Here is a 72089-nt window from a genome sequence, read left to right on the forward strand (position 1 = left end):
TGGGTCAATAATTGTGAATAATGGAGTCAAGAAGAGGATGGAATTAGAGGTTGTGGGTGTGTTTGAATGTGTTTACACTTGTTCCCCATTGCTCCTCTGTTCCTTATGGTTTGTAGCTTCTTATCCAGATATACCCTCCCTTGTCCTTGGCCCCATTACAACCGTGGAAAGACCTTTTGATTTGAACATGCATGTATTTTAAGTGTTGATATTAGAGGCTTGCCAAGTCTATTTGTGTTTGCTTTCTTGAGTGCATTGAGTGACATTGATTTACCTTAAACACTTGAGAGAAACACTGATAGTGCATCTGTGAGGTTTTGTTACTTTTGATTCACCTCTTGAGCTGATTGATCATTTTGCCATGTCTTGAATTGCTTGGATGATTTCATGAGTATCTGCTTTCTCTTATTCATTCTGTGTTGGAATTGTCTACTTCTTTTCTCTGTCCAGATTTCTTGAGGACTGTGTAATTCTGTTTCTGTCCTTGTTGAGTCTTTGTTTTCCGTATGCTGAGTCTGTGTCACCTTCCTAAAAGTCCTTTGAACTATTCCTTGATCTGCGTCTTGATTTTGCCCAGGAGTGCAAAAGACTAAGTGTGGTCTATTTTGATGAGTCAATATTTTATTCACTTCACTTAGTTTATTGTACCGAATTTAATCGGGGAATTGTGCTTAATTGTCCGGTATTTTCCCGATTTTGATAATTGTGCTTAATTTGACCAAAAATTCTTATTTTAATTAATTTGAATTATTTGAGCTAATTATTTGCATTATTAATTGTAGGGAAATTTTTTGGAAATATAATTTGGGACATTTGGAGGAAAATTGACTATTAATTGGTGAATGGAAAAGCACGGCCCACACGCTGAAAAATTGGTGAGCCAACTTTGGAAGCAAAGGTGGTATTTCCAGCAGAAGCACCAAATAGGGGTGACATCCAGCAGCACAGGCGGCCCACATCTTCATTTTCCCAGCACAATTAAAGAGTCCAAGAAGTGGCAAAACGAAGTGGTCCAGCCTTAGAGCAATTTTCCAACAAGCACCAGTAAACATTACACGGCCCAACCGTTTGGAGGTGCACGAAGAAGGGGTGTGTCCAGCAGTCCAGCACGGTCACGGGCCAAAGCACATCCCGCACCATCACCACGACCCAACCCTTGTGCATTCCAGCATCCAGCTTTGAAGAGGGTGGTGTCCAGTGAAGAGAAATGGTGTGACTGGTTGCACATCCAGGAGGTAGCACGGTCCAGCTGCCACTTCATGCTTCCAGAAGCAGGCCACGTCCCAGCACGAGAAATGAGCAAGCAACTAGAGGGGTGCGTGGAGAGAATGGAAGGTGCACACGGAGATGGTTCAGCAAAGAAGCGGTCCAGCTGGCGTGAGGGAAGTAGCAGCCCAGTAGCACACTCACGCTCACGCAGGCACCGAGAGAGGAAGGGGATGCACTTATTCAAGTGAAGGCTCCACGTCCAGCAAGCATGTGGTGGCAAAAAGAAGAAGCTGTCAAGCAGCTTTGAAGTCCAACACATGTCCGGCAATTAGAAGTCCAGCAGCAAGCGGATGCACGTGGATGGAGAGCTCCAAGCCAGCAGCTTTGAATGGGTACAATAGGCCCACACTTCTTCACGCTTCCAATAGCTTTGGTGTGCACATGGAGGCATCAGTAAAAAGAATGGAGGGCAGCGGCCCACGAGGGAGGAAGTTGGTGTGACCTAGTAGAGAGTAGAGCTGGAGAAAGAAAGCAAGTAGGGAGGGCAGTGAGTGGCACACGGATGCTGAGGCAGTTACAGTAGATCATCTTTCACGGGGAAAAAGACACACACATGGAGGGTTACGGCTAGAGGGAGAGTGTGCTGGAAGGAGGGTCTCGGCCTGGAGCAGGAGGCGGCCGCCACTTGCCACTTATTCTCTCGGTTCATGGAACGCTGTTTTGAATGATGAATAAAGAACACATCTTTCTTTTCCTCGAGTATGAGAAAAAAACGGTGACTTGTGAAGACATTCTCGGTTTTTGCTTTTGGAGAAAAAAAAGGGCAGCACCACGTGCATGATGGAGGAAGCACACGGGGAAAGGCAGCAACAGTGATACAATTTTCTTACTTTATGCATAAGCGGTGAAAGTTTTATGTTTAGGAATTAAGAGAAGTGCTAATTCAATTGCTTTTGGAAAACTGTTAATTTCATTTGGCTTTTAATCATGGATGGTCCAGCGGCTGTCACGTCTAGCATTATTAGGAGGATAATTCGTTTTTTTTTTAATTGCTTTTAAAGAATGGAAGTGCTGATTTCATAGGGTAGCAACGCACAGAACTAGATTTTTTCTTTCTTTAGATTCACACGTTGATGGATTTTGGGTGATCACACAGCTTACTTCAGCAAGCACGATGTTTTCTTTCTTTAAATTAGGTGCACGGTGATTGTTCTGGACTGCAGCACAGTGATTTTCATTTTGCTGGAAAGGGTACACACGGTGCTTTCCAACTGCATTGCAATTTCTTTTATTCCACTGCATCATGATTAAATTGCTGACACGTTGCGTTTAAATTATTAGCTTGAATATTGCCTTTTTCTTTTCATTCCGCTGCAATGATAATTTTTGTAATTTAGCAATTTCCTTTCCATTTAGCAATATCATTTCCAAATGTGATTTCTGATTTAGCATTTTCAATTCAAGTGAGTCAAGTAAGTTTTGCTTAATTTAATTGTGATGTTAGTTTAAGTTAGTTGGGTAATTTGTGTTGAAAAAGAGGTTAGAGTAGCCCCTCATTTTGTTAATCCGTGATTGAAAGTATTGTAATTGAGTTAATGACAAATCGCTTTTATTATATGTTTACATTCGTGTTTATGTTCGTGTTTTAATTTAGTTCACTTGCATTCACAAAATCTTCAAACCCCCCCCACTACGTGTTTGACTTAAGACTTGAACCACATTTGGTCCTTGAGAGACGACCTAGGAGTCACTTCCTAGTCTATACTGCATTCTTTTATGCACAACTTTTGTTCGGAGGTGCGACCCTCTCATCATTGATGAAGTGAAGGAAGTGGAGGAAGTGGAGGAAGTGGACGACGTTGACGAAGTGGACGAAGTTGACGAAGTGGAGGAAGTGGAGGAAGTAGAGGAAGTGGACGAAGTGGAGGAAGTGGACGAAGTAGAGGAAGTAGAGGAAGTGGATGAAGTGGATGAAGTGGACGAAATGGAGGAAGTCGAGGAAGTGGACGAAGTCGAGGAAGTTGACGAAGTGGACGAAGTGGATGAAGTGGACGAAGTGGAGAAAGTGAAGGAAGTTTACGAAGTGGAGAAGTGGAGGAAGTGGAGGAAGTGGACGAAGTTGACTAAGTGGACCAAGTTGAAGAAGTGGAAGAAGTGGACGAAGTGGAGAAAGCGGAGGAAGTGGAGGAAGTCGAGGAAGTAAAGGAAGTGGAGGAGGTGCATGAAGTGAAGGAAGTGGAGGAAGTCCAGGAAGTCGAGGAAGTCGAGGAAGTGGACGAAGTGGAGAAAGTGGACGAAGTGGACGAAGTTGACGAAGTGAACGAAGTGGACGAAGTTGACGAAGTGGACGATGTGGAGGAAGTGGACGACATTGTCGAAGTGGACGAAGTGGATGAAGTGGAGGAAGTGGACGAAGTTGACAAAGTGGATGAAGTTGACGAAGTGGAGCAAGTTGACAAAGTGGAGGAAGTGGAGGAAGCGTAGGAAGTGGAGGAAGTGGAGGAAGTGGAGGAAGTGAAGGAAGTGGAGGAAGTGGACGAAGTGGACGAAGTTGACGAATTGGAGGAAGTTGACGAAGTGGACGAAGTGGACGAGGTCGACGAAATTGACGAAGTGGACGAAATTGACGAAGTTGACGAAGTGGAGGAAGTGGAGGAAGTGCACGAAGTGGACGATGTTGACAAAGTGGAGGAAGTGGAGGAAGTAGAGGAAGCGGAGGAAGTGGAGAATGTGGAGGAAGTGGTCGAAGTGGAGGAAGTGGAGGAAGTGAACGAAGTGGACGAAGTGGACGAAGTGGACGAAGTTGACGAAGTTGACGAAGTTGACGAAGTGGATGAAGTTGACAAAGTGGAGGAAGTGGAAGAAGTGGAGGAAGTGGAGGAAGTTGATGATGTGGAAGAAGTTTACGAAGTGGACGAAGGGGACGAAGTTGACGAAGTGGAGGAAGTTGACGAAGTGGAGGAAGTTGAGGAAGTGGAGGAAGTGGAGGAAGTGGAGGAAGTGGAGGAAGTGGAGGAAGTGGAGGAAGTGAAGGAAGTGGAGGAAGTGGAGGAAGTGGAGGAAGTTGACGAAGTGGACGAAGTGGATGAAGTGGACAAAATGGAGAAAGTGGACGAAGTTTACAAAGTGGAGAAGTGGAGGAAGTGGAGGAAGTGGAGGAAATGGAGGAAGTTGACGAAGTGGAAGAAGTTGACGAAGTTGACTAAGTGGAGGAAGTGGAGGAAGTTGACGAAGTGGACGAAGTGGATGAAGTGGACAAAGTGGAGAAAGTGGACGAAGTTTACAAAGTGGAGAAGTGGAGGAAGTGGAGGAAGTGGACCAAGTTGAAGAAGTGGAAGAAGTGGACGAAGTGGAGGAAATGCAGGAAGTTGATGTAGTGGATGAAGTGGACGAAGTGGAGGTGATAACAGTTGAAAAACTGTTATTTTCATGCTTAAAAGTGATACTAAAAGCAACCTTTAGACTTAGAAACTAGCTTGAAATCATGCATTTTGTTTATATTTTCAGAAATAAGAGAGCTGGACAGGTTTATGCTTGATTTGAGTGTTTTTGTGCAGGTTTTGAGGTGAATTTGGTGAAAGAAGTGAAGAATGAGAGAGAGGACATTAGAAAAGACAAGAAAGAGTGCAAAAAGGAGAAGTCGAAGGCACCGCTCAGCGGCAAACTACCGCTGAGCGGCACTCAAGAGGTGGCGTTGGAACCGCTGAGGGGCAAATGGCCGCTGAGGGGAAGAAAGAAGACGCGTAACCACCGCTGAGCGGTAAATGGCGCTGAGCGGCACTTTTTGGGCTTGGACTTTTATAATCTTTTGTAACTCTAGATTAGTATTTAAGGGCTTGCACGTCCTTTAGTTAGGATCTTTGGCAGAAACGAGGCAAACACTCTCTCTTTCACCCCTTTGAAGGAGGATCTTGGATGCTCAGGCTACCTCTTCCACTTTATTGGGTTTATTCTTTCATACTTTCATTGTTATTCATCTAGGTTCACCATGAATATGGTGAACTAAACCTTGTATGTTTGTTGGGGAATCAATGTAATCTCTTGAAGCTCTCATATATGGATTTGTTGAATACATCTTTGAATTAAGACATATGCTTTCTTTTCATCATTAGTTAGGGTTTTTCCTCTTTGCTCAATGCTTGCATTGTTTAACTCATTCTAATGCATGATTATTGGTTTTGTTGATACGGACACGTACGGGGAAATCTAGATCCGGGGAATTTCTCCCAATATTTTACTGACAATATTATATTGGTTGCCTTAAGCTCCTGCGGTAATGAACTAATCATTAGGAATGCTAGGAATTGTATGAACTATTTGATTAGGGAGAAGCCATCTAGAATGGTACATTAGTGAGTGGCATTAACAATGATGATTTGAATGATGAATTCCTAAAATATATGAGAGTGGATGAGATGAAATTGACCCCCAACAACATATTCATTCATATATTCCATTGAAAGTGTTTATCTTTTGTCTTTGCCATTGATCAAAATTCATGCATACATGTTTATTTTCTGTCTTGCATTTTAAACCCAAATATTTCGTTTGTAAGTCTTAGTTAATCAAGAAACCACATAACTAAACTAGGCCGTGAGTCCTTTGGGAAGAACGATACTTGGTCTTACCAAGTTTTATTACTTGAACGATTCGGTCATACTTGCCGATTGTGAAACAAGTTTGTGACATCATATTTTGGTGCTTACAAATTTGTCCATCAAGTTTTTGGCGCCGTTGCCGGGGACTCGTGGTTTAACTGGTTAATTTGTGTGATTATTGATTATCTTTGACTTATTTTTTTATTTTTAATTTAAATTTCGAATTTTTTTAATTTTATTTTATTTTTCTGTTTATATTTTTCAGTTTGTATTTTTTTTGATTTTATTTTATTTTTCTGTTTTCTGTTTTTCTGTTTTCTATTTTTATTTTCTGTTTTTTATTTTTCGGTTTTTATTTGATTTTATTTTATTTTAGGTTAGATTAGATTAGATTTTTTTTTTTTTTTTTTTTAGGTTAGATTTTATTTTTATTTTTTTAGATTAGATTTTATTTTATTTTATTAGATTTTATCTTTTTATCTTTTTAGGTTAGATTTTATTTTATTCTTATTCTATCTTTTAGGTTAGGTTAGATTTTATTTTATTTTATCTTTTAGATTAGATTTTATTTTTTAGATTAGGTTTTATTTTATTTGATTCTATCTTCTAAATCTCTTATCTTCTTATATCTTTTCAATCTTTATTTTCTTTTCTCTATCTTTTTGTGCTAACAATTGTTTTTAGGGTTTTGTGCCTAATGTCTGCAGAATGCAATTTGGTCAAGAGTTTAATTATAGGGGCACTCAATTCTACCAAAGTAATCTCAACCAATGGTGGGAACCTCACTCAAGCACGGATCAAAGCCAATTTTGGCAAGCTGCTGGACAATTTGAGAACCAACCACAACAACAATGGCAGCAACAACCCTTTCTATCAGGAAGTTTGGATAGGTTGGAGGACACCCTTCAACGATTTTTGAAAAGTTCCGACTCTACTCAGAAAAGCATTGAAGAATCATGTAAAAGGATGGAGATGCACTTTCGTTACATTAGTCAGAGATTGGATGATGAGGTTAATACTGAAGTTAACCTTAAGGAGGAAGGGCAAACCAATGTCACTGAAAGTGACAAGATTCTTGATGAGAAAAAAATAGAGGGAGATGCGGAAAAGATAGAGAGAAAAGAGAAAGAAGAGTTGAGTGAGAAAAATAAAGATGAAGAAAAAGAGAAAGAAGTGGTTGAGAGAGAAGAGAGAAAGAAGATTTGTGTGAAAATAAAGAAGTTGAAAAGAAAAAGAAAAGGGAAGAAAAAAATAAAAGAAAAGAAAAAGAGAAAATTTAGGGAGAGAAAAAGGAAGAAAAAGAAGATGAGAGGAAAGAAGAAGAAATCATATGAAAAATCACATCCTCATCTAAAGAAGAATCATAGGAAGGAAAAGAAGTTCAAGTGCTTTATGGAAATCTTCAAGAAATTGGAGATTAAAGTTCCTATGATTGAGACACTGCAACAGGTTCCTGGTTTGATCAAATTTCTGAAGAAGTTCAGTAGAAAGAAGAAAAAGAAGAAGGAACTTGAACTTTATTGGGTCAAGCTAATGACGTTAAAAGAGCGCTTGCTGGGAGGCAACCCAGTGATTGACAAACTTTTGATTTTGATTTTGGTTTTGTAATTTTTAAGTTGTGGACTTTATTTTGTAATTATTTTGGAGATAGCATCTACTGAAGGATGCTAGGTGGTTAAGTATCTACTGAAGGATACTATATTTGTAACAACTACTGATGGGTGTTGGTAAGTAATTTTGCACCTACTGATGGGTGCTGGTAAGTTTGAAATACCTACTGATGAGTGTTGGTGGATTTTGGGTCAGGCTCGTGACGTTAAACAAGCGCTACCTGGGAGGCAACCCAGTTGATTGATTGTTTTTGTTTGTTTATTTTTAGTTAGGGTTTGCATAAGCATTTTTAACATTGAATTGCAGGGAACCTATGAGGGGTATGCTAGGAAGGCACGTAGGTCAAGAAAAGAAGGAGAAGGGCACATCACGAAAGTGCCGCTGAGCGGCAGTTACCGCTGAGCGGTACTAACGCAGATGGGCTTAAGTTCCCCTTAGCGGAACCCGAGCCCATTGGGGTATTTTTAAACCCTAAGCTGCACGTTTTTACAGTCTTTCAAGTCCTTCTCTGCACAAACACTCCCACATACTCTTCTCTTAGGTTTTCTACATCTTTTCACTCTTCCCTCTTTAGAAAATCTCTTTCACTCACTTTTATACTAGTGTGTCATCAAAGTTTGGGGTTGGAAGAGAGCATTCTAGTTTGGAAGCATTCTCATATCATTTAGCATCTCCACCCAAGTAAGTAAAATGCATTTTGTTCATTCTAGGGTTCTTGAATTTGAATGTGATTGTCAAAGCATGAACAATTAGGGGTTTTAGTTTCTATGCATGATTTGATGATATATTTGATGTTTGAACCGATTAAACTGCTTGATTATGAACTGGAAAACTGAAAATTGCATTTGGGTGGAGTTAGGACTGTTTTAAAAAGAGATTTGCAAAAATCTGCAGATCACCGCTGAGCGGCATTTACCGCTGAGCGGCACTCTGCCAGATTGGTTTTTTCTGGTTTGTTGCGTGTTTGGATGTGGCACTGGTGGCGCTGAGGGGAAATTCTGGCCCTCAGCGGTGGTTTAGCTTCAAAAGGAGTTTTGTTTTGTGTTTACTAATGATTAACATCATGTTCTGTGGTTTTGGATTTATGTTTGAATGCAGGAATGGCATCCTCTTCAGGAAAGAGATTGAAAACCATGGCAACCAAGAGAAAGGAAAAGGAACCAGAGCAGCCCCATAATGGCAGGTTCCTCTCTAGGAAACATGAGAAGCACTTTAGGGTGGTTCAGGACAGGAGACTTCTAATGGAGAGAAAGGTTGGAATGATACCTAACTTTGCTCCTCAATTTGGAGAGCAAGTGTTAGGGAATGATTGGGGGAAGCTAGCCACTTATCCATCACCTGCCAACATAGCTGTGGTGAAAGAATTTTACACCAATGCAAAGAAGATTGGTGATTATCCAGCTGAGAATTATTTGGGCTATGTTAGAGGCCATGTTATCAGGTATGATCCTGACTCCATCAATAACTTTCTGGATACTGTGTGGGCTGGTGAGCAATGCCAGTTTGCTCTTAGCATGGAGGAAGGTGCTGACTTTGAGGATGTTGAGAGAGTATTGTGCATACCTAGAGGACACTTCCAAAGGAATAGATCTGGCTCAGTGGTTAATATTAGGAGGACAGATTTGACTCCTCTTGCAAAGTATTGGATGGCATTTTCTCATGCCAACATTCAGCCATGTTCACATGTGTCAGATATTACTCTCAGCAGGGCACTCTTCATCTACTGTGTTATCAGAAACTTGAATGTTAATATAGGGCAGGTGGCCACGGCTGAGATGATAGTGGGGATGTATGATACCCCTCCAGCACACAGATGGACTATGGATGAATTCTATAATGTGGTAGCTTGGCCAGAAGAACCAGTATATGGAGGAGCTGGAGCAGCTGAAGCTTCAGCCAGAGATATGGAGGAAGATGAAGCAGAGGAGGAGGATGCATTTGATGAAGATGATGATGAAGAGGAAGAGGAAGATACAGAGAGCTCGGACTGATGAGGAGTTGAGATAGCATTTACTGATGAATGCTATCATATGATTATGCTTTTATGGTTTAAGTTTTCTGAACTTATTTGTTTTTGTTTTTAGATTAGGGTTTGATGTACTCTATTGAACACCTGGTTTCTTATGATGGTTTGCTATTAACTGTGATTGTGTGATAAGTAATGCTTGATGATGCTTATTGATTGATTGATGTTGAGATGATGTGCACATTAAAATGCTTATACAGGTGATTCACAAGCTTTGTGAACAAATGCATAATATCATGATTGTGATTGTGAAATTAAGCAGGATGTGTATGTCAAATGTGAATGAGCTTATATGTGAGGTTTTGAGCTCCAGAGTTGTTATTATTAAATGCTATTACTTTGAAAGCATGAATGACTTTGCCCAGGTTTTCTATGATTGAATCAATTGCTTGTTTTGCATCATATGATCAAAGGCCGTGTTTTTGAAACCCTTTTTATTGGCCAAATTCATAAAGTTAGCTTTCTAAAAGAGAACACTTTGTGTTCTATCCTTTGAACCCTTAGCCTTAAACATACACTGAATACCCTTGATTGAAAATCTTTACCTTGAGTTAAGTAGAAGATCTTGTGTGGTATTGTTAAATGTTCAAGTTTGGGGTTATTGGGGAAACATGAAAAAGGAAAAAGCATTGAGCTAAGAGCTAAAAAGTAAGAATATGCAAAGAAAAGAAAAGAAAAAGAAGCAAAACTCAATGCAAATGCAAAAGCAAAGGCAAAAGAAAGTTGGGAATGAATAAGAAGATTGTGTTGTTATGACTCTCTTAACTCAAGGATTTTGTGATCCAGAAAAACCAATTTTCTTGTTAGCCCAGCCACATTATAAGCCATTGAAAAGTCCTTGTGATGATGCATGCTTGTGAATGTATTTGATTGTGGTTAAATGAAAGGCAAAGTTGATTCATGTGACATTGTGATAGTGGAGTGAATGAGTGAAACACTTTACCTCTTATACACTTGTGTGTTGAGTGAAACACTTTACCTAGTGAGGAAATATTCCATAAGCACATGAACATCCATGCTTAATTGATTGATCATTCATGAAAAATAGCATTTGTTGGAATTTAAATGACTTTGTGAACACTAAAGCATGTGCACATCTTGATTGAACTCTTGGTCTTAAGTTTGAGTGAAGTTATTACTTATCTTGAAAAGAGGATTTTGAATGAGTGAACCATCATATGAATTGGTTGGAGATGGAGTTACATTTTGTTTGCTTGAGGACAAGCAAAGTTCTAAGTTTGGGGTTGTGATAACAGTTGAAAAACTGTTATTTTCATGCTTAAAAGTGATACTAAATGCAACCTTTAGACTTAGAAACTAGCTTGAAATCATGCATTTTGTTTATATTTTCAGAAATAAGAGAGCTGGACAGGTTTATGCTTGATTTGAGTGTTTTTGTGCAGGTTTTGAGGTGAATTTGGTGAAAGAAGTGAAGAATGAGAGAGAGGACATTAGAAAAGACAAGAAAGAGTGCAAAAAGGAGAAGTCGAAGGCACCGCTCAGCGGCAAACTACCGCTGAGCGGCACTCAAGAGGTGGCGTTGGAACCGCTGAGGGGCAAATGGCCGCTGAGGGGAAGAAAGAAGACGCGTAACCACCGCTGAGCGGTAAATGGCGCTGAGCGGCACTTTTTGGGCTTGGACTTTTATAATCTTTTGTAACTCTAGATTAGTATTTAAGGGCTTGCACGTCCTTTAGTTAGGATCTTTGGCAGAAACGAGGCAAACACTCTCTCTTTCACCCCTTTGAAGGAGGATCTTGGATGCTCAGGCTACCTCTTCCACTTTATTGGGTTTATTCTTTCATACTTTCATTGTTATTCATCTAGGTTCACCATGAATATGGTGAACTAAACCTTGTATGTTTGTTGGGGAATCAATGTAATCTCTTGAAGCTCTCATATATGGATTTGTTGAATACATCTTTGAATTAAGACATATGCTTTCTTTTCATCATTAGTTAGGGTTTTTCCTCTTTGCTCAATGCTTGCATTGTTTAACTCATTCTAATGCATGATTATTGGTTTTGTTGATACGGACACGTACGGGGAAATCTAGATCCGGGGAATTTCTCCCAATATTTTACTGACAATATTATATTGGTTGCCTTAAGCTCCTGCGGTAATGAACTAATCATTAGGAATGCTAGGAATTGTATGAACTATTTGATTAGGGAGAAGCCATCTAGAATGGTACATTAGTGAGTGGCATTAACAATGATGATTTGAATGATGAATTCCTAAAATATATGAGAGTGGATGAGATGAAATTGACCCCCAACAACATATTCATTCATATATTCCATTGAAAGTGTTTATCTTTTGTCTTTGCCATTGATCAAAATTCATGCATACATGTTTATTTTCTGTCTTGCATTTTAAACCCAAATATTTCGTTTGTAAGTCTTAGTTAATCAAGAAACCACATAACTAAACTAGGCCGTGAGTCCTTTGGGAAGAACGATACTTGGTCTTACCAAGTTTTATTACTTGAACGATTCGGTCATACTTGCCGATTGTGAAACAAGTTTGTGACATCATATTTTGGTGCTTACAAATTTGTCCATCAGGAGGAAGTGGAGGAAGTGGAGAAAGTCGAGGAAGTGAAGGAAGTGGAGGAAGTGGAGGAAGTGGAGGAAGTGGACGAAGTGTACGTAGTGGACGAAGTGGAGGAAGTGGACGAAGGGGACGAAATTGACGAAGTGGACGAATTTGACGAAGTGGACGAAGTGGAGGAAGTGGACGAAATGAACAAAGTGAACGAAGTGGAGAAAGTGGAGGAAGTGGAGGAAGTGGAGGAAGTTGATGAAGTGGAAGAAGTTGACGAAATGGACGAAGTGGACGAAGTGGACGAAGTGGAAGAAGTAGACGAAGTGGAGGAAGTTGACGAAGTGGAGGAAGTGTGTTAACTTTTTGGCAAGTATACCAAATCGTTCCAAGTAATACAGTGAATAAGTAAAAGTATCGTCTCCCAAGGGACTTGTGCAACACATGACAATTCTTCCTTTTATAACTCAATTAGACATCAAAATGCACAAAACAACACAAGAAACTATTTTTGGTATTTTGTCAAACAGTTGGTGTGCAAGAAATTTATATTTAAAATGAAACTTCGTTGGAATTGGGTTTCATGAATCATATGAATATAAAACTCTGTTCAATATTTCATTACTTCATTCAAACATTCACATCAAGGCATACTAGTCCTAATCCCTTAGCAACTAGTTCTAAATTAATATATTAAAATGCTAATCCCTTAGTCAATTTAATATACAATTTGCATTAAGTCCGATGTTAGGAATGATCAAGTTATTGAGTCTATTCCTAGATCCCAAATCACTTAAGTGCTCTATCTACGTCCATGTTCAAAGTTACTTTCCAGTAATCAGAAACATTCAAATAACATTATATTTCCATACAATGATAGTAAATTCAAGAAAGAGCATATGAACGAAGAACAATATATTGAACAGGAAAATTACATCAGAGTAAGTTCATTACATCCAATTCCAATGAAAGAAAAACTACTCCTAGTCATCTAAACGTACACATTTGAAGCAATCCCTTGCAAAAAATGGTGTCTTGATGCCTTGAAGTAGTCTCCGGAAGTTCCTGAGATGTTTTCCTTTCTTGCTTTTGTCTGGAACTTCTTTTCTGAAGAGAATGTTTCTGTCGCTCTGTCACGTCTTTTAAAGCCACTTAAATTCATTAATTCGCTTAGCGCACATGTACTGGTGCGCTATGCGAATTTTCTTAACTGCTGTATTTTAACTGATGTTATTCGCTCAGCGCACAGGTACTGGTGCGCTATGCGAATTTTCTTTTTCTGGCAGTGCGAATTTTGGCTTTCGCTTTGCGAAAATTGGCTGACAGAGTCTAAATAATATATCATTTCCTGTACAATATTTTACATAACAATCTACTACCTATTACAACTTTTCAACTAGGAACAACATGAAAAATTACAAGATTGAGTTCATTTATAAGTATAAAAACAACTCTTTTTCACACTTATCAACTCCCCCAAACTTGAACTATTTCATGCCCTCATGAAATCACATAAGAAAATGAACATCACAATAGACATTTGACATTTTGATAAAATGACTCTGCACATCAGAATAATCATATGCGTTCCCAAAGATTTCAAACAAGTATGACATAGTGCATCACTCATAAAATCATCTGTGCATAGAATATAAACAACCAGATCAGCATTTATCATTACTCACACTCAAGTGTTTGTCCTCTCATGACAGTAGAATTGACATAGAACTTCATTAGCTTTTGCATTTCATTTGATTCACACAATCCACACACTATTGGTTAAGTCCAAAGGTCTTTTCAGGTTAAAGTTTGGCTTGGCTAGAAAAAGAATAATGGTTTTTCTTGGATTCAAAGACACCTATTAAGAAGAGAACAACTTCAATTCCCAATCCAGTACTCAAATCCCAAAATATAGCATTCATCACATACCATTTTCTTTCACAGCTCAACCTTTTCTTTCATTTTGAGCTTTTTTTTTCATTTTTTTTATTGATCTTTTCTTTCCACAAACTTGAATTCAACCTTAACCTCTTTCAAAACATAATACATGTTCTCTTCTAGGGTGTAAGGTAGGATATCATCTAATAGGCTCAAGGTGGAAGGAAAAAATTTTCAAGGCTCAAAAAGGTTCACAAATGTATCACAGTGTCTAAAGGTTGGCTATCTGGCCAAGTGGCTATATAATCAATAATAAATAGGGCCTTTTTCATCCTTAACCAAAACGTGTGTGTATACGTAGAATTAAAATCATGCAAAAACCAATTCCATATCTAGACAACTCAATATCTCTCAATCAATATATGCTCTCAACACTCACAGATCTGGTCATACATACTCACACACCAATAAAAATACATGAAGCACATTGCAACCACAGTCATATGTGTTATCATTTTCAAGAATCACATCGACTTAATCAAGACAATGCATAATCATTAAATCACAAAGTCACATGTCTTTACAACTAACACATAGTTCAAAACATATTACAAAACATAAATAACATAACTAAACATTGAAGATAACTCCATCTGCACCTGCACCTGCACTTGCAAAAGTAACATAGAGAGAAGTGAAATAGAAAAATAAAATAAAAACACAAACAAAGAAATAAGGAAAAGAAGAAAAAAATTACAGAACATGAGCACACCAACCAAACAACAATTCCAATATGCAAAATGATTGAAATGGATTTCCTAAATAACCTCACTCAGATCCCTCTTGTTGCAAGATCACTTAGTACTCCCCTTTCAGCTGTTGGAATCCCATCCCTAGGATCTTCCAACAACTAGAAACATCTGTAGGCAAACTGCATAAAGAAATTCAAACATCATATTTTGGTGCTTACAAATTTGTCCATCATCCACTTCCTTCACTTCCTCCACTTCCTTCACTTCCTCCACTTCCTCCACTTCCTCCACTTTGATAAGTGTGAAAAAGAGTTGTTTTTATACTTATAAATGAACTCAATCTTGTAATTTTTCATGTTGTTCCTAGTTGAAAAGTTGTAATAGGTAGTAGATTGTTATGAAAAATATTGTACAGGAAATGATATATTATTTAGACTCTGTCAGCCAATTTTCGCAAAGCGAAAGCCAAAATTCGCACTGCCAGAAAAAGAAAATTCGCATAGCGCACCAGTACCTGTGCGCTGAGCGAATAACATCAGTTAAAATACAGCAGTTAAGAAAATTCGCATAGCGCACCAGTACATGTGCGCTAAGCGAATTAATGAATTTAAGTGGCTTTAAAAGACGTGACAGAGCGACAGAAACATTCTCTTCAGAAAAGAAGTTCCAGACAAAAGCAAGAAAGGAAAACATCTCAGGAACTTCCGGAGACTACTTCAAGGCATCAAGACACCATTTTTTGCAAGGGATTGCTTCAAATGTGTACGTTTAGATGACTAGGAGTAGTTTTTCTTTCATTGGAATTGGATGTAATGAACTTACTCTGATGTAATTTTCCTGTTCAATATATTGTTCTTCGTTCATATGCTCTTTCTTGAATTTACTATCATTGTATGGAAATATAATGTTATTTGAATGTTTCTGATTACTGGAAAGTAACTTTGAACATAGACGTAGATAGAGCACTTAAGTGATTTGGGATCTAGGAATAGACTCAATAACTTGATCATTCCTAACATCGGACTTAATGCAAATTGTATATTAAATTGACTAAGGGATTAGCATTTTAATATATTAATTTAGAACTAGTTGCTAAGGGATTAGGACTAGTATGCCTTGATGTGAATGTTTGAATGAAGTAATGAAATATTGAACAGAGTTTTATATTCATATGATTCATGAAACCCAATTCCAACGAAGTTTCATTTTAAATATAAATTTCTTGCACACCAACTGTTTGACAAAATACCAAAAATAGTTTCTTGTGTTGTTTTGTGCATTTTGATGTCTAATTGAGTTATAAAAGGAAGAATTGTCATGTGTTGCACAAGTCCCTTGGGAGACGATACTTTTACTTATTCACTGTATTACTTGGAACGATTTGGTATACTTGCCAAAAAGTTAACAAGTTTTTGGCGCCGTTGCCGGGGACTTGTGTTCCAACACAAGGTAATTTGGGCATTTATGACTCTTTTAGACTTTGTTGTGAATTTTCCTTTTTAATGTTGTTGGGTATGCAGTTGGCTTTAGTATTTTAAGACTTTCCATTGATTTAGTTTGAACTTAATGCCTGTCTCGGGGTACGCTTTAGAGCTTGATGTTGTTATTGAAAGTTCTTAGGAATGAGATTTCAGTAATAGAACTAACTAAATCAAACTACATGTGCAAATCACCAGGGATGGGGTTGTGTGTTTGGATTCACTGTTTTGGAACTTAATGCAAGTTTGATGGACTTCTTACACCAAGGGATTGGGTGAGGGTTTGTCATACTTAGGTAGGCACAACAAGAGGGATCTGAGTGTTCTAACTTCAGAAAAAAGGGAAAGTGGAATTCTTTGCCAATTGTATGTCTCTTTTTGTTTGAATTTCTTTATGCAGTTTGCCTACAGATGTTTCTAGTTGTTGGAAGATCCTAGGGATGGGATTCCAACAGCTGAAAGGGGAGTACTAAGTGATCTTGCAACAAGAGGGATCTGAGTGAGGTTATTTAGGAAATCCATTTCAATCATTTTGCATATTGGAATCTCTTTTTCTCCTCAACTTCTTTATCTTCACACAAATTTTCTTTCTCTCTTTTCTCTCAACCAATTCTTTTTCTTTTTCTTCATCTTTATCTTTCTCACTCAACTCTTCTTTCTCTTTTCTCTCTACCCTTTCCTCATCTCCCTCTAATTTTTCCTCATCAAGAATCTTGTCACTTTCAGTGATAATGACTTGCCCTTCCTCCTTAAGGTTAACATCAGTATTAACATCATCATTTAATATCTGACTAATGTGACGAAGTTGCATCTCCATTCTTTTACATGATTCTTCAATGCTTTTCTGAGTAGAGTCGGAATTTTTCAAAAATCGTTGAAGGGTGTCCTCCAACCTATCCAAACTTCCTGATAGAAAGGGTTGTTGCTGCCATTGTTGTTGTGGTTGGTTCTCAAATTGTCCAGCAGCTTGCCAAAATTGGCTTTGATCCATGCTTGAGTGAGGTTCCCACCATTGGTTGAGATTACTTTGGTAGAATTGAGTGCCCCTATACTTACACTCTTGACCAAATTGCATTCTGCAGACATTAGGCACAAAACCCTAAAAACAATTGTTAGCACAAAAAGATAGAGAAAAGAAAATAAAAATTGAAAAGATATAAGAAGATAAGAGATTTAGAAGATAGAATCTAATAAAATCTAATAAAATAAAAGTCAAATGTGTATTAAAAAGATAAAATCTAATAAAATAAAATAAAATCTAATCTAAAAAAATAAAAATAAAATCTAACCTAAAAAAAAATCTAATCTAATCTAATCAAATCAAATAAAAACCGAAAAATAAAAAAACAGAAAACAGAAAAGCAGAAAACAGAAAAATAAAATAAAAATTCGAAATTAAAATAAAATCTAATCTAAAAAGATAAAAATAAAATCTAACCTAAAAGATAAAAATCAAATCTAAAAAGCTAAAAAAATAAAAACAGAAAAAATAAAAACAGAAATTCAAAATTAAAGTCAAAGGTAATCAATAATCACACAAATTAACCAGTTAAACCATGAATCCCCGGCAACGGCGCCAAAAACTTGATGGACAAATTTGTAAGCACCAAAATATGATGTCACAAACTTGTTTCACAATCGGCAAGTATGACCGAATCGTTCAAGTAATAAAACTTGGTAAGACCAAGTATCGTTCTTCCCAAAGGACTCACGGCCTAGTTTAGTTATGTGATTTCTTGATTAGCTAAGACTTAAGAAAACAATGATTGAAATTTTAATATGCAAGACGAAAATAAACATGTATGCATGAATTGATCAATGGCAAAGACATAAGATAAACACTTTCAATGGATTAAATGAATGAATATGTTGTTGGGGGTCAATTTCATCTCATCCACTCTCATATATTTTAGGAATTCCTCTTTCAAATCATCATTGTTAATGCCACTCTCTAATGTACCATTCTAGATGGCTTCTCCCTAATCAAATAGTTCATACAATTCCTAGCATTCCTAATGATTAGTTCATGAGTGCAGGAGCTTAAGGCAACCAATATAATGTTGTCAGTAAAATATTGGGAGAAATTCCCCGGATCTAGATTTCCCCGTACGTGTCCGTATCAACAAAACCAATAATCATGCATTAGAATGAGTTAAACAATGCAAGCATTGAGCAAAGAGGAAAAACCCTAACTAATGATGAAAAGAAAGCATATGTCTTAATTCAAAGATGTATTCAACAAATCCATATATGAGAGCTTCAAGAGATTACATTGATTCCCCAACAAACATACAAGGTTTAGTTCACCATATTCATGGTGAACCTAGATGAATAACAATGAAAATATGAAAGAATAAACCCAATAAAGGTGAAGAGGTAGCCTGAGCATCCAAGATCCTCCTTCAAAGGGGTGAAAGAGAGAGTGTTTGCCTCGTTTCTGCCAAAGATGCCTAACTATAGGACGTGCAAGCCCTTATATACTAATCTAGAGTTACAAAAGATTACAAAAGTCCAAGCCCAAAAAGTGCCGCTCAGCGGTATTTACCGCTCAGCGGTGATTGCGCGTCTTCTTTCTTCCCCTCAGCGGCCATTTTGCCCCTCAGCGGTTCCAACGTCACCTCTTGAGTGCCGCTCAGCGGTAGTTTGCCGCTGAGCGGTGCCTTCGACTTCTCCTTTTTGCACTCTTTCTTGTCTTTTCTAATGTCCTCTCTCTTATTCTTCACTTCTTTCACCAAATTCACCTCAAAACCTGCACAAAAACACTTAAATCAAGCATAAACCTGTCCAGCTCTCTTATTTCTGAAAATATAAACAAAAGGCATGATTTCAAGCTAGTTTCTAAGTCTAAAGGTTGCTTTTAGTATCACTTTTAAGCATGAAAATAACAGTTTTTCAACTGTTATCATTTACTCATTCAAAATCCTCTTTTCAAGATAAGTAATAACTTCACTCAAACTTAAGACCAAGAGTTCAATCAAGATATGCACATGCTTTAGTGTTCACAAAGTCATTTAAATTCCAACAAATGCTATTTTTCATGAATGATCAATCAATTAAGCATGGATGTTCATGTGCTTATGGAATATTTCCTCACTAGGTAAAGTGTTTCACTCAACACACAAGTGTATAAGAGGTAAAGTGTTTCACTCATTCACTCCACTATCACAATCACATGAATCAACTTTGCCTTTCATTTAACCACAATCAAATACATTCACAAGCATGCATCATCACAAGGACTTTTCAATGGCTTATAATGTGGCTGGGCTAACAAGAAAATTGGTTTTTTTGGATCACAAAATCCTTGAGTTAGGAGAATCATAACAACACAATCTTCTTATTCATTCCCAACTTTCTTTTGCCTTTGCTTTTGCATTTGCATTGAGCTTTGCTTCTTTTTCTTTTCTTTTCTTTGCATATTCTTACTTTTTAGCTGTTAGCTCAATGCTTTTTCCTTTTTCATGTTTCCCCAATAACCCCAAACTTGAACATTTAACAATACCACACAAGATCTTCTACTTAACTCAAGGTAAAGATTTTCAATCAAGGGTGTTCAGTGTATATTTAAGGCTAAGGGTTCAAAGGATAGAACACAACGTGTTCTCTTTTAGAAGGCTAACTTTATGAATTTGGCCAATAAAAAGGGTTTCAAAAACACGGCCTTTGATCATATGATGCAAAACAAGCAATTGATTCAATCATAGAAAACCTGGGCAAAGTCATTCATGCTTTCAAAGTAATAGCATTCAACAATAACAACTCTGGAGCTCAAAACCTCACATATAAGCTCATTCACATTTGACATGCACATCCTGCTTAATTTCACAATCACAATCATGATATTACACATTTGTTCACAAAGCTTGTGAATCACCTGTATAAGCATTTTAATGTGCACATCATCTCAACATCAATCAATCAATAAGCATCATCAAGCATTACTTATCACACAATCACAGTTAATAGTAAACCATCACAAGAAACCAGGTTTCAAATAGAGTACATCAAACCCTAATCTAAAAACAAAAACAAATAAGTTCAGAAAACTTAAACCACAAAAGCATAATCATATGATAGCATTCATCAGTAAATGCTATCTCAGCTCCTTATCAGTCTGAGCTGTCCTCTGTATCTTCCTCTTCTTCCTCATCATCATCATCATCAAACGCATCCTCCTCCTCAGCTTCATCTTCATCCATGTCTCGGGCTGAAGCTTCAGCTGCTTCAGCTCCTCCATGCCATGGTTCTTCTGGCCAAGCTACCACATTATGGAATTCATCCATAGTCCACCTGTGTGCTGGAGGGGTATCATACATCCCCACTATCATCTCAGCCGTGGCCACCTGCCCTCTGTGGATGGACTGCAACTGAGCACCTATAAGAGACATATACATGTCCCTCATCTGGAATGGTTCTGCCTCATGAGTATCAGCAGAAGTCCTGCTCTGTGCTGGCCTTCTCTCTCTACGAGCCTGGCGTGGTGGCACTGGCTGGGCTGCCTCCTCACCTCCACAGTATTGTCTGTAATAGGCCTCATCTATAGCTTTTCTTGGCCTCTCAAATGGTGGAACAGAAGTGTCCACCCCAGCTAGCTTGCAAAGGTGAGTGATCAAAGAAGGATGTCCCAGTTGTGCTTTGTTGTTTGAAGTGTTAGCACACACACTAATCTCCTCAGCTATCACCTGATAGCATGGCCTCTAACATAGCCCAAATAATTCTCAGCTGGATAATCACCAATCTTCTTTGCATTGGTGTAGAATTCCTTCACCACAGTTATGTTGGCAGGTGCTGGATAAGTGGCTAGCTTTCCCCAATCATTCCCTAACACTTGCTCTCCAAATTGAGGAGCAAAGTTAGGTATCATTCCAACCTTTCTCTCCATTAGAAGTCTCCTGTCCTGAACCACCCTAAAGTGCTTCTCATGTTTCCTAGAGAGGAACCTGCCATTATGGGGCTGCTCTGGTTCCTTTTCCTTTCTCTTGGTTGCCATGGTTTTCAATCTCTTTCCTGAAGAGGATGCCATTCCTGCATTCAAACATAAATCCAAAACCACAGAACATGATGTTAATCATTAGTAAACACAAAACAAAACTCCTTTTGAAGCTAAACCACCGCTGAGGGCCAGAATTTCCCCTCAGCGCCACCAGTGCCACATTCAAACACGCAACAAACCAGAAAAAGCAAATCTGGCAGAGTGTCGCTCAGCGGTAAATGCCGCTCAGCGGTGATCTGCAGATTTTTGCAAATCTCGTTTTTAAACTGTCCTAACTCCACCCAAATGCAATTTTCAGTTTTCCAGTTCATAATCAAGCAGTTTAATCGGTTCAAACATCAAATATATAATCAAATCATGCATAGAAATCAAAACCCCTAAATATTCATGCTTTGACAATCACAGTCAATTTCAAGAACCCTAGAATGAACAAAATGCATTTTACTTACTTGGGTGGAGATGCTAGATGATATGAGAATGCTTCCAAACTAGAATGCTCTCTTCCAACCCCAAACTTTGATAGCACACTAGTGTAAAAGTGAGTGGAAGAGAAATTTTCTAAAGAGGGAAGAGTAAAAAGATGTGGGAAACCTAAGAGGAGATATGTGGGAGTCTTAGTGCAGAGAAGAGCTTGAAAGAATGTAAAAACGCGCAGCTTAGGGTTTAAAAATACCCCAATGGGCTCGGGTTCCGCTAAGGGGAACTTAAGCCCATCTGCGATAGTACCGCTCAGCGGTAATTGCCGCTCAGCGGCACTTTCTTGATGTGCCCTTCTCCTTCTTTTCTTGACCTACGTGCCTTCCTAGCATAGCCCTCATAGGTTCCCTGCAATTCAATGTTAAAAATGCTTATGCAAATCCTAAAAATAAACAAACAGAAAACAATCAATCAACTGGGTTGCCTCCCAGGTAGCGCTTGTTTAACGTCACGAGCCTGACCCAAAATCCACCAACACCCATCAGTAGGTGTTTCAAACTTACCAGCACCCATCAGTAGGTGCAAAATCTTCTCACCAACACCCATCAGTAGGTGTTACAAACTTAGTATCCTTCAGTAGATACTTAACCACCTAGCATCCTTCAGTAGATGCTAAATCCAACAAAATAATATCCAGAATAATGTTCACAAATTACAAATTATAAAACCAAATCAAAAGTTTGTAAATCTACTGGATTGCCTCCCAGCAAGCGCTTCTTTAACGTCACTAGCTTGACCCAGTAAAGCTCATGTTCCTTCTTCTTTTTCTTCTTTCTACTGAACTTCTTCAGAAATTTGATCAAACCAGGAACCTGTTGCAATGTCTCAATCATAGGAACTTTAATCTCCAATTTCTTGAAGATTTCCATAAAGCACTTAAATTTCTTTTCCTTCCTATGATTCTTCTTTAGATGAGGATGTGATTTTTCATGTGATTTCTTCTTCTTTCCTCTCATCTTCTTTTTCTTCCTTTTTCTCTCCCTAAATTTTCTCTTTTTCTCTTCTTTTATTTTTTTCTTCCTTTCTCTTTTTCTCCTCAACTTCTTTATCTTCACACAAATTTTCTTTCTCTCTTTTCTCTCAACCAATTCTTTTTCTTTTTCTTCATCTTTATCTTTCTCACTCAACTCTTCTTTCTCTTTTCTCTCTACCCTTTCCTCATCTCCCTCTAATTTTTCCTCATCAAGAATCTTGTCACTTTCAGTGATAATGACTTGCCCTTCCTCCTTAAGGTTAACATCAGTATTAACATCATCATTTAATATCTGACTAATGTGACGAAGTTGCATCTCCATTCTTTTACATGATTCTTCAATGCTTTTCTGAGTAGAGTCGGAATTTTTCAAAAATCGTTGAAGGGTGTCCTCCAACCTATCCAAACTTCCTGATAGAAAGGGTTGTTGCTGCCATTGTTGTTGTGGTTGATTCTCAAATTGTCCAGCAGCTTGCCAAAATTGGCTTTGATCCATGCTTGAGTGAGGTTCCCACCATTGGTTGAGATTACTTTGGTAGAATTGAGTGCCCCTATAGTTAAACTCTTGACCAAATTGCATTCTGCAGACATTAGGCACAAAACCCTAAAAACAATTGTTAGCACAAAAAGATAGAGAAAAGAAAAAAAATTCAAAGGATATAATTGAAAAGATAAGAAGATAGGAAATAAAAACAGAAAAATAAAAACAGAAAATAAAATAAAATAAAATAAAATATAATCTAATCAAATAAAATAAAATCAAATAAAAACCGAAAAATAAAAAACAGAAAATAAAAACAGAAAACAGAAAAACAGAAAACAGAAAAAATAAAATAAAATCAAATAAAATACAAACTGAAAAATATAAACAGAAAAATAAAATAAAATAAAAATTCGAAATTTAAAATAAAATAAAAAAATAAGTCAAAGATAATCAATAATAACACAAATTAACCAGTTAAACCACGAATCCCCGGCAACGGCGCCAAAAACTTGATGGACAAATTTGTAAGCACCAAAATATGATGTCACAAACTTGTTTCACAATCGGCAAGTATGACCGAATCGTTCAAGTAATAAAACTTGGTAAGACCAAGTATCGTTCTTCCCAAAGGACTCACGGCCTAGTTTAGTTATGTGGTTTCTTGATTAACTAAGACTTACAAACGAAATATTTGAGTTTAAAATGCAAGACAGAAAATAAACATGTATGCATGAATTTTGATCAATGGCAAAGACAAAAGATAAACACTTTCAATGCAATATATGAATGAATATGTTGTTGGGGGTCAATTTCATCTCATCCACTCTCATATATTTTAGGAATTCAACATTCAAATCATCATTGTTAATGCCACTCTCTAATGTACCATTCTAGATGGCTTCTCCCTAATCAAATAGTTCATACAATTCCTAGCATTCCTAATGATTAGTTCATGAGTGCAGGAGCTTAAAGGCAACCAATAGAATATTGTCAGTATAATATTGGGAGAAATTCCCCGGATCTAGACTTCCCCGTACGTGTCCGTATCGACAAAACCAATAATCATGCATTAGAATGAGTTAAACAATGCAAGCATTGAGCAAAGAGGAAAAACCCTAACTAATGATGAAAGAAAGCATATGTCTTAATTCAAAGATGTACTCAACAGATTCCATATATGAGAGCTTCAAGAGATTACATTGATTCCCCAACAAACATACAAGGTTTAGTTCACCATATTCATGGTGAACCTAGATGAATAACAATGAAAGTATGAAAGAATAAACCCAATAAAGTGGAAGAGGTAGCCTGAGCATCCAAGATCCTCCTTCAAAGGGGTGAAAGAGAGAGTGTTTGCCTCGTTTCTGCCAAAGATGCTAACTATAGGACGTGCAAGCCCTTATATACTAATCTAGAGTTACAAAAGATTACAAAAGTCCAAGCCCAAAAAGTGCCGCTCAGCGGTATTTACCGCTCAGCGGTGATTGCGCGTCTTCTTTCTTCCCCTCAGCGGCCATTTTGCCCCTCAGCGGTTCCAACGTCACCTCTTGAGTGCCGCTCAGCGGTAGTTTGCCGCTGAGCGGTGCCTTCGACTTCTCCTTTTTGCACTCTTTCTTGTCTTTTCTAATGTCCTCTCTCTTATTCTTCACTTCTTTCACCAAATTCACCTCAAAACCTGCACAAAAACACTTAAATCAAGCATAAACCTGTCCAGCTCTCTTATTTCTGAAAATATAAACAAAAGGCACGATTTCAAGCTAGTTTCTAAGTCTAAAGGTTGCTTTTAGTATCAACTTTAAGCATGAAAATAACAGTTTTTCAACTGTTATCAGTGGACGAAGTTGACGAAGTTGATGAAGTGGAGGAAGTGGAGGAAGTGGACGAAGTTGAGGAAGTGGAGGAAGTGGACGAAGTGGAGGAAGTGGAGGAAGTGGAGAAAGTCGAGGAAGTGAAGGAAGTGGATCAAGTGGAGGAAGTGGAGGAAGTCGAGGAAGTGGACGAAGTGGACGAAGTGGACGAAGTGTACCTGGTGGAGGAAGTGGACGAAGTTGACGAAGTGGAGGAAGTTGACGAAGTGGAGGAGGTGGAGGAAGTGGACGAAATGGACGAAGTGGACGAAGTGGACGAAGTGTGATGACTGAAGTATGGAGGTTGATCTACTAATCCGAGAGATCTGGTCTAAGAAGCTGTAATGGAATTCGAGAAATGCACTTCCAGATTCAACGCAGAGTGATTCTCGGTAACTCCAGCAGAGATATGGAAGATGTGGAATGGCAGCGGAAGAAGTGTAATGTGATATTAATGGATATGGATGCTATGCTCAGTGAGTGACTACAACTCAGGCAGCCATCCATACAAGGAAGGAAGTTGCAGGGAATATTTAAGCAGGTAAGGACTTTCGGAGGGAGAGTTGGCAAAAGCAAATCTCAGCAGAATTTCATTCATCCAAAAGTATCTTTACAAGCATGGCTACCATGAATTTATATGTGATCCATGGAGCTGCAACGAGTAAGAAAGGGAATGACCCATGTGTAAAATGTGAGACAGACTTATGAAAAATGTGCTAAAACTAAAGCAACACGTGATCTGGTGGTGTTGAGGGACGGTGGTGTGCTTAACAAAGAATGGGGTGCAGCTAGCATCTTTGACAATTATATGGACAGTTTTACCCCTTCCCTTGGTGTCTCTGATGAACCAATATTTTCCTCACTTCACTTAGTTTAGTGTGCTAGAATTAGTCGGGGAATTATGCTTAAACGTCCGGTATTTTCCTGTTTTTCCTAATTGTGCTTAATTTGATCGGAAATTCTTATTTTAACTAATTTGAATTATCTGAGCTTATTATTTTGCATTATTAATTATGGGAAAATTTTGGATAACTTTTTGGGACATTAGAAAGCTAAATGAGAAATGGAAATTGAGCCAATGCATCTTAGCCATTTTTTATTTTCGCTGGCTGCCGCGTGAATGTTGTGTCAACTTGTGTGTCTTCGTTTGAGTTCAATTCTTATCCGTTTTCCATGCAATTTTTTTTCATAGTTTCGTCTGGATGTCTATTTTAACATATAGTTTTTACTTTGTTCAAATTCATTCTGTGCTGTTCCCAGTATTTATTTTACTCTCATATGTCAGTCCAGGATTACTGCTGTTTGAGTGATTTCTAATCCGTTGCATTGTTTGCTTGCTGTTTAGTAATTGTGGTGGCTGGAATTGATCATTGGATGATGCTAAGACCTCCCAACACTCTTAAACAAGGCATACAACAGCTTGGCTTTATTGGATAGCAAAGAAAAAAAAAAGAAAGCAGCCACATTCACGGTCCAGCAGAGGAAGTGGTTTTCATTTTTCCAGAACTTGGTTTATGCACCTTTGGAGCTTTATTCCAGCAAGCACGTCCAGGAGGTCCAACAAGTATGAGAGGGAAATTATTGGATAATATTTGGGACATTTGAAGGGTAAAGGAGAGGTGTGTGCTTGGAAAGAAGAGAGGGCCCATGAGAAGGAAATTTGGAGTAGCACGTGAAGGGGTTATGAAAAGAAAAAATGCTGCACATGGGAATCAACTTTGACGTCCAACTCATGGTCCAGCAAGTTTGGATGAGTTGGAAATCGGGTGCTACGTCCAGCAAAATAGGGGTGTGTCCAGCAGCACTTGGGCTTCATGCGGAGAATGGGAAGCATAGGGGTGTCCAAAGCAGAGGCAGCACATGGGCTGAATGGAGGAGCAGCGTCCCACATGGAGGAGGGTTTTTAAAAACCCGTGATGCTGGAAAGAAAAGGTGTGCCGGTCCTGGAGCTGTTCCAGCCGTCACCTGGTGATAAAAACAAAGAATGGATTTTTGGCTTGAAAGGAGGAGTGCACGGAGACTTAGATAGGGATTGGTGTGCACGTTTTTTTTCTGGGTTCCAGTAGGGTAGTAGAGGGATGCAGTGAGTGAGAGAGGTCCACGGAGACAATGGCAATCTGGAGAAGTGCAGCCTTGGTCCACCAACACATGAATGTCTCGGCAAAAAAAATGGTCCATGTAGCAGTATAGTGTATGAAGTTTTTTATGCTTTCAATTCCTTGGGTTTGTTTGCACGGTGGAATGTTTTGATGTTAGAAATTATACTTTCATTTTGCTTTAAGATATTTGGACGATCCTACTAGAAGACTTACATGTTTCCACTTTGTTTCCACCTTGAAATCAACATGCTTTTGCTTGCCTTTCTTTTAGATAATGCCGTTTTGTTGGGTCCAGTAACAGCCCCCCCCCCCCCCCCCCCCCCTTTTACATCTTTTCACTTTGTTTTGTTTCTAATTTGAAGAGAAACGTGAATTCATACTAGGTACAGCACCGGTTTTGCTTTCTTGGAATAGTTATGTTTTTAATCTTAAAGAAATGAATCACAATGCTTCTTTAATCTAGCTTAATGGTTACGTGAATTGGTATATGATGTGTCATGCATTATCTTATTTCTATGTATTGCATTTTAGTGGATTTAAGCCAATGGGAATTGAAATGAGTTCTTTGTTGCACATGCTTCCAACGTTGGCTTCTAGTTGAATGAAGAGTACATTTAATTTTCTTGCATTTAGTAATAGAGATGTTTTGGGAAAGGTGATATATGGTGATGGACTTTTAATTCCTTTCTTGGATAAGAATAGCATGGTGTGAATTCTTTAATTAAAGATTGTAGAATGGTCACGTGAAGTGTAACATTGAAGTTCACATTGAATTTTTTATTTAGTGCTTGGAGAATAAATGGGTGCATGGACCTTACGGTTGCTGGAAGTGCTAGAAGGAAGTAGTCTTCCTTTTATTCAACTCTTTCTTTCTATAGGAAATAGTTGTAGTGTCACGGCATTTAGGGAATTTTTAGAAACAATTTCACTTTCAAAAGTTTAATTTCCGTAATTGTGCGTCTCTGCAATTTACTGTTCCGCATTTTATTTTCACTGTGATTTCGATTTTTATTGTTTAATTTCGTTTTTACTATTTACTGTTTTATTTTTACGGTTTGTTAATTTACTACTTTCAACATTTACATTTTCCTGCACAAAAACAACCATCAAATCCCCCCCACTACGTGTTTGATCTGAGACTGAACCAAAATTGGTCCTTGAGAGACGACCTAGGAGTCACTTCCTAGTACTATACTGCATTCTTTTATGCACAACTTTTGTGAGAGGTGCGACCCTCTCATCAAAATGGCGCCGTTGCCGGGGATCAACGGTTCAGTCTTAGGTCTTTTTGTTGTGTTTGTGTGTGTTGTGTTTTGTCTTGTGTTGTGTTGTGATGTGATGTGATGTGATGTCCTGTTTTGAGTGTGCGTGTTGCATGTATAAATGTGTTGTGTTTTATTTGTTTCGTGATTTTTAGTATTCTTCTTTTTCCATGTCTACCTATTTTTATTTCGTGAACACTGCTTGTTTTGCTAGTGCCTCTGATTATGATTCTCCTTCTGCATGTTACTCTGATTGTAATTCATATTCTGCTGATTTCTATGTTGAGAACAATACGACTCATCCTCTAATTTCTGAGAGTGCTCTTTGTGAGCCGGTTTCACTTGAGGAGGATGATCTTCATTGCGATCTCACCCCTGGACTGATACATTTGCTGCCTAAGTTTCATGGTTTTGCAGGAGAATGCCCACACAGACATTTGGAGGAGCTCCACATCATGTGCTCTTCAATGAAGCCTCCAGATGTCCCTCTTGATTACATTTTCTTGAGCGCATTTCCGCATTCATTACAAGGAGCAGCTAAGGATTGGAAAGACTCTCTTCCTCTGAGATCCGTTACCGATTGGGGATATCTTGAGCATCAGTTTCTGAGCAAATTTTCCCCTGTGCAATATGCTTACAGCAACGGTCTTGGATGGAATGACCCTACCTTGGGATGGTATGATGCTCCACAGCATCAATATCAAGAACCACCATTCCAGAGTACTTTTATGCCTCCACCAGTCCAGCAATATCAGAGTCAGCAATATGATGCTCCTGCCCAAATAGCTCCTCAGCCTTCTACTTCTGAGCCTACATTGCAGGAGTTGTTGGAGCAGATGACCATGCAGAACCTTCAGTTTCAGCAAGAGAACATGCAGTTCCAGCAAGAAATAGGAGCTGCCATTCAGAGTATGACTGATCAGATAGGGCAGATGGCCACTCAACTCACTGAGGAACAGTCTCAAGATTCAGAGTTACCATTTCAGACTGTTCAGATCCCAGATGATGTTAGTGGCATCAACATAGAAGATGGGGAGAAGAGTCATGAGCTTACTACTGTGCCATCTACTTTCCCATCATCCTATGTCCCTACCCTTGCACCTGAGGAGACTGATGATTATTTTAAGGAGCAGGCAGAAATAAGCAGTAATCCTGAACCAGGTAGACCACCTTCATTTCCCCACACTCTACCAATCTTCAAGGAAGTGGAGGTAAACATACCAAATTTTGACTATGCTGTTGATGAATATGTTGTTGAGAGGTATGTTGATGATGATATTGTTGATGAGTCTGTTTTTAATTCTCCCTCTCTGCATGATGAGAACCAATTTTTGATATCAAATTCGTATGTTTATTCTCCATGCACTGAACATGAATCTGAGTCTGTGGTTGATATTGTTTCTGAATTTGAAAGTGATTCATGTTCTGAGAGTGTATCTGAGGTTCAGCCTGTTACACTAGGATTGGGTGTTATACCCCTGCATGAAATTTCTACAGAGCCACATTGCACTAACCCTATTGCAGGAGGTACAAATGAATTTGATCAACAAACACCCACAGTGGACAACAAAGGTGCTGACACTGACAAAAGCTTCAAGATCAATAGGCACCTGCTGAACCCACTCATCAACAATCACTTCTTCTTAGATCCAGCTGTGGAAGACATTTCCCTGCTTGATCAAATATGGAGGATGAAGCAATTTTTCCTCAAAACTTCCTTGCTGGATCCTGTGGTGGAAGACATCTCCCTACAAGTCCAAAATTGGCAACTGCCACCATGATCAGGGGAGTTTTCTTTCTCTCTCCTCCCCCCTTTCCGTACTTTTATTGCACTTGTCCATGATTTGTTCACTGTTCTGATTTCTGATCTTATTGTTTGTGACACATTGAGGACACTGTGTAGTTTAAGTGTGGTCTATTTATTGGGGGAGATTTTTAATTTTCTTCGTTAGTTTTTGTTTTTCGTGTTAAATTTTTTCTTTTCTAGGTTATTTTTGTCGTGTCTGGTGTACAGTTTTACATGTTTCTCTTGATTTCTGGATTTTGTTTAGGTTGTAGATGTATCTTTCACTTCATTGATACTCTGATTTGTTTGAAATCCTTGCTTTTCTCTGCTTGAGAAGATGATTATGATGTTTGAGAGGTTGATTTGATTGTGACATAAATTACCTTGTGTGAGATTTGAGCCACTTGATGTTCTTTCTTGTGTGTGATATGTCTCTTGATTGCTTGCACATATGCCTTGGCTTGACTCTTGTTGATAATTCTTGATTGATATGCATGTTTGGAAGTGATAAAGGCAGTTTTGTTTTTGAGCCTCTCTAGCCAAATAAGCCTACCGTGTTCTAAACCTTTGATAACCCCTTTTGAGCCTATACTTTCCTCATTTCTTTGTTTTGAAGCTCATACACTACCCCTAAGTGAAAAACCATGATTACCTTAACCTTAGGGAATTTTGGAGCTTTGGAAGTGTTTTGGGAACAAGTGTGGTCTCCTTGGGGATTCTTATGAGTTGGCTAGTTGGTTCCTCTTCTTGTTTTGTTTTTGTAAATATACGTGTATCTTGTCTTTTACAGTTTTGTTTTGAAAAAAAAAAAAAAAGAGAGCAGAAAAACAGTAAAAAAAAATGAAAAAAAATTGTGAATAATTGTGAATAATGGAGTCAAGAAGAGGATGGAAGTAGAGGTTGTGGGTGAGTTTGATTGTGTTTACACTTGTTCCCCATTGCTCCTCTATTCTTTTTGGTTTGTAGCTCTCATCCATATTTATCCTCCCTTGTCCTTGGCCCCATTTCAACCATGAAAAGACCTTTTGATTTGAACATGCGTATGTGCTTGAGTGTTGATATTAGAGGCTTGCCAAGTCTATTTGTGATTGCTTTCTTGAGTGCATTGAGTGACATTGATTTACCTTAAACACTTGAGAGAAACACTGATTGTGTGCATCTGTGAGGCTCTGTTACTTTTGATTCACCTCTTGAACTGATTGATTATTTTGTCATGCTTGGAAGTGCTTGGATAGTTTCATGAGTATCTACTTTCTTTGATTTTGTGTTGGATATTGTCTACTTCTTTTCTTTGTCCAGATTTCTTGAGGAATGTGTAATTCTGTTTGTTTCCTTGTGAGTCTTTATTTTCTGTGTGTCGACGTTGTGTCACCTTCTTAAAAGTCCTTTGAACTATTCCCTGATTTGCGTCTTGATTTTGCCCAGGAGTGCAAAAGACTAAGTGTGGTCTATTTTGATGAACCAATATTTTCCTCACTTCACTTAGTTTAGTGTGCTAGAATTAGTCGGGGAATTATGCTTAAACGTCCGGTATTTTCCTGTTTTTCCTAATTGTGCTTAATTTGATCGGAAATTCTTATTTTAACTAATTTGAATTATCTGAGCTTATTATTTTGCATTATTAATTATGGGAAAATTTTGGATAACTTTTTGGGACATTAGAAAGCTAAATGAGAAATGGAAATTGAGCCAATGCATCTTAGCCATTTTTTATTTTCGCTGGCTGCCGCGTGAATGTTGTGTCAACTTGTGTGTCTTCGTTTGAGTTCAATTCTTATCCGTTTTCCATGCAATTTTTTTTCATAGTTTCGTCTGGATGTCTATTTTAACATATAGTTTTTACTTTGTTCAAATTCATTCTGTGCTGTTCCCAGTATTTATTTTACTCTCATATGTCAGTCCAGGATTACTGCTGTTTGAGTGATTTCTAATCCATTGCATTGTTTGCTTGCTGTTTAGTAATTGTGGTGGCTGGAATTGATCATTGGATGATGCTAAGACCTCCCAACACTCTTAAACAAGGCATACAACAGCTTGGCTTTATTGGATAGCAAAGAAAAAAAAAAGAAAGCAGCCACATTCACGGTCCAGCAGAGGAAGTGGTTTTCATTTTTCCAGAACTTGGTTTATGCACCTTTGGAGCTTTATTCCAGCAAGCACGTCCAGGAGGTCCAACAAGTATGAGAGGGAAATTATTGGATAATATTTGGGACATTTGAAGGGTAAAGGAGAGGTGTGTGCTTGGAAAGAAGAGAGGGCCCATGAGAAGGAAATTTGGAGTAGCACGTGAAGGGGTTATGAAAAGAAAAAATGCTGCACATGGGAATCAACTTTGACGTCCAACTCATGGTCCAGCAAGTTTGGATGAGTTGGAAATCGGGTGCTACGTCCAGCAAAATAGGGGTGTGTCCAGCAGCACTTGGGCTTCATGCGGAGAATGGGAAGCATAGGGGTGTCCAAAGCAGAGGCAGCACATGGGCTGAATGGAGGAGCAGCGTCCCACATGGAGGAGGGTTTTTAAAAACCCGTGATGCTGGAAAGAAAAGGTGTGCCGGTCCTGGAGCTGTTCCAGCCGTCACCTGGTGATAAAAACAAAGAATGGATTTTTGGCTTGAAAGGAGGAGTGCACGGAGACTTAGATAGGGATTGGTGTGCACGTTTTTTTTCTGGGTTCCAGTAGGGTAGTAGAGGGATGCAGTGAGTGAGAGAGGTCCACGGAGACAATGGCAATCTGGAGAAGTGCAGCCTTGGTCCACCAACACATGAATGTCTCGGCAAAAAAAATGGTCCATGTAGCAGTATAGTGTATGAAGTTTTTTATGCTTTCAATTCCTTGGGTTTGTTTGCACGGTGGAATGTTTTGATGTTAGAAATTATACTTTCATTTTGCTTTAAGATATTTGGACGATCCTACTAGAAGACTTACATGTTTCCACTTTGTTTCCACCTTGAAATCAACATGCTTTTGCTTGCCTTTCTTTTAGATAATGCCGTTTTGTTGGGTCCAGTAACAGCCCCCCCCCCCCCCCCCCCCCCCCTTTTACATCTTTTCACTTTGTTTTGTTTCTAATTTGAAGAGAAACGTGAATTCATACTAGGTACAGCACCGGTTTTGCTTTCTTGGAATAGTTATGTTTTTAATCTTAAAGAAATGAATCACAATGCTTCTTTAATCTAGCTTAATGGTTACGTGAATTGGTATATGATGTGTCATGCATTATCTTATTTCTATGTATTGCATTTTAGTGGATTTAAGCCAATGGGAATTGAAATGAGTTCTTTGTTGCACATGCTTCCAACGTTGGCTTCTAGTTGAATGAAGAGTACATTTAATTTTCTTGCATTTAGTAATAGAGATGTTTTGGGAAAGGTGATATATGGTGATGGACTTTTAATTCCTTTCTTGGATAAGAATAGCATGGTGTGAATTCTTTAATTAAAGATTGTAGAATGGTCACGTGAAGTGTAACATTGAAGTTCACATTGAATTTTTTATTTAGTGCTTGGAGAATAAATGGGTGCATGGACCTTACGGTTGCTGGAAGTGCTAGAAGGAAGTAGTCTTCCTTTTATTCAACTCTTTCTTTCTATAGGAAATAGTTGTAGTGTCACGGCATTTAGGGAATTTTTAGAAACAATTTCACTTTCAAAAGTTTAATTTGCGTAATTGTGCGTCTCTGCAATTTACTGTTCCGCATTTTATTTTCACTGTGATTTCGATTTTTATTGTTTAATTTCGTTTTTACTATTTACTGTTTTATTTTTACGGTTTGTTAATTTACTACTTTCAACATTTACATTTTCCTGCACAAAAACAACCATCAAATCCCCCCCACTACGTGTTTGATCTGAGACTGAACCAAAATTGGTCCTTGAGAGACGACCTAGGAGTCACTTCCTAGTACTATACTGCATTCTTTTATGCACAACTTTTGTGAGAGGTGCGACCCTCTCATCAGTCTCCAAATTCCACTTAAAATGTAGGAAAAGAACATGCCCTGTTTCGTCCATATCTTCAAGCTCTTCTTGGATTCTTCTAGTCATACTTCTAGTAATGGGTCCATGTCCTAAGTCATCATCTCCTTCCCCTTGAAGAGGATTTGTCCTCAAATCCAAATCATCATCTGTATTAAATCCTGCAAAAGGACGAAGATCAGTAACATTAAAAGTAGAATGGACACCATACTCTGATGGAAGGTCTAATTGATAAGCATTATTGTTGACCTTCCTAAGGATTTTAAAAGGACCATCTCCTCGAGGACTTAATTTGGACTTCCTTTGAATAGGAAATCTTTCCTTTCTAAGGTGAAGCCAAACTAAGTCACCTTCATTGAAAATGACTTCCTTTTTACCCTTATTATGATACTTAGCATATCTCTCACTTTGTTGTTGTATTTGGTTACTAATCCTCTCATGAAAAGTTTTAATGAATTTGGATTTAGATATGCCTTCTTGATGAACAAAATCATGTGAAGAAGGCAAGGGAATCAAATCCATAGGTGTGAGAGGATTAAAACCGTATACAGCTTCAAAAGGAGAGATTTTAGTAGTTCGATGAACTACCCTATTATAAGCAAACTCCACATGTGGAAGATACTCATCCCAAGATTTGTGGTTACCCTTGAGGACTACTCGCAATAAAGTAGTAGAAAAAGAAAGCTTAGTTCCTAATCGAGACCATAAGGTTCTCCAAAAGTGACTAAGAAATTTTGAATCTCTATCAGAAATGATGACCCGAGGTAGTCCATGAAGTCTAACCACATCTCGAAAGAATAACCTAGCCACATTGCTTGCATCATCTATCTTGTGGCATGGTATAAAATGAGTCATTTTGCTAAAACGATCCACAACCACAAAAATAGAATCAAAACCCCTTGATGTTTTGGGTAGTCCTAAGACAAAATCCATGCTAATATCTTCCCAAGGAGTTGAAGCAATAGGTAAGGGAGTGTAAAGACCATGAGGCATTGCTCTAGATTTGGATGTTAAACAAGTAATGCACTTGAAACAATTCCTTTGGACTTCTCTCCTCATGTGGGGCCAAAAGAATTTCTCTTTTAGCATGCTTAAGGTTTTATCAACCCCAAAATGCCCCATCAACCCTCCCTCATGCATTTCTTTGACAAGGAGTTTTCTTTGTGAGCCTTGGGGTATACAAATTTTGCCCTCTTTGAAAAGATACCCATCTCTCACATAGAATCCTCCTTGTGGCTTTTGCAAACTTTCCTCATATAAGGTGGCAAAGTCACTGTCTTGAGTATACAATTCTTTTATGTTATCAAACCCAAGAATTTGAGCTCCTAAAGTGGCTAGTAATATATTTCTTCTTGACAAAGCATCTGCCACTATATTAGCCTTTCCTTTCTTGTATTTGATAACATAAGTGAATTGTTCAATGAATTCCAACCACTTAGCATGTCTCTTTTGCAACTTGTGTTGACTCTTCAGATATTTTAGTGATTCATGATCACTATGAATAATAAACTCTTTGGAAACAAGATAATGTTACCAAGTTTGAAGAGCCCTCACAAGAGCATAAAGTTCTTTGTCATAGGTGGGGTAATTACAAGAAGCACCATGAAGTTTTTCACTAAAATAGGCAATTGGGTGTCCTTCTTGTAATAACACAGCACCTATTCCATGTCCAGAAGCATCACATTCTAACTCAAAAGTTTTGGCAAAATTTGGAAGAGCTAGAATGGGAGCTTGAGTGAGCTTCTCTTTAAGTAGCTCAAAAGCCTTTTGTTGTTTGTCTCCCCAAATGAAAGTAACATCCTTTTTCACCAACTCATTGAGAGGTGAAGCTAGACTAGAGAAGTTAGGCACAAATCGTCTATAGAAGCTTGTCAATCCATGGAAACTCCTAACTTCTCCTACATTCTTTGGAATGGGCCATTCTTGGATGGCCTTTATTTTCTCAGGGTCAACATGAACCCCACTTTTATTGACTACAAAACCAAGGAAGATGACACTATCAACACAAAAGGTGCATTTGTCAAGATTTGCAAACAATTTATTGGTTCTAAGAATTATTAGAACAGCTTTCAAATGTTTTTCATGATTTTGCAAATCTTGACTATATACCAATATGTCATCAAAGTACACAACTATAAACTTCCCAATGCAATCCCTTAAAACATGATTCATAAGTCTCATGAATGTACTTGGAGCATTTGTAAGACCAAAAGGCATTACCAGCCACTCATATAACCCAAATTTAGTCTTAAAAGCAGTTTTCCACTCATCACCTTCTTTGATTCTAATTTGGTGATATCCGCTTTTAAGATCTATTTTTGAGAAAATTTGAGCCCCATGTAATTCATCCAACATATCATCAAGTCAAGGGATGGGATGTCTATACTTTATGGTGATGTTGTTGATAGCCCTACAATCACAACACATGCGCTACTTCCCATCCTTTTTGGGCACCAACAACACAGGTACAGCTGATGCACAAATTTATGATCACCAAAATATGATGTCACAAACTTGTTGAACAATCGGCAAGTATGACCGAATCGTTTCAAGTAATAAACTTGGTAAGACCAAGTATCGTTCTCCCAAAGGACTCACGGCCTAGTTTAGTTATGTGATTTGTTGATTAGCTAAGACTTAAGAACAAAATAATTGGATTGTACTATGCAAAAGACGAAAATAAACATGTATGCATGAGGTTTTGATCAATGGCAAAAGCAAAAGACAAGCACTTTCAATGAAATATTTATATGAATATGTTGTTGGGGGTCAATTTCATCTTATCCACTCTCATATATTTTAGGAATTCAACATTCAAATCATCATTGTTAATGCCACTCTCTAAATTACCTTGTCAAGAAGGCCTATCCCTAATTACGAGTTCATACGATTCCTAGCATTCCTAATAATTAGTTCTCTTAGCACAGGAGCTTAACGACAACCAATATAATATTGGGAGTAATTCCCCGGATCTAGACTTCCCCGTACGTTCCCGTATCGACAAAATCAATAATCATGCATTGAATGAGTTAAACAAAGCAAGGATTAGGCAAAGAGGAAACATCCTAACTAATGATGAAGGAAAGCATAAATCTTAGATTAAGATGCAAGCACAAATTCCATATATGAGAGCTTCAAAAGATTACATTGATTCCCCAACAAACATACAAGGTTTAGTTCACCATATTCATGGTGAACCTAGATGAACAATAATGAAAGAATGAAAGATAAAACCCTAGAAAGGTGAAGAGGTAGCCTGAGCATCCAAGATCCTCCTTCAAAGTGGTGGAAGAGAGAGTGTTTACTTTGTTTCTGCCAAAGATACCAACCCTAAGACATCTAGGTCTTTAAATAGGACATAAAAATAATAGAAAACGGGTCCAGGCCCAAACAGATCATAAAATCGCATAAAACTGGCCCAAAACTCGTCTGGAAGGCTTTTTTCGTATTCTGGTTGACTGGTTGACTTTTCTGGTTGACTAGTTGACTTTTTGGTTGACTGGTTAACTTTTCTGGTTGACTGGTTGACTTTTCTGGTTTCTGGTTGACTGGTTGACTTTTCTGGTTTCTGGTTGACTTTTCTGATTCCATCTCTCTCCTTCTTCACTTCTTTCACTAAATTCACCTTAAAACCTGCACAAAAACACTGAAGTCAAGCATAAACCTGTCCAGCTCTCTTATTTCTGAAAATATGGATAAAAGCATGATTTCTTGCTAGTTTCTAAGTGTAAAGGTTGCTTTTTGTGTCAATTTTAAGCATGAAAATAACAGTTTTTTAACTGTTATCACAACCCCAAACTTAGAACTTTGCTTGTCCTCAAGCAAACAAGATGTAACTCAATCTTCAACCAATTCATATGATGGTTCACTCATTCAAAAGTCCTCTTTTTCAAGATAAGTAACAACTTCACTCAAACTTATGACCAAGAGTTCAATCAAGATGTGAGCATGCTTTAGTGTTCACAAAGTCATTTAAATTCCAACAAATGTTATATTTCATGAATGATCAATCAATTAAGCATGGATGTTCATGTGCTCATGGAATATTTCCTCACTAGGTAAAGTGTTTCACTCACACACAAGTGTATAAGAGGTAATCACTCATTCACTCTACTATCACAATGTCACATAAATCAACTTTGCCTTTCATTTTACCACAATCAAAAACATTCACAAGCATGCATCATCACAAGGACTTTTCAATGGCTTATAATGTGGCTGGGCTAACAAGAAAATTGGTTTTTCTGGATCACAAAATCCTTGAGTTAAGAGAATCATAACAACACAATTATTCTTATTCTTCCCAACTTGCCTTTGCATTTGCATTGAGCTTTGCTTCTTTTTCTTTTCTTTTCTTTTTCTTTTTTTTTTCTTTGCATATTCTTACTTTTTAGCTCTTAGCTCAATGCTTTTCCTTTTTCATGTTTTCCCAACAACCCCAAACTTGAACATTTAACAATACCACACAAGATCTTCTACTTAATTCAAGGTAAAGATTTTCAATCAAGGGTTTTCAGTGTATGTTCAAGGCTAAGGGTTCAAAGGATAGAACACAAGGTGTTCTCTTTCAGTGGGCTAACTTTATGAATTTGGCCAATAAAAAGGGTTCCAACAAACGGCCTTGATCACATGATGCAAAACAAGCAATTGATTCAATCATAGAAAACCTGGGAAAAATCATTCATGTTTCCAAAGTAATAGCATTCAATCAATAAAAACTCTGGAGCTCAAAACCTCACATATAAGCTCATTCACATTTGACATACACATCCTGCTTAATTTCACAATCACAATCATAATATCCTGCATTTGTTCACAAAGCTTGTGAATCACCTGTATAAGCATTTTAATGTGCACATCTATCTCAACATCAATCAATCACTAATCATCATCAAGCATTACTTATCATACAATCACAGTTAATAGCAAACCATCATAACAAACCAGGTTTCCAATAGAGTACATCAAACCCTAATCTAAAACAAATAATAAATAAGTTTAGAAAACTTAAACCCCAAAAGCATAAGCATATGATAGCATTCATCCGTAAATGCTATCTCAGCTCCTCATCAATCTGAGCTGTCCTCTGTATCTTCCTCTTCTTGGATCTTATAGTCTTGATTCTTTTTGCCCGATGAGGAGGCCATCCCTGCATCAAACATAATTCACAAAACCAAAAGATACATTGTTAAGTATTAGTAAACCACAATGAAGAAATCAGCCCCTTCAATGATGCTCTCTCCCAACCCCAAACTTAGATGGAAAACTAGTGAGCAAGTGAGTGGAAGGGAGATTTTCTAAAGAGGGATGAGGGAAAAGTTGTAGAGAACCTTTGAAAAGGTATGTAGGAGTGTGTGCAGAGAAGAGTCTGAAAGTATGAGCAAATGCGCAGCTTAGGGTATAAAAATACCCTAATGGGCTCGGGTCCCGCTAAGGGGCAACCAAAGCCAATCTGCGATAGTACCGCTCAGCGGTTGTTTTACCGCTCAGCGGCACTTTCGTGAAGTGCTCTTCTCCTTCTTTTCTTAACCTAAGTGCCTCCTAAACATGCCCCTCACTGGTTCCCTGCAATTCAATGTTTAGAATACTTATGCAAACCCTATTATGCAACTAAAATGAAACAAACAAAAATAATCAATCAACTGGGTTGCCTCTCGGGTAGCGCTTGTTTAACGTCACGAGCCTGACCCAAAGTCCACCAACACCCATCAGTAGGTGTTTAAAACTTACCAACATCCATCAGTAGGTGCAAAATTTTCTCATCAACACCCATCAGTAGGTGTTACACACTTAGTATCCTTCAGTAGATACTTAACCACCTAGCATCCATCAGTAGATGCTATGTTCAGCAAAATATTCACAAAATCATGTTCAACAGATTAAAAATTACAAACCAAAATAAAATTAAAAGTTTTTTAAATCACTGGGTTGCCTCCCAGCAAGCGCTCTTTTAACGTCATTAGCTTGACCCAGTAAAGCTCAAGTTCCTTCTTTATAGTTGATGTTGTCATTCCACCAACTCCTCAGTTGTTTCCTGTGAACTGTTTTGGTCCTTCTAGAATGTGGAGACTCTATCTCTATCATCTCCTTCTCTTTAAAGCCCTTCACAACCCACAACTTGTTCTTGATTCTTACAGGTGTGCCAAGTTGGAGTCTTCTTTTCTCCCAGTCACCAGGAATTTCTCCTCCTCTTCCAATCTTTTCTTCCTTGTGTACCTGAAATAAGAATTTCTGATCAAATTAAGCACAATTAGGAAAAACAGGAAAATACCGGACGTTTAAGCACAATTTCCTAATTAAATTCGCTACAATAAACTAAGTGAAGTGAACAAAATATTGACTCATCAAAATAGACCACACTTAGTCTTTTGCACTCCTGGGCAAAATCAAGACGCAGATCAGTGAATAGTTCAAAGGACATCCAGGGTATGACACAAACTTAGCACACAGAAAACAAAGACTCGCAAGGAAACAAATAGAATTTACACAGTCCTCAATAAATCTGGACAGAGAAAAGAAGTAGACAATATCCAACACAAAATCGAAGAAAGCAGATACTCATGTAATCATCCAAGCAATTCAAGACAGGACAAAATGATCAATCAGTTCAAGAGGTGAATCAAAAGTAACAGAGCCTCACAGATGCACTATCAGTGTTTCTCTCAAGTGTCTACGGTAAGCAATTTCAACTCAATGCACTCAAGAAAGCAAACAACAACAGACTTGGCAAGCCTCTAATATCAACACTCAAGCACATACGCATGTTCAAATCAAAAGGTCTTTTCGTGGTTGTAATGGGGCCAAGGACAAGGCAGGATATATCTGGATAAGAAGCTACAAACCATAAGGAACAGAGGAGCAATGGGGAACAAGTGTAAACACATTCAAACACACCCACAACCTCTAATTCCATCCTCTTCTTGACTCCATTATTCATAATTATTCACAATTTTTTTTCTATTTTTCTGCTCTCTTTTTTTTTCATCCGGTCTCTTTTCTTTTCTCTATTCAGCACACAATTTCAAGAGACAAGATACACATATATTTACGAAACAAAACAAGAGGAACCAACTAGCCAATTCATCAGAATCCCCAGGAAGACCACACTTGTTCCCAAAACACTTCCAAAGCTCCAAAATTCCCTAAGGTTAAGTTAAACATGGTTTTTCACTTAGGGCTAGTGTATGAGCTTCAAAACAAAGAAATGGGGAAAGTACAGGCTCAAAAGGGTTATCAAAGGATCACATTAAGGTAGGCTTATTTGGCTAGAGAGGCTCAAGAACAAAACCGCCTTTATCACTGATGAATCAATATTTTATTGATTTCACTTAGTTTATTGTACCGGATTTAATCAAGGAATTGTGCTTGAATGTACAGTATTATCCTATTTTTCCTAATTGTGCTAAATTTGATCGGAAATTCTTATTTTTACTAATTTGAATTATCTGAGCTAATTATTTTACATGGAAAATTTGGAGATACAATTTGGGACATTTGAAGGTTAAATGAGAAATGGCAATTGAGCCCAATGCATCTCAGTCATTTCAATTTTCGCACAGTGCTGCGTGAATGTTGTGTCAACTTGTGTGTCTTCGTTCGAGTTCAATTCTTATCCGTTTTCTATGCAATTTTTTTTCATAGTTTCGTATGGATGTCTATTTTCACGTATAGTTTTTATTTTGTTCAAATTCGTTCTGTGCTGTTCCCAGTATTTTTTTTACTCCCCTATGTCAGTCCAATGCTTACTGTTTGAGTGATTTCTAATCTGTTTGCATTTGCTTGCTGTTGGGTACTTGTGGTGGCTGGAATTTATCATTGGACAATGCATCTCATGGCCACAAAAAGAAATTAAATGTGGTTCTAGACTCTTAATTGGTTGCAAGGAGGTCCAAATTGTTTTGAGTTGAACAAAACTGCACATCCAGAAGATTGAAGAAATGAAGTGCAGCTGCCAAATATTTCAAATGTCACAGCAAGCACACCAAACCAGCCAAGGAATATTCTTTCTTGCTTTTTAAATGGCTTAGCATTTGGCATAAAAGAGGAGGGGACCACATTAATTTCACGGTGCAGCCAAGTCTTGAAGGAAGAGCCCCTTGGTGCAGCACGTTATTTAATTGGAAAAGCTTAGTTTAAAATCAAAAAAAAGGTGCTGGATGGGATTAGAAAAGAGGTGCAGATTTTAATTCTCGGTGTGTGCTTATTGGAGGGGCCCCTCATTGTTTTGCTACGTAATATTAGCTTGCTATAATTGCTACACAATTAAAAGCACACGGCCAAAAGCATCAAGCACATGGAGAGGGGACCACCATTTTGAAAAGCTCACGTCCACACAAGGAGCTCCAAAATGCTAAGTGGATGTTTTAATTCCCGCACATTTCCACAAGCTTTTATTCTCCAAATCATTAAAAAAAGCACACGGCCCCCACAATTCATTTTGGCAATATACAATTGGGCCGTTGCCACACTTTCCTGCAAGAAGCAAAGAATGGAGAAGGGTGCAATCATTTGGGCTTGGAGAGGATGTGCGGATGGTAATGCTCCATGCGGGCTTCACGCTTCCAAGAGCTCGGGTGTGCTAGGTCCAGCCGCCAACTTGAAGGGCACACTTAAGGAGCAGCAACCGCCGCTTAAAAGGGGGGAATTTTTCTTTCTTAGTTGGGTGGTGAACCATGTTTACACTGTTGGATTTTGGATGAGTGGGAAGAAGAAAAGTAGGTGCCACGGCTGGCTGGAAGAAAAGCGGTGCTAGAGGTGTGTGGTCCAGCAGCCACCTAGGAAGAAGTTCATCTTATTTGGCTTTAAAAAAAGGTAGTGTGGAGATGCACACACGGAGTTGTTGTTCCCACGTCTAGCATGGGATTTCATTCTTCATTTTCAGTCATGTTCAGCAAAGTAGGGGCACACGCGGTGATGGCTGTTATGTCCAGCAAGAGAAAGCTTCAAAGTTTGGTTTATCCAGCTACTGTTCATGTGTTGCTTTTAGTGCCATTTCAATGTGCATTTCATTGTTTCACTTTTTAGGTTAATCAGTGCATTTAAATATTAGATGTGCTGTGATGCTTACTACTTCATTTTATTTTTACTGTTCAAGCGCTTTTAAATTTATTATTTCCGTGAAGAAATGGAGTTGTGCACGGTGCCTTTCATTAATTAGCTTAAGATTGCATATTTTCTTTAATTCCAAGCTGCATTAGGCATTTAATGTTCTAGTTAAAGTATTGCATTTGAATAGCACATTACGTGCTTATTATTTGCTGCATTTTAGTTAGTTCACACACCTTGCTTTAGGATCGTTCAGTTCACTGTTTCCATTTACTTTAAATGCCTTCAATTATGTTCGGTTGCGTTTAGTTTTCAATTTAATTTAAGTTCACTTGCTTTCACAAAACTTTCACAAACCCCCCCCCCCCACTACGTGTTCGATCTGAGACTGAACCGCAAATTGGTCCTTGAGAGACGACCTAGGAGTCACTTCCTAGTACTATACTGCATTCTTTTATGCACAACTTTTGTGGGAGGTGCGACCCTCTCATCAATCACTTCCAAACATGCATATCAATCAAGAATTTTCAACAAGAGTCAAGCCAAGGCATATGTGCAAGCAATCAAGAGACATATCACACACAAGAAAGAACATAAAGTGGCTCAAATTCTCACACAGGGCATTTGTGTCACAATCAATTCAACTTTCAAACATCATGATCATCTTCCAAGCAAAGAAAAGCAAGGGATTTCAAACCAATAAGTATCAATCAAGTGAAGTGAAAGACGAGTCTACAACTTTAACACAGTCTAGAAATGAAGAGAAACATGTAAAACTGTACACAAGACACGACAAAAATAACCTAGAAAAGAAAAAATTTAACCAAGAAAACAAAAACTAACAAAGACAAATAAAAATCTCCCCCAATAGACCACACTTAAACTACACAGTGTCCTCAATGTGTCACAATCAGCAGATCAAACAATCAGAACAGTCATCAGATATCGACAAAGTGCAATAAAAGTGAGGAAAAGGGGAGAAGAGAGAAAGAAAACTCCCCTGATCATGGTGGCAGTTGCCAATTTTGGACTTGCAGGGAGATGTCTTCCACCATTGGATCCAGCCAGGAAGTTTTGAGGAAAAATTGCTTCATCCTCCATATTTGATCAAGCAGGGAAATGTCATCCACAACCGGATCTAAGAAGCAAGGATTGTTGATGAGCGGGTTCAGCTGGTGCCTATTGCTGTTGAAACTAGTGTGTATGTAAGCACCTTTTCCTTCCACTGTGGGTGCATGTTGGTCAAATTCATGTGTACCTCCTGCAACATGGTTAGTGCAATGTGGCTCCAAAGAAATGACGTGCAGAGGTATAACACCCAATCCCAATTTATCAGACTGAACCTCAGATACATCCTCAGAACATGAATCAATTTCAAAATCACAAGCAATATCAACTACAGACTCAGATTCATGTTCAATGCATGGAGAATAAACATTCGGATGCGACAGCAAAAATTGGTTCTCATCATGCACAGAGGGAGAATTAAAAACATGCTCATCAACAGTATAATTATCAACATACCCCTCAACAGCATAATCATCAACAGAATAATCAAATTGAGGTATGCTTACCTCCACTTCTCTAAAGCTTGGAAAAGTGGTGAAAGATGAAAATGGTCTACCTGGCTCACAAATGTTGCTCATATATGCCTGGTCCTCAAAATCTTTCTCGGTCTCCTCAGGTGCAAGAGTGGGACCATCTGAAGGTGGGAAAGTATGTGGCGCAGTAGTAAGCTCATGACTCTTCTCCCCATCTTCTATGTTGATGCCACTATCATCATCATCTGGAATCTGAACAGTCTGAAATGGGAACTCTGAATCTTGAGACTGTTCCTCAGTGAGTTGAGTGGCCATCTGCCCTATCTGATCAGTCATACTCTGAATGGCAGCTCCTATTTCTTGCTGGAACTGCATGTTCTCTTGCTGAAACTGAAGGTTCTGCATGGTCATCTGCTCCAACAACTCCTGCAATGTAGGCTCAGAAGTAGAAGGCTGAGGAGCTATTTGGGCAGGAGCATCATATTGCTGACTTTGGTATTGTTGGACTGGTGGAGGCATACAAGTACTCTGGAATGGTGGTTCTTGATAATGATGTTGTGGAGCATTATACCATTCCAAGGTAGGGTCATTCCATCCAAGACCGTTGCTGTAACCATACTGCACAAGGGAGAATTTGCTCAGAAACTGATGCTCAAGATATCCCCAATCGGTAACGGATCTCAGAGGGAGAGAGTCTTTCCAATCCTTAGCTGCTCCTTGTAATGAATGCGGAAATGCGCTCAAGAAAATGTAATCAAGAGGGACATCTGGAGGCTTCATTGAAGAGCACATGATGTGGAGCTCGTCCAAATGTCTGTGTGGGCATTCTCCTGCAAAACCATGAAACTTAGGCAGCAAATGTATCAGTCCAGGGGTGAGATCGCAATGAAGATCATCCTCCTTAAGTGAAATCGGCTCACAAAGAGCACTCTCAGAAATTAGAGGATGAGTCGTATTGTTCTCAACATAGAAATCAGCAGAATATGAATTACAATCAGAGTAACATGCAGAAGGAGAATCATAATCAGAGGCACTAGCAAAACAAGCAGTGTTCACGAAATCAAAATAGGTAGACATGGAAAAAGAAGAATACTAAAAATCACGAAACAAATAAAACACAACACATTTATACATGCAACACGCACACACAAAACAGAACATCACATCACAACACAAGACAAAACACAACACACACAAACACAACAAAAACCTAAGACCGAACCGTTGGTCCCCGGCAACGGCGCCATTTTGTTGAGAGGGTCGCACCTCCCACAAAAGTTGTGCATAAAAGAATGCAGTATAGTACTAGGAAGTGACTCCTAGGTCGTCTCTCAAGGACCAAATTGTGGTTCGAGTCTTAAGTCAAACACGTAGGGGGGGTTTTTGAAAGTGTTTTTGTGATTGTAAATAAACTAAATTAAAACTGGAAATTAAATTCAACCGAACATAATTGAAAACACTGAAATAAATGAACAAAGCATGATGACCAAACGATCCTACATTGTAACCGAACGATTTCTAAAACAAGTGAGGAAATTGGAAATGCAAAAAAAATAAAGAAGCCGAACAAAACCGAATGGACAACATAGTTAATGGAAACAATAAATTGTCCTAAAACAAAATGTGTGAACTAATTAGAATGTAGAAAAAAAAAAACACATGATATGCCAATCAAACCTAACACTTAAACTAAAACATTAAATACCCAATGTGGCTTGGAATTAAAATTAAATGCTCAAAGTGAGTGCAAATTGTAATGCTAAAAATAAATAACAAAATAATAGGATAACATGAAATCCAATACTTAAACTAATAAAGAAAGAAGGCATGTTGCAGCTGGATGTGACCGTGGCTTTCTCTCCATCTTATGATTCAGCCCTCCTACTTTGACCGTTCCACTTTCCTAAGAAAAAAAATCTCCAAAAGCTTAGCTACTTTCCCTCTACTAGCCGTAACATCCCTGCACCAACCATGTCCCCAATTGCTTTGCCTCCTTTTCATTCCCAAGGCATCAAAATAAAATCATAAAACATCACTTCATCGTCCCCTCAACCGCGTGAACATTCAAGCATGAAAGCAATAAAGGCTTCAATCAAAGGTGCATAAAAATCCAAAATGAAAGAGGCAAGAAATAAATGCAGCAAATAACAATTAACATAAGCTCTTGTGCACATTCTTTTTCATTCAATAGAAAACTAAAGATGAGTCCAACGCATGTTACTTAAATGAAATAAAATTCAGAATATGCTCTCCCATTCATCCCCTGTAAAGTACTCTCAAAGAAAGGAACAAAGAAAAACAAAAGAAGACCAAGTCCGCACACCCTCAAAACAAGTGGTGGCCGGCTCTCTCCTTCATCCGTAACCCTCCATATGTGTTTTTCTTTCTCCAACTCCTCTTCCGTGGCGGCTGTACGTGTCCCTATTTCCTCCCTTTTCTCCAAAACTTCTAGACCTACCTCCACGTGGGTTGCTCTCCTTCCATGTGTTGGACCTATTTCTTTTCTGCTTCTCTGCTGGACTCCCGAGTTACTGTGTGCACCGCATGTTGCTTGCTGGACTTTCCTTCACCTTTTCTCTCCATGCACACACCACTTCCAATCTGCTGTGTTGCTTGCTGGACACACCCCCTCTGCTTCCCATTCTCGCGTGAAACCCCTTGCTTAAGCTGGATGTGGGCCGCGTGTGCTTTGACCGTGTGTTGATGTCCTGGACGTGTGTGTGGAGTGTGCTGGGCCATGGCTTCTTCGTGCACACCCGCTGCTTTCCTTGCTGGACCATGAACGTGGCAGCTGCTTCCAGATGCCACTGGACTCCCGTGCGTGTGAGTTTCTTTCTCCTTCCAGCCGTTGGGCCAATTGCCTTCCGCGTGTGAGGTTCTTTCTCCTTCCAGCCAGCACCGTGCAACCTCTTCCTTCCACGTGGCCCCCCTCCATTGGTGTCCTTTACTTTAAAAGAGAAAGAAGATTCCTTGACAGCTGGTTGCCTAGGCCGTGTGGTGTGATGATTCCAAGCCAATTTTGCTTCTTAAAATTCATGAAGTGAATGACATGTTCTCCCTCTTTCACGTGCAGCCCCATCCATTCTTTATTCATCAATTTCATGGACCCACGCTTTTGGACATGAGCACAAGAGCCGTGTGCTTCTAACATGCTGCCACACTCCATTTCCCAATTAAAAGTCCAAATCCAAAAGCTTCTATGTGTGTAGTGAAAGACCACGGAGCTTCATAGTCTGCACATCTTTTTCTATTCAACACAAAATGAATCAATGCAGTGTAGCTTCTTTCTTTTTTTCTTCCTGCACCCCCTCCTTTCTTTACTTCACTAAAACAGATCCACCTTCTCCACTGGACGGTGCTTGCTGGAATCAAGCTCCAAAGGTGCATAAACCAAGTTCTGGAAAAATGAAAGCCACTTCCTCTGCTGGACCGTGAATGTGGCTGCTTTCTTTTTTTTTTCTTTGCTATCCAATAAAGCCAAGCTATTGTATGCCTTGTTTAAGAGTGTTGGAAGGTCTTAGCATCGTCCAATGATCAATTCCAGCCACCACAATTACTAAACAGCAAGCAAACAATGCAAACAGATTAGAAATCACTCAAACAGTAATCACTGGACTGACATATGAGAGTAAAATAAATACTGGGAACAGCACAGAACGAATTTGAACAAAGTAAAAACTATACGTTAAAGTAGACATCTAGACGAAACTATGAAAAAAAATTGCATGGAAAACGGATAAGAATTGAACTCAAACGAAGACACACAAGTTGACACAACATTCACGCGGCAGCCAGCGAAAATAAAAAATGGCTAAGATGCATTGGCTCAATTGCCATTTCTCATTTAGCTTTCAAATGTCCCAAAAAGTTATCCAAAATTTTACCGTAATTAATAATGCAAAATAATAAGCTCAGATAATTCAAATTAGTTAAAATAAGAATTTCTGATCAAATTAAGCACAATTAGGAAAAACAGGAAAATACCGGACGTTTAAGCACAATTTCCTAATTAAATTCGGTACAATAAACTAAGTGAAGTGAACAAAATATTGACTCATCAACCTGAAACAACAAACAATGGTTACCTGCAACCTTGAGATTTTCATCTTTACGGCTAGTCATGGGTGCATCTTGAAATGCAGCTTTATAACTAGCTTCTTCCTCCTGTGTTTGCGTCTCATCTTTAAAGACGTCTATAACCACTCTCTCCTCCCTGTCCTAGAGCACCACTATACCTTCATTTACATCAATGATAGCTCTGGCCGTTTTCATAAACGGTCTTCCAAGTATGATAGGTATCTTCTCTGTCTCCATCTTCATAACCACAAAGTCTGCCAAGAACTGAAGTTTGCCAACACAAACTATAATGTCCACTGCAATCCCACATGGCTCCTTGATAACAGTTGAAAAACTGTTATTTTCATGATTAAAATTGACACTAAAAGCAACCTTTACACTTAGAAACTAGCTTGAAATCATGCTTTTCTTCATATTTTCATAAATAAGAGAGCTGGACAGGTTTATGCTTGATTTCAGTGTTTTTGTGCAGGTTTTAAGGTGAATTTAGTGAAAGAAGTGAAGAAGGAGAGAGATGAAATCAGAAAAGACATCAAAAAGTGCAAAAGGAGAAGTCGAAGTCACCGCTCAGCGGCAGTTTACCGCTGAGCGGCACTCAGGAGCTTACGGGAGGTCCGCTGAGGGGCAAAATGGCCGCTGAGGGGAAGAAACGACTCACGCACTTACCGCTGAGCGGTACTTTACCGCTGAGCGGCACTTTTATGGGCTTGGACCTAATTTTCTGTAATTTACGAATAATATATAAGCTTTAGGGTTTCCTAGGGTTAGGTATCTTTGGCTGGAACGAAGCAAACACTCTCTCTTCCACCCCTTTGAAGGAGGATCTTGGATGCTGAGGCTTCCTCTTCACCTTTTTAGGGTTTTATCTTTCATTCTTTCATTGTTATTCATCTAGGTTCACCATGAATATGGTGAACTAAACTCTGTATGTTTGTTGGGGAATCAATGTAATCTTTTGAAGCTCTCATATATGGAATTTGTTTTTACACCTTTTATTTAAGATCTATGCTTTCTTTCATCATTAGTTAGGGTTTTTCCTCTTTACTTAATGCTTGCATTGTTTAACTCATTCGATGCATGATTATTGGTTTTGTCGATACGGGCGCGTACGGGGAAGTCTAGATCCGGGGAATTTCTCCCAATATTATATTGGTTGTCGTTAAGCTCCTGTACTTATGAACTAATTATTAGGAATGCTAGGAATTGTATGAACTCGTGATTAGGGAGAAGCCTTCTTGAAAGGTACTTTAGAGAGTGGCATTAACAATGATGATTTGAATGTTGAATTCCTAAAATATATGAGAGTGGATAAGATGAAATTGACCCCCAACAACATATTCATACATATATTTCATTGAAAGTGTTTATCTTTTGCTTTTTGCCATTGATCAAAACTTCATGCATACATATTTAATTTTCGTCTTTTGCATATAAAAAATCCAAATATTTTGTCTTTAAGTCTTAGCTAATCAATAAACCACACAACTAAACTAGGCCGTGAGTCCTTTGGGAAGAACGATACTTGGTCTTACCAAGTTTATTACTTGAACGATTCGGTCATACTTGCCGATTGAAAAACAAGTTTGTGACATCATATTTTGGTGTTCATAAATTTGTCCATCAAGTTTTTGGCGCCGTTGCCGGGGACTAGTGGTTTAACTGGTTAATTTGTGTGATTATTGATTATCTTTGACTTTAATTTTGAATTTCTATTTTTATTTTCTGTTTTTATTTTTTTTGGTTATTATTTTATTTTATTTTATTTTATTTTATTTTATTTTCTGTTTTTATTTTATTTTATTTTATTTTTTCTGTTTTTATTTTTCTGTTTTTATTTCCTATCTTCTTATCTTTTCAATTATATCCTTTGATTTTTTTTTTCTCTATCTTTTTGTGCTAACAATTGCTTTTAGGGTTTTGTGCCTAATGTCTGCAGAATGCAATTTGGTCAAGAATTTAACTATATGGGCACTCAATTCTACCAAAGTAATCTCAATCACTGGTGGGAACCTCACTCAAGCATGGATCAAAGCCAATTTTGGCAAGCTGCTGGACAATTTGAGAACCAACCACAACAACAATGGCAGCAACAACCCTTTCTATCAGGAAGTTTGGATAGGTTGGAGGACACCCTTCAACGATTTTTGAAAAATTCCGACTCTACTCAGAAAAGCATTGAAGAATCATGTAAAAGAATGGAGATGCAACTTCGTTACATCAATCAGAGATTGAATGATGATGTTAATACTGAAGTTAACCTTAAGGAGGAAGGGCAAGTCATTATCACTGAAAGTGACAAGATTCTTGATGAGGAAAAATTAGAGGGAGATGAGGAAAGGGTAGAGAGAAAAGAGAAAGAAGAGTTGAGTGAGAAAGATAAAGATGAAAAAAAAGAAAAAGAAGTGGTTGAGAGAGAAGAGAGAAAGAAAATTTGTGTGAAAATAAAGAAGTTGAGGAGAAAAAGAGAAGGGAAGAAAAAATAAAAGAAAAGAAAAAGAGAAAATTTGGGGAGAGAAAGCATAAGAAAAAGAAGATGAGAGGAAAGAAGAAGGAATCATATGAACAATCCCATCCTCATCTAAAGAAGAATCATAGGAAGGAAAAGAAATTTAAGTGCTTTATGGAAATCTTCAAGAAATTGGAGATTAAAGTTCCTATGATTGAGACACTGCAACAGGTTCCTAGGTTAATTAAATTTCTAAAGAAGTTTAGTAGAAAGAAGAAGAAAAAGAAGATGGAACTTGAACTTTACTGAGTCAAGCTAATGACGTTAAAAGAGCGCTTACTAGGAGGCAACCCAGTGATTTAAAAACTTTTTGATTTGGTTTTGTAATTTTTAATTTGTGAACATTATTTTTGTAATTATTTTGTTGGAGATAGCATCTACTGAAGGATGCTAGGTGGTTAAGTATCTACTGAAGGATACTATGTTTGTAACACCTACTGATGGGTGTTGGTGGATTTTGGGTCAGGCTGGTGACGTTAAACAAGCGCTACCTGGGAGGCAACCCAGTTGATTGAATATTTTTGTTTGTTTATTTTAGTGAGGGTTTGCATAAGCATTTTAAACATTGACTTGCAGGGAACCAGTGAGGGGCATGTATGGGAGGCATGTAGGTTAAGAAAAGAAGGAGAAGAGCACATCACGAAAGTGCCGCTGAGCGGTAATTTACCGTTGAGCGGTACTCTCGCAGAATGGGTTTTAGTTCCCCTTAGCGGGACCCGAGCCCATTAGGGTATTTTTAAACCCTAAGCTGCGCAAGTTCTCATACTTTCAGGCTTTTCTCTGCACATACACTTCCATATACCTTCTCCAAGGTTTTCCACATCTTTTCACTCTTTCCTCTTAAGAAAATTTCTCTTCCACTCACTTTTTTCACTAGTGTTCCATTCAAGTTTGGGGTTGGAAGAGAGTATCTTAGATTGGAAACATTCTCATTGCATCTAGTATCTCCACCCAAGTAAGTAAAATGCAGTTTGTTCATTCTAGGGTTTTTGATTTTGAATGTGATTGTCAAAGCATGAATATTTAGGGGTTTTGATTTCTATGCATGATTTGATGATATATTTGATGTTTGAACCGATTAAACTGCATGATTATGAACTGGAAAACTGAAAATTGCATTTGGGTGGAGTTAGGACAGCTTTAAAACAAGATTTTCAAAAATCTGCAGAGTTACCGCTGAGGGGTAAACTGCCGCTGAGCGGCACTCTACCAGATTTGGTTTTTCTGAATTTTTGCGTGTTGGAATGTGGCACTGGTGGCGCTGAGGGGAAACTCTGGCCCTCAGCGGTGGTTTAGCTTCGAAAGGAGTTGTGTTCTGTGTTTTACTAATGATTAACATCATGTTCTGTGGTTTTGTATTTGTGTTTGAATGTAGGAATGGCATCCTCTTCAGGAAAAAGATTGAAAACCATGGCAACCAAGAGAAAGGAAAAGGAACCAGAGCAACCCCACTCTAGCAGGTTCCTCTCTAGAAAACATGAGAAGCACTTTAGGGTGGTTCAGGACAGGAGACTTCTGATGGAGAGAAAGGTTGGAATGATACCTAACTTTGCTCCTCAATTTGGAGAGCAAGTGTTAGGGAATGACTTGGGAAAGCTAGCCATTTATCCTGCACCTGCCAACATAACTGTGGTAAAGGAATTTTACACCAATGCTAAGAAGATTGGTGATTATCCAGTTGAGAATTATTTGGGCTATGTCAGAGGCCATGCTATCAGGTATGATCCTGATTCTATTAATAACTTCCTAGACACTGTATGGGCTGGTGAGCAGTGCCAGTTTGCTCTCTGCATGGAGGAAGGTGCTGATTATGAGGATGTGGAGAGAGTACTGTGTATACCTGGAGGACACTTCCAAAGGAATCGATCTGGCTCAGTGGTTAACATTAGGAGGACGGATTTGACTCCTCTTGCAAAGTATTGGATGACGTTTTCTCATGCCAACATTCAGCCATGTTCACATGTGTCAGATATTACTCTCAGCAGGGCACTATTCATTTACTGTGCTATCAGAAACTTGAATGTTAATATTGGGCAGGTGATAGCTGATGAGATTAGTATGTGCGCCAATACCTCAAACAACAAAGCACCACTAGGACATCCCTCTTTGATCACGCACCTTTGCAAGATAGCTGGGGTGGACACTTCTGCTCCACCATTTGAGAGGCCAAGAAAAGCTATTGATGAGGCTTATTACAGGCAGTACTGTGGAGGTGAGGAAGTAGCTCAGCCAGTTACACCACGCCGTGCTCGTAGAGAGAGAGGGCCAGCACAGAGCTAGACATCTGCTGAGACACATGAAGCAGAACCATTCCAGATGAGGGACATGTATATGTCTCTTATAGGTGCTCAGTTGCAGTCCATTCACAGAGGGCAGGTGGCCACTACTGAGATGATTGTGGGGATGTATGATACACCTCCAGCCCACAGGTCGACTATGGATGAATTCCATAATGTGGTAGCTTGGCCAAAGGAACCAGTGCATGGAGGAGGAGCTGGAGCAGCTGAAGCTTCAGCTAGAGAGATGGAAGAAGATGAAGCTGATGATGATGATGCATTTGAAGATGATGAAGATGAGGAAGAAGAAGAAGATACAGAGGACAGCTCAAACTGATGAGGAGCTGAGATAGCATTTACTGATAAATGCTATCATATGATTATGCTTTTGTGGTTTAAGTTTTTTGAACTTATTTGTTTTTGTTTTTAGATTAGAGTTTGATGTACTCTATTGAACACCTGGTTTGTTATGATGGTTTGCTATTAGCTGTGATTGTTTGATAAGTAATGCTTGATGATGCTGATTGATTGATTGATGTTGAGATGATGTGCACATTAAAATGCTTATACAGGTGGTTCACAAGCTTTGTGAACAAATGCATGATATTATGATTGTGATTGTGAAATTAAGCAGGATGTGTATGTCAAATGTGAATGAGCTTATATGTGAGGTTTTGAGCTCCAGAGTTGTTATTGTTAAATGCTATTACTTTGAAAGCATGAATGACTTTGCCCAGGTTTTCTATGATTGAATCAATTGCTTGTTTTGTAACATATGATCAAGGCCGTTTGTTGGAACCCTTTTTATTGGCCAAATTCATAAAGTTAGCCCACTAAAAGAGAACACTTAGTGTTCTATCCTTTGAACCCTTAGCCTTGAACATACACTGAAACCCTTGATTGAAAATCTTTACCTTGAGTTAAGTAGAAAATATTTTGTGGTATTGTTAAATGTTCAAGTTTGGGGTTGTTAGGAAAACATGAAAAAGGAAAAGCATTGAGCTAAGAGCTAAAAAGTAAGAATATGCAAAGAAGAAAAAAAGAAAAGAAAAGAAAAAGAGCATTTGTTGGGTATTAACTGATTTTGTGAAACACTAAAGCATGTGCACATCTTGATTGAACTCTTGGTCATAAGTTTGATTGAAGTTTTTACTTATCTAAAAAGAGGATTTTTGAATGAGTGAACCATCATATGAATAGGTTGAAGAGTGAGTTACATCTTGTTTGCTTGAGGACAAGCAAAGTTCTAAGTTTGGGGTTGTGATAACAGTTGAAAAACTGTTATTTTCACGATTAAAATTGACACTAAAAGCAACCTTTACACTTAAAAACTAGCTTGAAATCATGCTTTTCTTCATATTTTCATAAATAAGAGAGCTGGACAGGTTTATGCTTGATTTCAGTGTTTTTGTGCAGGTTTTAAGGTGAATTTAGTGAAAGAAGTGAAGAAGGAGAGAGATGAAATCAGAAAAGACATCAAAAAGTGCAAAAGGAGAAGCCGAAGTCACCGCTCAGCGGCAGTTTACCGCTGAGCGGCACTCAGGAGCTTACGGGAGGTCCGCTGAGGGGCAAAATGGCCGCTGAGGGGAAGAAACGACTCACGCACTTACCGCTGAGCGGTACTTTACCGCTGAGCGGCACTTTTATGGGCTTGGACCTAATTTTCTGTAATTTACGAATAATATATAAGCTTTAGGGTTTCCTAGGGTTAGGTATCTTTGGCTGGAACGAAGCAAACACTCTCTCTTCCACCCCTTTGAAGGAGGATCTTGGATGTTGAGGCTTCCTCTTCACCTTTTTAGGGTTTTATCTTTCATTCTTTCATTGTTATTCATCTAGGTTCACCATGAATATGGTGAACTAAACTCTGTATGTTTGTTGGGGAATCAATGTAATCTTTTGAAGCTCTCATATATGGAATTTGTTTTTACACCTTTTCTTTAACAATCGGCAAGTATGACCGAATCGTTTCAAGTAATAAACTCGGTAAGACCAAGTATCGTTCTCCCAAAGGACTCACGGCCTAGTTTAGTTATGTGATTTGTTGATTAGCTAAGACTTAAGAACAAAATAATTGGATTGTACTATGCAAAAGACGAAAATAAACATGTATGCATGAGGTTTTGATCAATGGCAAAAGCAAAAGACAAGCACTTTCAATGAAATATTTATATGAATATGTTGTTGGGGGTCAATTTCATCTTATCCACTCTCATATATTTTAGGAATTCAACATTCAAATCATCATTGTTAATGCCACTCTCTAAATTACCTTGTCAAGAAGGCCTATCCCTAATTACGAGTTCATACGATTCCTAGCATTCCTAATAATTAGTTCTCTTAGCACAGGAGCTTAACGACAACCAATATAATATTGGGAGTAATTCCCCGGATCTAGACTTCCCCGTACGTTCCCATATCGACAAAATCAATAATCATGCATTGAATGAGTTAAACAAAGCAAGCATTAGGCAAAGAGGAAAAACCCTAACTAATGATGAAGGAAAGCATAAATCTTAGATTAAGATGCAAGCACAAATTCCATATATGAGAGCTTCAAAAGATTACATTGATTCCCCAACAAACATACAAGGTTTACTTCACCATATTCATGGTGAACCTAGATGAACAATAATGAAAGAATGAAAGATAAAACCCTAGAAAGGTGAAGAGGTAGCCTGAGCATCCAAGATCCTCCTTCAAAGGGGTGGAAGAGAGAGTGTTTACTTTGTTTCTACCAAAGATACCAACCCTAAGACATCTATAGGTCTTTAAATAGGACATAAAAATAATAGAAAACGGGTTCAGGCCCAAACAGATCATAAAATCGCATAAAACTGGCCCAAAACTCGTCTGGTTGACTTTTTTCGTATTCTGGTTGATTGGTTGACTGGTTGACTTTTCTAGTTGACTGGTTGACTGGTTGACTTTTTGGTTGACTGGTTGACTTTTCTGGTTGACTAGTTGACTTTTCTGGTTTCTGGTTGACTTTTCTGATTCCATCTCTCTCCTTCTTCACTTCTTTCACTAAATTCACCTTAAAACCTGCACAAAAACACTGAAATCAAGCATAAACCTGTCCAGCTCTCTTATTTCTGAAAATATGGATAAAAGCATGATTTCAAGCTAGTTTCTAAGTGTAAAGGTTGCTTTTTGTGTCAATTTTAAGCATGAAAATAACAGTTTTTCAACTGTTATCAACAGCACAGGGGCTTAAGCTCTTTTGAACCAAACCCTTATCTAGTAATTCTTGGACTTGTGACTCAATCTCTTTGGTTTCTTGGGGATTAGTCCTATAGGCAGGCCTATTAGGAAGAGTTGCCCCTGGAATGAAGTCAATTTGATGTTCTATTCCTCTTAATGGTGGAAGCCCATTTGGAATTTCTTTGGGAAATAGATCATCAAATTCCTTCAAAAGTTTTTGTATTGAAAGAGAAAGAGTAGTAGTCTGAGACTCACTAGATGTGCAGGTGAGTGTTCCTTGGCAAAGAAGAAGGTAAGAAGGGTGCTCAACTTGAAGTGTATTGTTTAAAGTCTTTTTATTTAAAAGAACTTCATGTTGAATGACCTTGTGGGAAGGAACACTGGACTCTATCACCTCTCTTTCTTCCCTAAGGACTACTCCGCTCTTTTGTTTTGGAATTTTTTTCTTTTTCTGTTTCTTTTCCTGATCCCTAGCGGACTTCATTTGTGCTTGATCTTGTGCCACTTGAGTAGGTGTCAAAGGTTGAAGCACAAATTTCTTGTCTTGTTTGTGCACACTTATGGTATTGGTAAGACTATGGTGTATAGTGTTATGATCAAATTGCCATGATCTTCCCAATAGCACATGGCAAGCTTCCATAGGAACTACATCAGAAATAACTTCATCTTTGAAGTTCCCTATGGATAGAGCCACTTTAACTTGATTCTTGACTGTAATGTCCCCATCTTTATTTAGCCAATGAAGTCTATAAGGTTTAGGATGGGGTATTACAGCAAGATTCAGCTTGTCAACTAGTCTGGTACTACAACAATTGCAGCAAGAACCACTATCAATAATGAGAGAACAATAGTTCTCTTGAATTTTACACCTTGTATGAAAGATGTTCTCTCTTTGTGATAGTTGTTCCAGACTTGGTTGACTGCTAAGCACCCTTCTCACCATGAGAAGTTGACAATCATCCGCAAACACTTCCTCTTCTTTTTCCGTTTCACTCTCACTATCACTGGTGGGGGATTCACTTTCATTGCTATAGATGTCCTCTCCCTTTAAAAGAATGGTTCTTTTAGTAGGACATTGAGCAGCTATATGACCCCTACCTAAACACTTGAAACACTTTATATCACTTGTGCGAGTGTGTGAAGATGACTCTTTGTTTGGATTTTTAACTATTTTGGCTAGAGGTTTGAGGGGTTCTTTTGCTTTAGTAAATTTCGGCTCAAGGGGAGACTGAAATCTTTTGGCAGAAATTTTCCGCTGATTTTGTTGTTCTACCTTTATACACATTTGAACAAGTTCATTCAAATCTCTATAAGGTAGAAGTTCATCTTTATCCCTTATGTCCAAATTTAACCCACTCAAAAATCTAGCTAAAGTAGTTTCTTCTGCCTTTGTGATTCTTGCTCTCATTATGTATAGCTCCATTTGTTGTCTATAGCCTTCAACAGACATAGACTTTTGTTGCAACCTTTGGAGCTTATCCATAAGTTCCCTTTTATAGTAAGAGGGAATGTGCCTTTTCTTGAGAGCAGCTGTGAGTTCATTCCAATATTTAATGGGAGGAAGTTGTTGTCTCAGTCTCTCTTTGACTAAAGCAGTCCACCAATACATTGCATACCCTTGAAAACTAAGGGTAGCTAGAGAGACTTTCCTTTCCTCCGACACTTGTTGACAGGCAAATTTTGCTCTACTTTCATTTCCCAGTCAAGGTAAGCTCAATGTTATCTTTCCCATGAAAATGAGGCAATACCACATTGACTTCCTTAGGAGGAGGAGGAGGATTTTCATAGTCACGCCTATGCCTTCTTGATGAAGAAGGATAGTAATCTCCTACTCTTAAGTTTTCTTGCTCACTTTGGGATTCTCCACTCATACTTCTCTCCCTATATTGAACTTGTTCATCTCTTAGCATTTTCAACTCATTAGTAACCATGGCATTGTGCAATTCTCTTTGAATCTTTTCTTGCCCTATTTTCCTTTCAATTTCTTTGAGTTGATTGACAAGAGTTTGAAAACAAAATTGTTCTTTAGGCTCCTCATTAATTCTAGGGGAATGTCTTCCAGACATTTTATGAACTAAAAAATTTTCTTGAAGTAAAGACTAAGAGAGTTCACTTGAGGACAATATTCCAGATAAGAGAGGTGGACCTTGTAGGTCGCTTAAGTACCAAGTCTTGCCTTGCCAAATATATCCTTAGTTACTTACTAAAAGTCTTTAAATCAAAATCACTTCTAAATTCACTAAATATATGGAGACAAAACAAACACAAAGAAAGAAAACCTTAGACTCTAAAGTCGGACTCTAAGACTTCCTATACGAAACTTGCAAAATTAAAACGAAATTAAAGGTGAGGTCTCCTAGGTGAGGCTTAGATTTTTTTGGATCTAAGACACACTCACCGTCTACCAATTTTAAAATGATGAGACTTTAAGTCAAGTTAGCAAATGAGGGAAGAACACTTATGAGCTCTGATGGACAAATTTGTAAGCACCAAAATATGATGTCACAAACTTGTTTCACAATCGGCAAGTATGACCGAATCGTTCAAGTAATAAAACTTGGTAAGACCAAGTATCGTTCTTCCCAAAGGACTCACGGCCTAGTTTAGTTATGTGGTTTCTTGATTAACTAAGACTTACAAACGAAATATTTGAGTTTAAAATGCAAGACAGAAAATAAACATGTATGCATGAATTTTGATCAATGGCAAAGACAAAAGATAAACACTTTCAATGGAATATATGAATGAATATGTTGTTGGGGGTCAATTTCATCTCATCCACTCTCATATATTTTAGGAATTCAACATTCAAATCATCATTGTTAATGCCACTCTCTAATGTACCATTCTAGATGGCTTCTCCCTAATCAAATAGTTCATACAATTCCTAGCATTCCTAATGATTAGTTCATGAGTGCAGGAGCTTAAGGCAACCAATATAATGTTGTCAGTAAAATATTGGGAGAAATTCCCCGGATCTAGATTTCCCTGTACGTGTCCGTATCAACAAAACCAATAATCATGCATTAGAATGAGTTAAACAATGCAAGCATTGAGCAAAGAGGAAAAACCCTAACTAATGATGAAAGAAAGCATATGTCTTAATTCAAAGATGTACTCAACAGATTCCATATATGAGAGCTTCAAGAGATTACATTGATTCCCCAACAAACATACAAGGTTTAGTTCACCATATTCATGGTGAACCTAGATGAATAACAATGAAAGTATGAAAGAATAAACCCAATAAAGTGGAAGAGGTAGCCTGAGCATCCAAGATCCTCCTTCAAAGGGGTGAAAGAGAGAGTGTTTGCCTCGTTTCTGCCAAAGATACTAACTAAAGGACGTGCAAGCCCTTAAATACTAATCTAGAGTTACAAAAGATTATAAAAGTCCAAGCCCAAAAAGTGCCGCTCAGCGCCATTTACCGCTCAGCGGTGGTTACACGTCTTCTTTCTTCCCCTCAGCGGCCATTTGCCCCTCAGCGGTTCCAACGTCACCTCTTTAGTGCCGCTCAGCGGTAGTTTGCCGCTGAGCGGTGCCTTCGACTTCTCCTTTTTGCACTCTTTCTTGTCTTTTCTAATGTCCTCTCTCTTATTCTTCACTTCTTTCACCAAATTCACCTCAAAACCTGCACAAAAACACTTAAATCAAGCATAAACCTGTCCAGCTCTCTTATTTCTGAAAATATAAACAAAATGCATGATTTCAAGCTAATTTCTAAGTCTAAAGGTTGCTTTTAGTATCACTTTTAAGCATGAAAATAACAGTTTTTCAACTGTTATCACAACCCCAAACTTAGAACTTTGCTTGTCCTCAAGCAAACAAAATGTAACTCCATCTCCAATCAATTCATATGATGGTTCACTCATTCAAAATCCTCTTTTCAAGATAAGTAATAACTTCACTCAAACTTATGACCAAGAGTTAATTCAAGATGTGCACATGCTTTAGTGTTCACAAAGTCATTTAAGTTCCAACAAATGCTATTTTTCATGAATGATCAATCAATTAAGCATGGATGTTCATGTGCTTATGGAATCTTTCCTCACTAGGTAAAGTGTTTCACTCAACACACAAGTGTATAAGAGGTAAAGTGTTTCACTCATTCACTCCACTATCACAATGTCACATGAATCAACTTTGCCTTTCATTTAACCACAATCAAATACATTCACAAGCATGCATCATCACAAGGACTTTTCAATGGCTTATAATGTGGCTGGGCTAACAAGAAAATTGGTTTTTCTGGATCACAAAATCCTTGAGTTAAGAGAATCATAACAACACAATCATTCTTATTCTTCCCAACTTGCCTTTGAATTTTCTTTTGCATTTGCATTGAGCTTTGCTTCTTTTTCTTTTCTTTGCTTTTTCTTTGCATATTTTTACTTTTAGCTCTTAGCTCAATGCTTTTCCTTTTTCATGTTTCCCCAATAACCCCAAACTTGAACATTTAACAATACCACACAAGATCTTCTACTTAACTCAAGGTAAAGATTTTCAATCAAGGGTGTTCAGTGTATGTTTAAGGCTAAGGGTTCAAAGGATAGAACACAACGTGTTCTCTTTTAGAAAGCTAACTTTATGAATTTGGCCAATAAAAAGGGTTTCAAAAACACGGCCTTTGATCATATGATGCAAAACAAGCAATTGATTCAATCATAGAAAACCTGGGCAAAGTCATTCATGCTTTCAAAGTAATAGCATTTAATAATAACAACTCTGGAGCTCAAAACCTCACATATAAGCTCATTCACATTTGACATACACATCCTGCTTAATTTCACAATCACAATCATGATATTATGCATTTGTTCACAAAGCTTGTGAATCACCTGTATAAGCATTTTAATGTGCACATCATCTCAACATCAATCAATCAATAAGCATCATCAAGCATTACTTATCACACAATCAAAGTTAATAGCAAACCATCATAACAAACCAGGTGTTCAATAGAGTACATCAAACCCTAATCTAAAAACAAAAACAAATAAGTTCAGAAAACTTAAACCACAAAAGCATAATCATATGATAGCATTCATCAGTAAATGCTATCTCAGCTCCTCATCAGTCCGAGCTCTCTGTATCTTCCTCTTCCTCTTCATCATCATCTTCATCAAATGCATCCTCCTCCTCAGCTTCATCTTCATCCATGTCTCGAGCTGAAGCTTCAGCTGCTTCAGCTCCTCCATGCCATGGTTCTTCTGGCCAAGCTACCACATTATGGAATTCATCCATAGTCCACCTGTGTGCTGGAGGGGTATCATACATCCCCACTATCATCTCAGCCGTGGCCACCTGCCCTCTGTGGATGGACTGCAACTGAGCACCTATAAGAGACATATACATGTCCCTCATCTGGAATGGTTCTGCCTCATGAGTATCAGCAGAAGTCCTGCTCTGTGCTGGCCTTCTCTCTCTACGAGCCTGGCGTGGTGGCACTGGCTGGGCTGCCTCCTCACCTCCACAGTACTGTCTGTAATAGGCCTCATCTATAGCTTTTCTTGGCCTCTCAAATGGTGGAACAGAAGTGTCCACCCCAGCTAGCTTGCAAAGGTGAGTGATCAAAGAAGGATGTCCTAGTGGTGCTTTGTTGTTTGAGGTGTTAGCACACACACTAATCTCATCAGCTATCACCTGCCCAATATTAACATTCAAGTTTCTGATAGCACAGTAGATGAAGAGTGCCCTGCTGAGAGTAATATCTGACACATGTGAACATGGCTGAATGTTGGCATGAGAAAATGCCATCCAATACTTTGCAAGAGGAGTCAAATCTGTCCTCCTAATATTAACCACTGAGCCAGATCTATTCCTTTGGAAGTGTCCTCCAGGTATGCACAATACTCTCTCAACATCCTCAAAGTCAGCACCTTCCTCCATGCTAAGAGCAAACTGGCATTGCTCACCAGCCCACACAGTATCCAGAAAGTTATTGATGGAGTCAGGATCATACCTGATAGCATGGCCTCTAACATAGCCCAAATAATTCTCAGCTGGATAATCACCAATCTTCTTTGCATTGGTGTAGAATTCTTTCACCACAGCTATGTTGGCAGGTGATGGATAAGTGGCTAGCTTCCCCCAATCATTCCCTAACACTTGCTCTCCAAATTGAGGAGCAAAGTTAGGTATCATTCCAACCTTTCTCTCCATTAGAAGTCTCCTGTCCTGAACCACCCTAAAGTGCTTCACATGTTTCCTAGAGAGGAACCTGCCATTATGGGACTGCTCTGGTTCCTTTTCCTTTCTCTTGGTTGCCATGGTTTTCAATCTCTTTCCTGAAGAGGATGCCATTCCTGCATTCAAACATAAATCCAAAACCACAGAACATGATGTTAATCATTAGTAAACACAAAACAAAACTCCTTTTGAAGCTAAACCACCGCTGAGGGCCAGAATTTCCCCTCAGCGCCACCAGTGCCACATTCAAACACGCAACAAACCAGAAAAAGCAAATCTGGCAGAGTGCCGCTCAGCGGTAAATGCCGCTCAGCGGTGATCTGCAGATTTTTGCAAATCTCGTTTTTAAACTGTCCTAACTCCACCCAAATGCAATTTTCAGTTTTCCAGTTCATAATCAAGCAGTTTAATCGGTTCAAACATCAAATATATCATCAAATCATGCATAGAAATCAAAACCCCTAAATATTCATGCTTTGACAATCACATTCAAATTCAAGAACCCTAGAATGAACAAAATGCATTTTACTTACTTGGGTGGAGATACTAGATGCAATGAGAATGCCTTCAAACTAGAATGCTCTCTTCCAACCCCAAACTTTGATGGCACACTAGTGAAAAAGTGAATAGAAGAGAGATTTTCTTAAGAGGGAAGAGTGAAAAGATGTGGGAAACCTAAGAGGAGATATGTGGGAGTCTTAGTGCAGAGAAGAGCTTGAAAGAATGTAAAAACGCGTAGCTTAGGGTTTAAAAATACCCCAATGGGCTCGGGTTCCACTAAGGGGAACTTAAGCCCATCTGCGATAGTACCGCTCAGCGGTAATTGCCGCTCAGCGGCACTTTCTTGATGTGCCCTTCTCCTTCTTTTCTTGACCTACGTGCCTTCCTAGCATACCCCTCATAGGTTCCCTGCAATTCAATGTTAAAAATGCTTATGCAAATCCTAAAAATAAACAAACAGAAAACAATCAATCAACTGGGTTGCCTCCCAGGTAGCGCTTGTTTAACGTCACGAGCCTGACCCAAAATCCACCAACACCCATCAGTAGGTGTTTCAAACTTACCAGCACCCATCAGTAGGTGCAAAATCTTCTCACCAACACCCATCAGTAGGTGTTACAAACTTAGTATCCTTCAGTAGATACTTAACCACCTAGCATCCTTCAGTAGATCCTAAATCCAACAAAATAATGTCCAGAATAATGTTCACAAATTACAAATTATAAAACCAAATCAAAAGTTTGTAAATCTACTGGGTTGCCTCCCAGCAAGCGCTTCTTTAACGTCACTAGCTTGACCCAGTAAAGCTCAAGTTCCTTCTTCTTTTTCTTCTTCTTCCTACTGAACTTCTTCAGAAATTTGATCAAACCAGGAACCTGTTGCAATGTCTCAATCATAGGAACTTTAATCTCCAATTTCTTGAAGATTTCCATAAAGCACTTAAATTTCTTTTCCTTCCTATGATTCTTCTTTAGATGAGGATGTGATTTTTCATGTGATTTCTTCTTCTTTCCTCTCATCTTCTTTTTCTCCCTAAATTTTCTCTTTTTCTCTTCTTTTATTTTTTTCTTCCTTTCTCTTTTTCTCCTCAACTTCTTTATCTTCACACAAATTTTCTTTCTCTCTTTTCTCTCAACCAATTCTTTTTCTTTTTCTTCATCTTTATCTTTCTCACTCAACTCTTCTTTCTCTTTTCTCTCTACCCTTTCCTCATCTCCCTCTAATTTTTCCTCATCAAGAATCTTGTCACTTTCAGTGATAATGACTTGCCCTTCCTCCTTAAGGTTAACATCAGTATTAACATCATCATTTAATATCTGACTAATGTGACGAAGTTGCATCTCCATTCTTTTACATGATTCTTCAATGCTTTTCTGAGTAGAGTCGGAATTTTTCAAAAATCGTTGAAGGGTGTCCTCCAACCTATCCAAACTTCCTGATAGAAAGGGTTGTTGCTGCCATTGTTGTTGTGGTTGGTTCTCAAATTGTCCAGCAGCTTGCCAAAATTGGCTTTGATCCATGCTTGAGTGAGGTTCCCACCATTGGTTGAGATTACTTTGGTAGAATTGAGTGCCCCTATAGTTAAACTCTTGACCAAATTGCATTCTGCAGACATTAGGCACAAAACCCTAAAAACAATTGTTAGCACAAAAAGATATAGGAGAAGAAAATAAAGATTGAAAAGATATAAGAAGATAAAAGATTTAGAAGATAGAATCAAATAAAATAGAATAAAACCTAATCTAAAAAATAAAATCTAATCTAAAAGATAAAATAAAATAAAATCTAACCTAACCTAAAAGATAGAATAAGAATAAAATAAAATCTAACCTAAAAAGATAAAAAGATAAAATCTAATAAAATAAAATAAAATCTAATCTAAAAAGATAAAATAAAATCAAATAAAAACCGAAAAATAAAAAACCAGAAAATAAAAACAGAAAACAGAAAAACAGAAAACAAAAAAAAGATAAAATAAAATCAAATAAAATACAAACAAAAAAATATAAACAGAAAAATAAAATAAGATAAAATAAAAATTCGAAATTTAAATTAAAAATAAAAAAAATAAGTCAAAGATAATCAATAATCACACAAATTAACCAGTTAAACCACGAGTCCCCGGCAACGGCGCCAAAAACTTGATGGACAAATTTGTAAGCACCAAAATATGATGTCACAAACTTGTTTCACAATCGGCAAGTATGACCGAATCGTTCAAGTAATAAAACTTGGTAAGACCAAGTATCGTTCTTCCCAAAGGACTCACGGCCTAGTTTAGTTATGTGGTTTCTTGATTAACTAAGACTTACAAACGAAATATTTGAGTTTAAAATGCAAGACAGAAAATAAACATGTATGCATGAATTTTGATCAATGGCAAAGACAAAAGATAAACACTTTCAATGGAATATATGAATGAATATGTTGTTGGGGGTCAATTTCATCTCATCCACTCTCATATATTTTAGGAATTCAACATTCAAATCATCATTGTTAATGCCACTCTCTAATGTACCATTCTAGATGGCTTCTCCCTAATCAAATAGTTCATACAATTCCTAGCATTCCTAATGATTAGTTCATGAGTGCAGGAGCTTAAGGCAACCAATATAATGTTGTCAGTAAAATATTGGGAGAAATTCCCCGGATCTAGATTTCCCTGTACGTGTCCGTATCAACAAAACCAATAATCATGCATTAGAATGAGTTAAACAATGCAAGCATTGAGCAAAGAGGAAAAACCCTAACTAATGATGAAAGAAAGCATATGTCTTAATTCAAAGATGTACTCAACAGATTCCATATATGAGAGCTTCAAGAGATTACATTGATTCCCCAACAAACATACAAGGTTTAGTTCACCATATTCATGGTGAACCTAGATGAATAACAATGAAAGTATGAAAGAATAAACCCAATAAAGTGGAAGAGGTAGCCTGAGCATCCAAGATCCTCCTTCAAAGGGGTGAAAGAGAGAGTGTTTGCCTCGTTTCTGCCAAAGATACTAACTAAAGGACGTGCAAGCCCTTAAATACTAATCTAGAGTTACAAAAGATTATAAAAGTCCAAGCCCAAAAAGTGCCGCTCAGCGCCATTTACCGCTCAGCGGTGGTTACGCGTCTTCTTTCTTCCCCTCAGCGGCCATTTGCCCCTCAGCGGTTCCAACGTCACCTCTTTAGTGCCGCTCAGCGGTAGTTTGCCGCTGAGCGGTGCCTTCGACTTCTCCTTTTTGCACTCTTTCTTGTCTTTTCTAATGTCCTCTCTCTTATTCTTCACTTCTTTCACCAAATTCACCTCAAAACCTGCACAAAAACACTTAAATCAAGCATAAACCTGTCCAGCTCTCTTATTTCTGAAAATATAAACAAAATGCATGATTTCAAGCTAATTTCTAAGTCTAAAGGTTGCTTTTAGTATCACTTTTAAGCATGAAAATAACAGTTTTTCAACTGTTATCAAGCTCTTCCACTTCACTTGCTTGAAATGGCCAACTTACAAGAATGGAAAAACAAAGTAAACAAAATACAAGGGAAACAACAGAATATGGGGAAACAAGACTGTAGTTTAACGTGGCAGCTTTGGTTGCTCTCAAACAAGTAATGAATCAGACTTGATTCATGCAATTCTCTCAGCTGCAAAGTGACTCTCTCGTGAAGAAAATCTGCTGTCAGCTGCAAAATTTGCTACAACAACACCACTCTACCACTCCGTCAACTTTACCATGTTGGCTTGTATAATCATTCTCCTTACTTCCTTTGATGCTTCCTTGTATGTATGGAGTCTGAATCGTAACACACCTACACAGCAGTCCAGTTCAGAACTTACAGTATCTCCTCATACTGCCGGTAATTACCAAAAGATGGACACCAACACATAACCTTTTATCAAACAGGTTATGTGCAAGAATTCCAAAAATTTTTAAAATCAATGAATTAAGCAGCTGGTAATCACGGTGGCACTTCAAATGGATCCTAAGAATAGTTCTAGAATAGATTGGACACACAGCAAGGACAATCAGCTAACAATTGGATAAAAAAAAATAGTATTAGGCATATGTCACAAACTGTTTGTGAAATTGCCTCAAAGAGCAGTCAACAATTATGCAGAAATGAAAAAATGTTGTTCGACAGTTGATAACAGTTGAAAAACTGTTATTTTTATGATTAAAATTGACACTAAAAGCAACCTTTACACTTAGAAACTAGCTTGAAATCATGCTTTTCTTTATATTTTTGGAAATAAGAGAGCTGGACAGGTTTATGCTTGATTTCAGTGTTTTTGTGCAGGTTTTAAGGTGAATTTGGTGAAAGAAGTGAAGAAGGAGAGAGATGAAATCAGAGAAGACAATAAAAAGTGCAAAAGGAGAAGCCGAAGTCACCGCTCAGCGGCAGTTTACCGCTGAGCGGCACTCAGAAGCTTGCGGGAGGTCCGCTGAGGGGCAAAGTGGCCGCTGAGGGGAGAAAACAAGTCACGCACTCACCGTTGAGCGGTAGTTTACCGTTGAGCGACACTCTGGAAGTCACATAAGGTCCGCTGAGGGGCAAAATGGCCGCTGAGGGGAGAAAACAAGTCACGCACTCACCGCTGAGCGGTATTTTACCGCTGAGCGGCACTTTAATGGGCTTGGATTTGACTTTTTTGTAATTTACGAATGATATATAAGCTTTAGGGTTTCCTAGGGTTAGGCATCTCTGGCTGGAACGAAGAAAACACTCTCTCTTCCACCCCTTTGAAGGAGGATCTTGGATGCTGAGGCTTCCTCTTCACCTTTTTAGGGTTTATTCTTTCATTCTTTCATTGTAATTCATCTAGGTTCACCATGAATATGGTGAACTAAACTCTGTATGTTTGTTGGGGAATCAATGTAATCTTATGAAACTCTCATATATGGAATCTGTTTTTACATCTTTTAATTGAGACTTATGCTTTCTTTCATCATTAGTTAGGGTTTTTCCTCTTTGCTTAATGCTTGCATTGTTTAACTCATTCGATGCATGATTATTGGTTTTGTCGATACGGGCACGTACGGGGAAGTCTAGATCCGGGGAATTTCTCCCAATTTTATATTGGTTGTCGTTAAGCTCCTGCACTTATGAACTGATCATTAGGAATGCTAGGAATTGTATGAACTCGTGATTAGGGAGAAGCCTTCTAGAAAGGTACATTAGAGAGTGGCATTAACAATGATGATTTGATTGTTGAATTCCTAAAATATATGAGAGTGGATAAGATGAAATTGACCCCCAACAACATATCCATACATAAATTTCATTGAAAGTGTTTATCTTTTGCTTTTTGCCATTGATCAAAATTCATGCATACATATTTATTTTCTGTCTTGCATTTTAAACCCCAATTAATGCATTTGTAAGTCTTAGTTAATTAAGAAATCACATAACTAAACTAGGCCGTGAGTCCTTTGGGAAGAACGATACTTGGTCTAACTAAGTTTATTACTTGAACGATTCGGTCATACTTGCCGATTGAAAACAAGTTTGTGACATCATATTTTGGTGTTCATAAATTTGTCCATCAAGTTTTTGGCGCCGTTGCCGGGGACTCGTGGTTTAACTGGTTAATTTGTGTGATTATTGATTATCTTTGACTTATTTTTTTTATTTTATTTTTAAATTTCGAATTTTTATTTTATTTTTCTGTTTTTTATTTTTTTTTTTATTTTCTGAATATTATATCTTCTCTTATATCTTTTTGTGCTAACCAAATCTTTTCTAGGGTTTTGTGTTCTTGTGTATGCAGGAGGCAATTCGAACTAGGAGCAAGAAAACAACAGAACCTCTGCTTGAAGGATTAGAAGACAGTAGACGGAGGAGAAGAATCAGAACATCTAGAGAACTTTTCCCTCCTCCGGAAACTCTGTTGCAACCATCACCACAAGGTTCTGACAATAGCACAGAAAATATGGAGAATAATAATATCAGAAGAACTCTTGCTGATTACACCAACATAGCTGGACCTCAACACTTTAACAGCATAGCTAGACCTAGAATCAATGCAGCCAATATGGAGGTCAAACCAGCACTAATCCAACTGGTGAAGAGTAATCAATTTAATGGGTTATCTCATGAAAGCCCATATGAGCACCTTACTACATTTAATGAAATTTGCAACACAGTGAAAATCAATGGGGTGCCAGACGAAGCAATCAAACTTAGTTTGTTTCCTTTCTCATTGGGAGGCAATGCTAAGCTTTGGTTGAACTCTTTTCCAGAAGGAAGTTTCACAGAGTGGGAAGCAGTGGTAACAAAGTTTTTGAACAAGTACTTTCCACAATCAAAGGTGACAAAAGGCAAGCAAGAGATATCTTCATTTAAGCAGGGCATGGAAGAATCACTAGGGCATGCATGGGATAGATACAAAAGTCTGCTAAGAAAAACACCCACGCATGGCTTCAAAGAAGAAGAAGTAGTCCTAACTTTCCTTGGAGGTCTTGGTTCACAAGCTAAGATGATGCTTCATGCCTCAGCAGGAGGAAACATTAAATGGAAAACTCCAGAGGAAGCAACTGAAATTATTGAAAATATGGCTACTAATGACAATGAACTCAACATTGAAAAAGGAGATTTTAGTCAGAAGGAGTTGTTACAATTAAATGAGGCTTTGCTTATTCAAAATAGAATTATCTCTCAACAGCTTGAAGAAGTAACTATGAAACTTTCTCAAATACCATAGGAAATACAACAGGTCTCAATGGTTCAAGTGCAACAACCAAAATGGCAGATGCAATTTACTCCAGTTGAGAAAACAACAAAGCTTGAAGAGACTTTCCAAAGATTCTTGAAGACGAATGCGTCTTATTGTCATAATGTGGATGTTGCATTTAAAAAAATGGAGGTTTATGTTGAGAGAATAGTTGACGAGATGAAACATGATAATCTGGGAAAGGAGTGTAAAACTGTTGTGACTAGAAGTGGTAGAGTGTTAGAGGAGAGACAAAAAGAAAGAGAAGAGAAAGAAAATGAGAGTGAGAGTGAAAAAGAAACATGTGAGTGGAAAGAAAGAGTTGAGAGAGAAAAAAAGGAAAAAGAAGAAGAGGAGAGGAGAGAAAAAAAAAAGAGAGAGAAGAGAGAGAGGAGAGACAGAAAGAAAAAGAGTATGAAAAGCCACTTCCTTATCCAAAGAGTTATTCAAGGAAGGAGAAAGAAAAGCAGTTGGAAAGATTCATGGAATTGTTTAAGAAGTTGGAGATCACTATACCATTCTCTGAAGCATTGCAACAGATGCCAGCATATGCGAAATTTTTGAAGGAACTCCTTACAAAGAAACACAAGTATATTGAGAAGGAAACTATCAATATACAAGGCAACTGCAGTGCAATCATACAGAAACTACCTCCTAAACTTAAAGATCCAGGAAGCTTCACTATTCCATGCACCATAGGAGATGTGAAAGTTGGAAGAGCATTGATTGATTTGGGAGCTAGCATTAATCTAATGCCGCTATCCATGTGCAGAACAATTCAGGGGCTGGAAATTAAACCAACCAGAATGGCTCTTCAATTGGCGGACAGGTCTCTTAAGTATCCATATGGAGTGGTTGAAGATGTTCTAGTGAAGGTTGACAAATTTGTATTCCCAGTGGATTTTATTGTGATGGAGATGGAAGGAACTAGTGATGTTCCTCTTATTCTTGGGAGACCTTTTATGAAGACTGCTAGAGTTTTGATTGATGTAGAGAATGGTAAGCTTAAATTGAGAGTTGACGATGAAGAAGTCACTTTTGACGTATCCAAGGCCATGACATATCCAAATGATGACAAAGCATGTTTTCAATTTGATGAACTTGACAAAGTTTGTATGGTGCAAGAAAGGATGGTGCGAAATATTTCTCCATTGGAAAAAACTCTCATTGATGCATGTGAAGATTTAGATGAAGAAGAAGAGAAATTGATTGATGAATGTCTGATGGACTTGGAAACATTGAAAAAGAGTCCAGAGGAAGATCCAATATTTGAAATAATTGATAAGGAAGAAACAGTCAAAACACAGACACCAGAATTAAAAAGATTGCCATCACATCTGAAATATGTGTTTCTAGAAGAAGATGGAACAAAGCCAGTCATCATCAATAACTCTTTATCTCTACAAGAAGAAGAGCAATTGATAGAAATTCTGAAAGCCAACAAAGAAGCAATTGGGTGGTCAATATCAGATCTCAAAGGTATTAGCCCAACTTACTACATGCACAAAATTTTTATGGAAGAAGATTATAAACCAAGTGCTCAACCACAGAGAAGGTTAAATCCTATTATGAAGGAGGTTGTCAGAAAAGAAGTGTTGAAACTGTTAGAAGCTGGTATCATCTATCCAATCTCTGATAGTGAATGGGTGAGTCCAGTACAGGTGGTTCCAAAGAAAGGTGGGATGACAGTAATTTATAATGATAAGAATGAACTTATTCCTACTCGGACAGTTACTGGTTGGCGTATGTGCATTGATTACAGGAAGCTGAATAAAGCTACTAGGAAAGATCATTTTCCTCTTCCTTTCATGGATCAGATGCTAGAAAGGTTATCAGGGCAGGCTTTCTATTGTTTTCTAGATGGATATTCTGGATATAATCAAATTGTGGTGGATCCAAAAGACCAGGAGAAGACGGCTTTTACTTGTCCTTTTGGTATCTTTGCGTATAGAAAGATGCCTTTTGGATTATGTAATGCTCCAGCTACGTTTCAGAGGTGTATGCAGGCAATTTTTGCGGATCTTTTAGAAAAATGCATTGAAGTATTCATGGATGA

General features: G+C 38.2%; 1 pseudogene; it reads right to left on the bottom strand.

Annotated features, from left to right (window-relative positions):
* Positions 1-1051: 1051 nt before the first annotated feature.
* LOC148196546 (uncharacterized) lies at positions 1052-58572 on the bottom strand (annotated as a pseudogene).
* Positions 58573-72089: the final 13517 nt, after the last annotated feature.

The sequence above is a fragment of the Vigna umbellata genome, chromosome 6, assembly GCF_029865625.1.
Source record: "Vigna umbellata cultivar VRB3 chromosome 6, Vumbellata_1.0, whole genome shotgun sequence".
NCBI classification, from domain to species: Eukaryota; Viridiplantae; Streptophyta; class Magnoliopsida; order Fabales; family Fabaceae; genus Vigna; species Vigna umbellata.